Source organism: Citrus clementina, unplaced genomic scaffold (assembly GCF_000493195.1).
Source record: "Citrus clementina cultivar Clemenules unplaced genomic scaffold, Citrus_clementina_v1.0 scaffold_3, whole genome shotgun sequence".
NCBI classification, from domain to species: domain Eukaryota; kingdom Viridiplantae; phylum Streptophyta; class Magnoliopsida; order Sapindales; family Rutaceae; genus Citrus; species Citrus x clementina.
This window is the reverse complement of record NW_006262339.1, coordinates 40,958,797-41,022,911: the sequence shown is the minus strand read 5'-3', so window position 1 is coordinate 41,022,911 and position 64,115 is coordinate 40,958,797. Positions and strand designations below refer to the sequence as shown.

Here is a 64,115-nt window from a genome sequence, read left to right as displayed (position 1 = left end):
TCCATGAAATTTTAATTTAATTATAACATTTTCACTTATTATTTTTTAAACTCAAATTATATCTTTTTTTTACAACTGCTTTTCTAAATTAAACTAATTTTTCTATTTTTCTATTCTCTAAAGTTTTTTGATATAGTTTTATTTCAAAATAGATAAAACAAGCACACACAAAAAATTAGATGAATAAAAGAATATATTTAAAAAATAAGAACAAATAAATAACACAATTAATTAGGAGAATAATAAAAAGATAAAATCTGAAATTTGAGATGAAATCATAAATTAACTTATGTTTATATTAATTGTTTGAAGATTTGAGTAATGATCAATAGCCATAAAGAATAGAAAGAACTATTAGATTTTTTTTTTTATTCTTGGGTGAAAAGTAGAGGTAGTAGGATTTTTTTTCCCTCTCTCTCTCTTTCTTTCTCTCAAACACCAAGAACATATTATGTCTTGATTGTTGGAGGAAAAATTTAATGGATAAGTAATAAAATGTGAGGCTTTTATAGAGGTTTAAAATGAATATAAAACTTTTGAAATATAACATATTAATTCTAACAATGAAATAGAGAATTTGTAGGATTGAAACTATTAATTTATCGGTTTTGTAGAAATTAAAACTGCTAACTTTTGAAATATAACATATTAATTCTAACAATGAAATAGAGAATTTGTAAGATTGAAACTATTAATTTATCATTTTTGTAGAAATTAAAACTATTAAGTACTATATTAAATAAACTTTATAGAAATTTAATAGTTTATTTAGGAAACGATAATTACAAAATAATAATAAAGCAAATGAATAATAATGACTTTTAAATTCATTTTCTCCTTTAATATATAAAATAATCATCTCGTGGGGCTTTTATGTAAAACGAGGCCTTAGGCAACCGCCTAAGTTGCCTAAAGGTCGAGCTGCTACTGCCTGCATTTTACTTGCCCAAACGTTGCCACTGTTTTCAACAGATTCATGATTAGAGGACCTCAAAAGCTATGGATGGTTTGTATCTTTGCCAAACAAATATAGAAAATTTAGATATTTAAGTTAAGTTCTATAGCCCTCTCCCAATATCCTCCGAAATTACTTAGAAATCTAAATTTGATTTAAGTGTTGAAAAAAAAATATAAAGTTAAGTTTGTGTAATAAAAACAACTTCAATTGTACCTACCATGAGACTAATAAGAACCAAATGATATTGATGAAAACAAAATAATTAATAAAATCAATCAAATGAATGATTTTCTCCATCTTAATTATTGATTACAAAAAATTAATTGTAAATCAACATAAAGATTAATTCATTCAATCTTACAAATCAATCATTATTTTTAAATTATGTTAGTTGTATTGTTTTTATTTTTCATATTTCAAATTCTTGTATAAATTGAGGAGCGAGCCTTTGTGGTTATAAATTAATAAAAGTAAATTTTATGTTCTTTACATTATTTTTTAAAATTTTCATGATGTCGATACGAGTTTCAGAGTCCTAAAGTTCATGGATTTAGGCTTCCCCACAATATTAATGATGAGTTTCTTGATCATGGTGGTTTAGAGCAGAGAAATGTGAATACCGTTCTAGTTGTTCTACAATTTCTTCACCATAATAATAATAATAATAATAACAACAACAACAACCGCCGGACCATCAACCACCACTTCAGCCACCACAAAGGAAATGATACCAAAAGAAAAAGAGAACGAAAAGGAATTATTGATATTGATATTTTCCTTGACAAGATTAATGGAATAGCTTTGTAAATGAAAGAATTCTATGGTAAGATCAAAGGAGTGAAGATTTCTTTGAAAAAAAAAATCAAAGGAACAACTTTCATACTGAAAGAATTTCTTGATCAAAGGAATCTATTGCTTATGATTTTTACGATCTTAAAAGAAATGTGCACATGAAATCAATTAGAAAATTTCCTAATCAAGCTTTAAAGGAATGCTTCATGATTTGTTGCATGACATTAGGATGAGAACTGTAAATAAAAATCAAGAATTTACAATTTTCAAAGCAAGCTAAGAGTTCAAAAAATGTTTATGACATCTTGGGGGAGGATAGATTAGAATCACACAACATTGATGGAAACAAAGCAATCAATATAAATTATTAATTAAGAAAGATTGACTAAAATCGATATCAATATTGATTGACTCAATTTTTATCAACCAATCATTATTCCTAAACTACGTTAATTGTATCATTTTTTTTTTTCATGTTTCGAGTACTTGTATGAGCCTTCGGGCTTATGAATTAATAAAAATGAAATTTATATTCTTTATCTTATTTTTAAAAGTTTCTTGAAGAGTTTGTTAAGAGCTGTTTACGAACTTACGACAGCAGTACAAACAGTAAAGAAAGCAGGGGTTAAGCAAAGATTGATTTATTTTTTTAAAGACATGGTTGATCAGTAAATTTAATTAGAACCTAACACAACAAAATGCTATAAAATAGCGTTGTCAATAAATTATAATTCATGATTTGAATCTTAACAAAAAGTTTGGACTTCCAGAAGAAGTTATTCTATTTTATTACTTTCTTTCTTTCCTACTTACATTTTATCTGGGTGGTTATTATTTAATCAATTTTCAATTTTTCACAAGGACGAAGCTATCACACATGCTCAAGAAACAAAAGATGCATGCATTGGTAAAGGGCACACGGTGTCTGTTTTAGCCTCATCATTCATCAACCCGGTGCTGAATTCTCTCGCTTAATTTCACCCTTCAACTCCTCGACTTTCATCTTGAGATTAAGAAGATTAACAGAAGATTGAAATGAGAATTGGGATTTTTGATCAAGTAAAATTGCAAAGAGCTGGTCGGAAAAAAGGGAGCAAAGCTGAATAACAAAACTACAGCTTATCTATGATCGTTGAAATATGATGATCAAAGTTAATGTGAAGTACTGATCCTTCTTGAATCTGCATTCCCTTTTCCAATGAATTTTCCTGTAATTTTTCCTGCAGGGTAAGCAATTTGGTACAGTTTTTTTGTTAACCCTGTCAAAATGGCATCTTTAGTATTTCAGTAATGCTTGATAAAAATTTATGCCTTTAGAGCTTAAAGTATCACTGGAACTTGGTAGCTAGCCACGATATCATCTCTTTGGATACTGAAAATAATCCAACAACTAAATGGTTTCTATCAATAGTCAATGTTTACTTGCCCAATTACAACTTTGACCAGTGGTTGAGGTTTTGGTACAAAGTGTTTGCTAGACTTTAATAAAGTGATTGACATCATTCAATCGTACATCATGGTTCATCCAAGTCTAAGAGACGACTCAAGTCAACGTGAAGATTCACTCAAAAATTCGGATGCCTTTTCTATTGTTTTTTAGAATGGTGTTTTTAGTGTTTGTTTTATTGCCAAGAAGTAATTAATTTCTGGTCAATTCAGAAATATGTTTAGTAGTTTTATTTTTAAAGGAGTATCTGAAAATAAAAAAAAAAAGGTAGAAATATAAAAGATAATGTAAAGGCGAAAAACAGTTGTACTTATATAATTTTAATAAAAAAATATAGCCCCAGGAATCATTTTTATACATTATATTATTTGCACATAAAATGAAGATTGATAGGGTCTCTCTACTCAAATAAATATATACTACTTGATTTTTTATTGTTTTAATAATATTTAACAACTCCCCCAATACAAAAATTTTAAAAAGTGCTTATACGATTAAATAAGCACCATTTATGACTCTTAAATAAACCATACCAAACAGGCACTTATTTGATATTAGATTGTTAGGAATATAAAATAAACATTTATCATGAGAAAAAAAGTTTATAAAAACAACAAAAAATACAAAAAAAAATTGATTATTAATATTATGTTATTTTTACGATTTAAATTTAAATTTAAATTTTTATTTATGTAATTAATAAATTTTATAATAAATATAAATAAAAATATATTTAAAAATAAGAATAATATTATAAAATTATAATATAAAAAAATTATTGAATATTATAAAAAAAATGTAAAGACTGAGTGGTACATAGTATTTGAATAGGCGAACTCGCAACAACCAAAGGTACGGGATACATTGTCAGCAACCAATAAATGTTGTGAAATGATTGGTGGGTCTCGTGCACAGTGAGATATAAAGTGAACACCATTTGTATGATGCCGTATTGCCGACGACGACCAAACACGTTTCTTTTATGGACCTGTCTACCTTACAGATTCTGTAACATACGCACCCAATGCATGCACCACACCTGTGCTGCGTATGGAGAAAAAGCATGCAATTGTTTTTGTTTGGTAGCTAGCTAACCAATCAGGAGCTGGCTAAGTTGGATCTGTATGTTACAGAATCTGTAACTTAGCCAGCTCCTTCTTTTATTATCTGTTTTTACAAAATGTAAAATAAGTATTGAAAAGTAATAACAATTAGACTATACAAGATTTTGAACATATAAACTTGGGATTAATGAATGATACGGACGTGTAAAATATGGAGGGCAAAAATAGAGACAAAAGACTAGAAAATTTGAAAACAATTAATTCATATCTCTAATTTTGTACGTGCATTATTTTTTCAAAACTTAGATAATAATATGTGTCACAGGGCTTAATGGCATCAGTGGCGAACTCAGGCTCTAGGGCGAGAATTTCAAGTCCTACAGTGGGGGCTCAATTTCTCATGATTTACTCCTCAGTAAAGTCTATTTGATTGGCGGTCATCAAAAAAGTATAAATAGTTAAATCTTAATTATATACTAACATTAAAAGATAAATAACACAAGATCTTTAAAATGAATTTTAATACTTGAGTCCTAATATAATAAATTTCATGAGTTATAAAATTATTTAATTACCATCTAATAAATAAATGTTACATTAGTGAGGATTTAAATTGAGATTTAGATATTAGATTATCTAATATTATTTCTTTAAAAACTTAAAAGAATTGAGAGACAATCATAATTGATTTGCAAAACGTATGAATGACTGACTATCATAAGTTTATATGCTCCCCTTTAGTTTAAAAAAAAAAATTACATCTTTTGATCTAGGATTTAAATTCTCTCCTAATCTAATTATTCCTAATCTTTATAAAAGATTTGAACACCTAGCATTTAAAAAATCATAAGGCTAAGATTATATTGTTTACAATTTTCCTATTTAAACACCAAAATCTAACATTTTTAGGTTAATTGAAATTGAACACTAACAGAAGTTTAAACTTCTTTTTCGGCTTCTTAATTTGTCGCTTCTCAAACTTGCATAAAAATTGTACTTCGTCTTCAGGCATATGGAATTTTTTTAAATTATCTAATGCCAGCATTAGATTATTATTCTTATTCTTTTTAAAAAAAAAAATTAAACTGCTTCTCCCTTTTCCATTCTTTGTTTGGCCTCCGTACCTTTAAGATCAAAGAAACAGATATAATATAACCATTTTGAATTGAAATCTTTGCATCTCTGTTCTAGTTTTCTAATTCTCAAAGTTTATTTATAAAAAAACGAGGAGAGAGATAATTTAAAATTTGATTTCACTCTAATTTATTTAAGATACCAAGATGATTGTAAAAAGAAAAAAAAAATCACTAAAGAAAGAGATAAAAATTATCCTAGTTTTTTTCTAAAACCTTTTTTTATTATTCTTTTTTAAGATTATTGCATGAATGAAAGAGGAGAAAGAAGACACTGACATGAAATTAATTTCTGTTAGTTTGCAATTTCTATCAGTCTTAAAAATATCATTTTTTGTTGTGTCAAATAAGGAAAATTGTAAATAAATTAAATTCTGACCTTAAAATTTCTTAAATGTCATGTGTCAAAATCTCTTTGGAAAAATTAAGTCGGGGGAGGATTCAAATCGTTTGATCTAATGTCTTTGGCCAAGTTTCCTTGAATTTAATCTGCTTTCCTCTTTTGAAAAGTAAACGTGAAAATGAAAGATGGAGCAATGTTAAAAGCCAGTCGTCACGGGCTCGCTTGGCACTCAAGCGGATACACTTAGATGTGGGGGTTAACTTAGAAATTGAGCCACCAAGACAACTAACTAGCTGGGGTGCACTTAGTAAAACCTCCACCAAGGCCCAAAGTCCACCAAGGCCCAAAGGTCTTGAACTCTCTACATATTATCCATTCACTAGAACTTTCTAGGACTCACCACTTGGGTCCCTTAGTGTTTTGCCACTTGTAATAGAATTCTCTAGAATTAGGCATTCCACCCCCTATAAATATGGGTGAGCAACCCTCATTGTCACAACCACCAACACACCCACACAACACACCTAGCACACTAGCTCTCAAGCTCTCTTGTACAAACACTCTTGTAATTATTCAAAATGCAATACAATCATCTTTGGCCATTCCACTCTTACTTCCCTTAACATTTTCTCCAAGTATGCGTGTTTGGCTTGTTTAGGGAGTAATCTAGACTTACTTGGCGACTCACACGCTAAGGTCGCTCAAGTGCCGCACGGGAACTTGCTACGCAAAACTATCACCCCGTGACACAGTGGTGGCATCGACACTGTGGTAGGGCCTCGATGTCTTTCGAGCATTAATCATTCATTAAACATTTGATAAATAGGTAGAAAGCACGAGGAGTCCTGCGTGTTCTTCGTCAAACGCTGCCGCACTTGTCAACAGATTCATGATAAGAAGACACCTCAATCTTTGAATGGTTTCTATCCTTGCCAATTAAGTGTAGAAACGATGGACATTTTAAGTTGTACAGCCCTCTCCGGCTCTCCCAATACCCTCCGAAATTACATAGGGATCTAAATTTGATTTAAGTGTTAAAAATATATATATATATATATATATATTGAGAAGTTAAGTTTGTACAGCGAAAAACAATCAATCAGTCAATACAATCAATCAAATCATCGATTGTATCTATTTTAAATATTAACTAAAAAATATTGATTGTAAATCAACACAAAAATTGATTGACTCAATCCTTATTAATCAATCATTATTATCAAATTATGTTAATTTTGTATGTTTTATAGTAAGAAATAATTGATTTTTGGTAAATTTAAAAATATGTTTATAGTTTTATTTTTAAAATAGTATCTTAAAATAAAAAAAAGGTAGAAATAAAGTAATAGGTCACCGTGTCATGTTATTAAATTTACGTTAATGCAAATATGACTCAATTAATAATCATGTTAAAATATTGAGATACAAACCCAACATAAAAAATAAACGAATTATTAATAATCTAACAAATAATTTTTTATACGTACACACAGTGAGTCCAAAATATTAAACATTACTACTCTTGAAGTTTTAATTATTTATATGCAAATAATATTATATATCAATAACATTGTATGTAAATAATATTAAATAATAACATTACCATATATATATATATATATATATATATATATATATATATGCAAACTTGATTGAATGGTCGTAGTTTCTCCATGTCTATCTTTTCTTGATTATAACCGATTGCATGTTTGGATTCTGCAGGTCATCTATCCTGCCTGGAGGAAATGGTGCACTTTTGCTTCTTTGTGGCTTTGCCGTAATATTGGGGATTCGGTATTAGATGCTAGATGGTGTCATCTGCAATGCATAAAGCAATTAATGTTGACACTTTTCATGTACAGAAGAAAATTAACAATCCGTCCAATGGAGCTTACTTTATCAATCTTTCTCAGAGCTCTCTCTTCTCGTCTCTATTCAAAGTTCTAAGGAGTGACCTCATGTGATATCATTTTTTTCAATAGCAGATCTGCTATTTTTCTGCATTTACATTCCCGGTCAACATAGTCTTCATTCATTGTTTCTTTCGTTCATTATCACTTGAATGCTAAATTTATTACTCATTCAATATGGTTCCCAGAAGATTTTCATCCTTAGACTATATAATCAGGACAATGTATTTCAAATGAATTGGAGAAAAGATACAAGGACGAAGAATAGTCACAACCCAGTCCTAATACAAGGACTTTCAAAGCAGAGAAAACTACAAAGTATGATTGGGCATCGTTTCCGATACAATTCAAAAACTGATAACCATCAAAAGAATGATCAACACCAGAAGTATGTTCCCCAAGCAAACTACTTGCTGCTGCTGCTTCTCCAGTTGTGCTTCAAAGTCTTGACGTCCACCTTTACAGTCATGTCCAAGAAAATTTGATACAGCTCCAACAATCTTTTCTTAATCTCTATGTCCGTGTCACGCCTATCCAGAATCTCCACCACAACAGATGGTTTTCTCAATTGTATCCTTGTTTGAGATCTCTCCTGTCACATTAAATTACCTTTTCTCAACAGATATACATGGTCATCATTTTCTGCCTCAGTCCTTGGAACTCCATCGGAAGCTTCTTTGATTCCCCCCCCCCCCCAAGCCATTAGTAACAGAAAAGGGGGTCCTGTAAATTGGGGTTCCTTCTCTGCAGCCTGAGAGAGTGAGGTGCTTATTTGTTGCATTGGTGCAGCGCCTTTCTTCAGCTGAGACCTAATAGTCCTGGCCGTCCTGAGTGCAGCGAAATATTTTTCAGTCATTGGCTTCTCGGAAGCTGCCTAAGCTCTCCAAGATTTCTCCATTTCTTCAAATTCTCAGCTTCTAGGAATAGGTTGAGGTTTTGGTCCTGGTGTTTTCTGAGCTTGTCAATCTTTCATGGCCTATATTTTAAGGTCGACATAGCTGGTAAAAGAATTTTTTTTCATTATTCATCTTTGAAACTTGGAAAAGTCCTTTACCCGCCAGAAATGAACCAAAAAGGAATGACTTAGCTGTTCTTCGCAGTTGGAAAATTCTATCTGTAAATTTATCTAGTTGAATGATAAAGTATGAAAAAGGAGTCAAATTAAAATATGCAAAATGCTTTGAACTTTGAAACGCCTCCACTACGGGGACCTAAATTCTTGGTAGTAACTAACTAGTAAGCTATTGACTTTCACATTGAAAATCAAACATACCAAAACACTAAAATAAAATAAGATAAACAATGATAAAAAGCAAATAAATATGTATTGGCTTTTGAATTCGGAAATCCTAGCTCGGACAAACTGAAGAGCTAGCCTATGAATCATTTCTCTTTGCCGTTTTCAACAAAGCTAAAAGAGCAAAAGCCAAAGAAAAAATAAGAACAGTTTATTAATTTTACCAAAAATCGATCCATCTGAACAATAAAGAGGACAAAAAACATTGTAACTCCATCAGAATGGGTGCTACATGAAAAACTTTGCAACTCTGTCAGAATCATAAAATGAATAAAAAAACAAAAGGATCAACTCTCTTTTGCTGTTTGAACCGAATGTTAAATAGGAAACAAAAACTAAATGTACAGAACGGGAATGGCCTACCTTCTTCAATGAAGTTAAAAAAGAGGCTGCTTTTCACAAGCTGAAAGAACTTTGGCAATAGCAACGTCTCAGGTGCCTTGCCGATGTAGGTCTTGAAAAGGAAAGCAATCTCAGCTCAGTGATAAATTGTTTTACAAACTTTATATAAGTAAAGGAATAAGGGACCATCTATCCAGATCGCTACCATTCAACTTCAGCATTAACTAGACCAAACTACGGCCAGGAAATTTGAGGGCATTCCTCTCATCCACGACTCTCCTCAACCTCTCGGCATCTCCATACCGCCAGACCCCAGCAAGGATGTTATACATAAGCACATAGTCCCCTCCATATCCTCTCTCCATTTCCAATATCTTCCTTGTCACCCTCTCACCCATCTCCACATTACCGTGAAAGCTACAAGCACCCAAAAGGGTCCTCCAAACAACAACATTAGTAATCTCACTCGGTATCCCCGAAGCAACCTTCTCCGCTTGTTCTAACCTCCCAGCCCTTCCCAACATGTCTATTAAACACCCATAATGCTTTATATCTGGCAGAACTTCACACTCCTCAACCATCTTATCAAAAAACTTGAGCCCCTCCTCGACCAATCCTCCATGACTACAAGCATTCAAAACACTCAAGAATGTTACTCTGTTTGGTTTCAAAACAACTTTCTGCATCCTCTCAAAATTTTCTACTGCTTCTTTCCCCATCCCGTGCATTGCAAACCCAGATATTATCGATGTCCAAGACACCAAATTTTTCCTCTCAACCGATATATCCTCAAAGAGTTTTAAGGCACTAAATATGCACCCACATTTTGCATAAGTATCGATCAAACAATTTGAGACATGTATATGAAATGCATTAAACCCCCTCTTCTCACCATACCCATGAATCAATTGACAATTCCTAACATCCCCATTTTGCCAAATAGCCGGAAAAACAGCCAAAATAGTTATCTCACTAGGTTCTGTATATTCGCACGCAACCATTCTCCGAAATAAAGCTAACGCCCCATTAGACCGATTCATCCTGGTGTAACCATCTATAATCCCTGTCCACGACACAACATTCCTGCAAGGCATCTCTTCAAAGAGAGAACGCGCATATTCTAGCTCACCCCATTTCACTAAACCAGTGATCATAACATTCCACGTAACCAAATTTCTTTCCGGCAATTCATCGAACAGTTTGGAACCGTCCTTCAAAAACCCTAAAGAGACAAACATATTAACTAAGGCGGTGTTTACATAAACATGAGATTGAAAGCCCACTTTTGAAATAACAGCATGAAGCTGGGTACCTAAGTTAGGATAGCTTAAAGTAACGCAGGTCCTTATAAGGAAAGAGTAAGTGAAGCTGTCAAAGAGAGGGCGCAATGGAGAGTGAGAGTGCCCGTAAATTTGTTAAAGTTGTTTGTAGAGCAAGAAAGCTTTTTGAGGTGAGTCAGCGAGCGAGTAGAAGTGAAGAAGAGTGTTGAAGAGTAGTGTGTGGTGTAGCAGTGAGTTAGTGGTAAGTAAGTGAGAGTGGATTTGGGTGGTAACGTTGTTTGATAATGGGCTCTTTTGTAGGATAGACAACAAGTGTTGCTGATTTTGTTGTTGTTGTTGTGTTGTGAATTGAAGACGGGTTTGTGGGGAAACAAAAGAAAAATGTTTTGGTTTTAGTTTTGTTGCTTCTGTGTTTGTTAAGTAGAGTCTGGCAGGTGCTGTTAACTTCAACATTGTCTTGGGAATTCAACATTTTAGTGAAAGAGCCAAATCAGGAAGCTGCTTTTAGTTTTGTGTTTCTTTTTGTTTTGTTTTTTTTTTTTTTTTTGAAGGAAAAGAGAAAACATTTTATTAGCAAAACGATGCTTTTTTGATAACTCAGTGGAAAACATAATGGTTCACAAATGGCTTAGAGGTAAAATTTGCATAGAAATTAACTCGTTCACTTTTCCGAAGGCGGTCATGCCTTGATCCATTAAGGTGTTAATTAAAATGCATATCTATGTAACTGTTAATTAAAATGTATCTATGCGTTTTAATATAAATCTTCAATTCTACTCTCGAATTATATATACGTAAATGACTTTGAATACACATACAAAAATACAGATGGGTTACTTTGGATATATATACACGTCCATACGTCTAAATTTGACAATATTCAGATTTGAATTAAGATAAGAATATATGATGCGTGGAAGTATGACATATATACAGATGGGTTCCTTTCCATTTCCATATATGGAGGATGCTTAATTTACAATGTTCATTGTAAAGTTCATGTCTATGAGTTGTTTCATTACAGCTTCTTGAAATACGTTTGACAGTAAAATAATCATTACTCCTAACAATTCCTTCTGAAGATTTTGCTTTTGACTCGGATCGTTTCCATTTCACAAAAGTCTTAGCATCAGATTGGAGCTTACTTAAATCCCAAAATCCAAGTCTAAGAGCCTCTGTCTCTGAGAATTCGTTATCCCAAAAATTTATAGGTCTTTACTGCTGCAAGCATAATGTCCCCACTGGTTGACCTGAATTTTCTTCGAAAGTCTGAACATTCTGTAATCATGAAGAGCATCAGATTAATGATGTGCTACTTAGTTCATTTATGCTCTAAATTTCTCAGACTAACTTTTCTAATGAGACATAAGCACACGTTCTGTTGTGGTACTAGAATTGGACTGTGAAAGATTTTGTAATGTGTGTTTGGCACAAGAGAAAATAAACGAGAAAATGATAGAAAGTTATGATGAAAGAGATGATGGAAGAATCAGGAACTTGTTCATCTTTTCCATTATATCAACAAATGATTACAGCTTAATATTTATACTAGAAGGAAGAAGAATCTAGTAACTAATAGTTTGTTATAACTATTATGCATGTTATTCAGTTCGTTAGCTTTGCTGCTGAGCTGGATAACTAATTGCTCCACGTAAGCAAGCGAAGCAACTACATTTAATCCGATGCCCTCATCTACACCATATTACCATACTCTGTAAAAGTCTGGATTCCTACTAATGTCATGTGCATTGTATGCATGTAATTTTAACATTAAATAAATTAAAATAAAACAAGTAAATGGACTAAATGTTAGATTACCAAAGTTTTTTGACAACCATATTTTGCCACCTAATATTTCAATTGTTACCAATTTAATACAATAACTGAAATAAAGGAAAAAAAAACTTGTAAATCATAAAGGACCTAATTAAGAAAATAATTTTACTTTGAAATTGCTAAAATACTCTTGAGAATTCAGCAATTTTTTAACGGTGTTAAAGGTTTGATGCACCAAATGATTTACTTGACATTCTACTAACAATTTCAGAAGATGAAAGCTCAGAAATTAAGTTGACAAGGGAAAACATAAAGGCCTTCATCATGGTAAGAAGTCTTTGACACTATACATGAACTTTTGAATGGTAAGGACCATTGAACCATTGAATCTCAATCGATTACATGGAATGTAAGTTTTATAATAACACTTTCAAAACAGCAACACAAAAGTTGAAGAGAGCCAAAGCAGAACAATGAAGACAAAAACAGAAGGGCTTGTCCGCACCTGACTTCAATCCAAGGAAATGATCTTCAATGAAAAACTCGTGATTATAAACATCATAGAGAAATTGTCTTATTCCTGATGGTGCATTGAAGATTGACCTGAATCGTTTGTGGAACTCTGAGCATTCTGAAATAATAATAATAATAATAAAGAAAGCAACATTTTTAATTTAAGGTGAAAGGATGAACCCTAAAGACATGTCAATTAGTTCTCTTCTGATATAAATTGCTTAAACTAACTTCTGCGACAATTGAGTTGATTATTTTATTTCCCAACTACGTAGTATCTATGTAGTCAGTTGCGTCCAAATGAAGGTCTTAGGGCAGCTAATTTGATTACCCTAGTTACTCTTCAACGCTATGCTTGGGAGTTATGATTAAGTATAAGATTGGATTAATTTTTGGGATAAATCATTAATCCTATGTTTGTCATGCTCACTTGCATTGGACTAATGGACTAAATTCAAACTTTAATCATAAATTCATGGGATTAGTAATCCCAATTTTCATGTGGGTTTAAATAGGATTAGGCAATGTGAAAAAAAAAAAAAAGAATCTTCTATTATTTTGTAACACCCCAAATCTAACACATGCGGAGCACGTGAAGAAGGAGGTTACTCACAAATCATAATCTTTACTCATAAGTTTCAAACTGAAATACCTCCAATTCTTATTCAAATAAATTCACAAATTCAAATGTCTAATACTAAATAATCTCTCCCGAGAACATAAAAATAATAACAAAAGTCTCAAACTCCAAATTACACGTTCATAATAGAAATAACTAAATAGAAACACAAGTTTATTCCTCCTCTTATTCAAACGGCAAACGGAAACGGAAAATTACTAATTCCAAAGCTAAGCGCACCTCTCAAAAGAAACTTAATCTACAAAAAAGTAATGACGAGGGGTGAGCCGTCAACTCGGTAAGTAAAACCATTCCTAACACACTATACCTATCGATACTAAAAATATTGCAAGCCTTCTTTTATTTAAAACATATATTGTAATCCATAAATTTCATAAAACGATATATCAAGATAACATAACATAAATTCTTAATAGTTCAGAATATCTAAAAGTATATTTACTTACGAAGCAAATCATATAATACATATATAGAAAACAGAAGGTTAGCTCATGTCACATAGTGTCACCTATAGTCCCGATGACCCGGCCAGAAACAAAATCAGAATATCGTGTGCACACTCAAACAGAAACCCAGTACTGGTCCAGACAGATATATCGTATATTACGATCAGAATCAGAATCAGAATAACTATGGACAATGAGCCAAAACATTAGGAATCTCATACAATCATCAATAATCGAAATCATACATGGGTACAAAACATTTGTATCAGATTTATAAAAGTTCATAACAATAATTTAGGCTTGCATAACATTTTCAAGATAAAATCATAAAAGGTTGTCATGTCATAAAATCATTTACATATTAAAAAGCATTTATAAAATACTCTGTTAAAAAGAATTTAGGTTTGAAAACATTTGCATAAGACTAATTTTGTTATCAAAATCAATCAATCCTTTAAGTAGTATAAAAATATTTATACTTATAATAATAATATCAAAATACTTATACATATCCAGTATACTAGGAATGGAGTTACTTACCTCAACAAATGAATTTGAATTAACACACCTCTAAGCTTCTAAGAGCCTCAATCACCTTCAACACTTTAAACAAATACAAGATATGACAATTAATAACTTATTCTAAGAATCTGATTTTCTCATTCATACCTGTACAGGTCTGATTCTTAGGATTTAACTCTTAATCTAAACTCAGAATGATATAATATTCTATGGAACTATTCTGGACATCCATGAGTACCCCATGTAAAATTTGCAAGAGGATCCGATATCAAAAACATTTTCAAAACTATTTATTTCTCAGCAAATTCGAAACTGTTTTCACATAATCTAAACCAAACAGAACGGGTTCTGTGATTTTTATAAAATAAAATACTAATCATAAAATTATGAAATTAAAACTGGGAATCCTAGACACATATATTAACCTACATATAAACTTTCAGAATTTTCCGAGTTTATTTGGTGGTACAAATAGTCTTGTGAATCCGATCACAATGCTGGAATCGCAGTTTTCCAGTGCAGTGGTTTCTATTTCGAAAATACATATAAAATTGAAAACGAAGTCGAATTTAATGAAATAAAATTTACTCAAGAAGCCCTACATGTCTAGTTTCCAGAAATATAATTTTTATGAGAAAAATCGTTCAGAAAATATAGGTTTAAATTCGAGATACTCATGCTGTCCAGAATTATCCTGTGCTTAATACGTTAAGGATTGATTAACTAAACTCATAATAAATCAAAACCCTAAACAAAGCCTAAATACATTCTAAATCATGCATTATGATCTATAACCATCTAGAATCGTGCCAATATAAACCCTAGATAGAGTGATTAGAAATCTGTTGAGAATATGGAGAATAACTTATCCATCGCTTTGATTCTCTCCTAAACAAAGGTTTGAATCCTAGGATTTGGGTAGAAGCGTAAAGATCGGCAGAGAAGAAGAATAAACGTCGTGGACTTAGGGTTATGGAAGGGGAAAAAGTATGCATTTATAGGGAGTCTTAAGAAACCCTATTTAATTAGGAAAAATAACCCTTTTCCAAAATTATCTCATAAATAACCTCTATTTATAATTAGTATTCCTTTCTTAATAAGGGTTATAGGCCACCCATAATTCTCAATGAAAGCCCAATTTTCATAATTTAATATTATGGAAATTTGTGGCATTACAATTCTCCCCTCCTACAAAAAAAAAAATTTGTCCTCGAAATGTGTAAACAAATGAAATATAATATTTATAGTGTTAAAACAAGAAAATCGGATTAATAATTAATTAAAATTAGTAGTCTCTTTTAACTATTTAAATGCACAATGTTACTTTTTTTGAAATTTTTTTTACGATATATAAATAATTTTGTACTATTTGTTATTATATTATCTAATTATAATAATATGCAATTATATATGTAATTTTAATTTTGATAAAAGAATGATTTAAATTGAATTATAAAATTTAAATCAAGTAGTCCACTCAAATATGGTGTCAAAACAAACAATCCTCCAGTGAAAAAAACAAAAAACGGTTTGGTTGATGAATACGCACCGTTTTGTAATGTGACAGTTGTATGGTTGTATTGAGGTCACCGTCCCAACAAATTCGACCATTTAGCAGCACTCTTTCTAATCTTGGTGCGCTTAAGACTCCTCCGCAGAAAATCTTCATCTTGGGGCAATTACGCACTGATAAATAGAATAAAGATGGGAATTTGAAAGTGTAGTTTGCAGAGCAGAAGGTTGTGAGACTTTGTAGACGATGAAGCTTCAAGAACATCAATTTGGGGAATATAATCTCGTCGTTTGCTGCATCTCCCTCGCTTGCTACCACCAACTCGGTAATTTTATTGCATTCCCTTACCGTCATCCTTACGAGTTGCACTAGATTTTTTGCTGCCGAGGATGCTACCAAGTTCATCAGATGCTCGCAAGCGCATACCCTCAGTTCTTTCAGACACCGAAAAGAGGCAGAGGAAGGCATTAGATTTGTCAGATTAAGACAAAAGTGTGCAGATAGAGTTTCAAGATTTTGAAAAACCGTGTTCAATTTGGAGTTTTGTTCCCACAGCCACAGGTGCTTTAGATCATTGAGATGCTCCAGTGTTAAATATCTTATCTGAGCGAGCTTTCCGACATGTGTCTCAACCTGCCCTTCATTTGAGAATAACTCTTTGTAAGAACCGTAAGCTAGTTCGAGATTGACCAGATTGTGAAATCTCTCGAGTAAATCAGGTGGTAAAACTTCTGATTCATCATTCTCAATCGCAAGAACTTTGAGTTTGTTTGAAAGATAGTCTGGAAACGGACCCTGCCATATCTTTGCGATATCCCTGTTCTTGCTTAATCTCAATTCCTCCAAACTGGGTAAGACCTAACGACCAATCAAACACAAACAAGTTGGAATTGTTGTTCACTCAAAAAATTCCAAAGAAGAATATAATTATGGATTGTTATCACTAAAATAAAATAAATGTTGAAACAAACAAAGCATATATTATAGAAAAGAGACTCGTACCTTTTCAACCAAGAACAGGGGCCGTGGCGCTGGCACTGGCACATCAATAAGTTGGCCCTCCTCATTATTTTCGTGGAGGCTATACAATTCTGAAGTGAAACTTTCTAGTTTGTCACAAATATACACTTCCAACTTAGTTAACATGGGACATTCCAGAGTGTGTACTCCAGGATAGAAAGCTCTAAGTTCTGGTAGGTAGTGAAGTTTCAGGATTGTTAAGCGTGGAAAGACGAAAGAAGGATCCGCTTCCACTCCACTTTCCTTGCCAACAACTTCCTCCAAATGTGGGCACCTGCATATCTCAAGGTGTTGAAGCTGCCCAAGTCTTTTAGCTATAGAATATGAAAACACGTATTTTAATTTGCGGCAGTCCTCCAAAATCAAGCGTGTTAAATTTTGAACGCTACAAGAGATTGCTGCTGAAAGTTGATTGTGCCATATCTTTGCAACATTAATATCCCGCAGTTCCAAGACCTCCAATTTAGGAAGCACGAGCTGCACACAGAGTTCTTATGTCAATACGAGATCTTTGGTAGCAGTAGGATTAATAAAATAAGAGAATAAGTTTTGTTCACCTACCTTTTCATTAAACAGTGACAAGGGAGTATAAAGGTGGTTCTCGTTCTCCAAAATGATTTCATTGTGCTCTACTTCCACAGTAGAAGTTGTCCTGACAAATGTGGAGAAGCTTGTGAACAGTGGAAGAGTTCTAAGAATCAGGAACCGTACTTGCGCCAATGCAATCTCACCGATCACCTCGTCATTGCTAGAAACAAATATCTCTTCTACATTTTTGCACTGAATCACTTCAATTCTTTCAAGTTGGGGAAGGAATTTGGCAATGGAGAATGAGAACAAATTTTTCAATTTATGACAACTTCCCACTTTTATTGTTTTCAAATTGCAGAAAGATTCTGCTCGGAGCTGACCATGACATATTCTCTCCAAATTAATCAAACTCTGAAGAACCACGGACTCTAACATCGGGAAGGCACCGCAACGTACTTGTAGCGGATCAACTATACATAGAAAATTCGAATTATTTTGGACATTCAGATGTTTCAGCTCTGCAAAACCCTCCCCGTCCAAATCATGAAGAACATTCGTCAAACCCGGCAATTCGTCTAAACATAAGTATTCCACGTTCTTCATGCCTTGCCACTCCCCCAAGCAAATGCGAGAGTTGAGCTTGAGTTTCAAAGTTCTCCGAGTCTTATATTTATCAAACCGGTCCCACGTATCCCCCACGACAATTCTGTACCTCTCGAGCTTTCTTGAGAAGAAGCCACTCGGTAGAATCCCTGCATCAAGAATATTTATCTCTAAAGTAGTCAAACGAGATAAATTCTTCAATTCAACGAGGCTGGCATTACTTCTCTCAATGCTGAGTCCTAGAACCTCCCATTCAATAGAGCAATTAGCCATGTACAATTCCTCCAGTTGAGATAAGTTTGATAGAACATTTGGTGCAATCACTTTTAATTTGGAACAATTGCTCAAATCTAACAACTTTAGCTGAGTCAATTGGCCTATCTCCATAGGCAATTGCTCAATTGCAGAAGCCTGCAAGCTAAGAATCTCTAGCTTCCTCAGCTCTCCAATAACTCTAATGTCTTCCAATTGGCAACTATCCAGACACAATGTTCGAAGGTCTGTTAGGAGATGAATCGACGACGGTAGTGACAGTAACCTCATTCTAGTAAAATCTAAAACTTTGAGCTTCGGCATCCCGATGAAAATGTTGTCGGGGATTTGGAGAGGAGAATTATTGGGGGCAAAATTGTAGAAAAACTCAAGCTGAGGGCATTCCCACCCTTGAGGAATTTCACTAATATTATTGTCATATAATGATATTCTTGAGCACTTCTTATCTGGCCACTGCCTCGGGTCACCTTCGTTTCTCATTGTAAATACATGATAGTCTCTAGATGCAATTGATATGGCAACATCACTAACAACGTCATGCATGGAAAACCAATAGCTGTTAATGCCGTCAAGCAACAAACACGCATCTTTGAGTTGATCGACCAACGCATTTACTTTATCTCGTGCTTCTTCCACTGTACTGACGCCTTTCAATATACCCAAACCTATTGCATATTTCAACAAGTCTTGCATGGAAGCCTGTGGGGATCCCATCAGACTACACTGCAAAAATAGTTGCTTGAGCTCCTCCTCTCTTAAATACTTGTAACTCAATTCTATAGCTGAATATGTCTTCGCTAGCACTCCTTCAAAGTTCCAATGTGAAGGCTTTTTCAATTGCCTCAAGGCCTCTTTCCATGCAGAGACGATACTCTTGTTTCTTAATGCTTTTGCCAGTGTAACGATGGCAATGGGCAAACGTCCACATTCTTTAGCCACATCAGTTGCTATAGATTTTAATTCGCCATTTTCAGCACAGTCTCCCGCCATCTTCTTGAATAGAGTCCACGCTTCTTCGTCACTTAAAACATCAATCCCTATAGTCTTGGACCCAATACTCTCCAACACATGACGATCTCTTGCTGTCAGCAAGACTTTACATCCCCTACAATCATTTCCAGAAGGTACTCCTACTTTTTCCAGATCAAGATCTTCCCAAATGTTGTCTAAAATTGCGAGGATCTTGTTCTCGTTCTGCAACCTTGCATATAGCCTCCTAGCTCTTCCGGGTACATCACTCTCCTCATCAAATTTCATACCTAGCTGATCCGCAAGTTCCTCTTGAACCTTTCTGATATCTGGAGTCTCAGATACTTCTGCAAAAACTACCTCGTCAAATAGCTTGTCTTTTTTGGCTCGCCTAGCCACTTCCTTCACTAGGGTCGTCTTCCCAACGCCCGCCATCCCATACACCCCAGTGATGCTGACATCAGGATCAACTAATGAGCTTTGCACATTCTTTAAAGTCGACGTTCTTGATCCGAAGGCCTCGTAATCTTTGCCAGACCTAAGCCAAGGCTCTTCTGGAACAGTAGGGTAGGAAATTTGAGCAAATTTCTCAGCTTCTTCCTTGAGATCAGGGATGCTCTTCTCCTTTGTGGCTGCTTTCTGGCTAAGTTGATAGCGTTTCTTAAGATTAGGACAGAGCCCCTTGAAACATTTCTTATTTGCATTTTCTTCTTCTCCAGTTAACGTGTCCGCCTCAGCAATGATCTTGTCGACACTAATCAGCCAACTCTCAACTCTTTTGTCAATCTCTTCCCCGTTCCTTCTAGCATCATCAACCTTTTTCTGCATGCTATCTCTTGCATCGGTCAACTTCTCAGTTTGTTTCTTCAGATTCTCAAGGTTGGCTTTGTACTTACGCACATAACTTAACTGGCGCCCGATCGGAGGGAACAAGCACTTGGCAACTTCTAAAGCAACGGTAACAACAACATCAACCATTTTCAACTTTTTTTTTTTTTTTCCTTATAAAGTTTTGAGAAAAGGATGCAAAGGAAACCAAAGGGAAATAAAACAGAGTAGCAAATCTACAGAACAGAACACCAGGTCACAACAGCTAACAGCAACAAAAGCAGAGTGGTCGCGAGATCAAAAGTTGAATATAAGTAGAGATGTGTTTATCTAATATGAATAAAGAGAGAGGAGAAAATCAGAGGGAAACTGCAAAGATAAGTGGATACGGCACAGAGAAATGAGAGAGGGAAAGGGACATGAAGATGAACAACAAAACACCAACGACAACAAAGAAAAGGGTGGATAGAATCAGATGGCAAAACAAGATGTGATCTGGGAGGAAGAAATTAAGGATGGACAGAAACCCAAATTTCAAACAACAGTTGCGACTCACGGGATGGACTATTAAGGTGCCCTTGAGATCAAAAAGCCGAAAACAAGACAAGAGTAACCTGAGATGATGGCTTGAGAGAACTTGAGATGATGAAGATTGAGATCATTCAATCATACATCATGTTTCATCCAAAAGTCTCGGAGACGACTGAAGTCAACGTCAAGATTCCCTCACAAATTTCCGATGCCTTTTTTCTGTTGTTTTTTTAAAATTGTGTTTTCGTGTTTGTTTTATAGTAAAGAAGTAACTAATTATTAGTAACTTTAGAAAAATGTTTATTAGTTTAGTTTTTAAAATAATTGTAATTATTTATTCTTTAATAAAAAAATTATTATATATTATATTATTTATACAAAAAATAAATATCATCAATTTTTTTAATTAAAATTACTCTTCTATTATTATTGTTATTTTTTAATAAAAACTCAATCGCTTCCCTCTCTTAAAAAAATAAATTTAAAAATAAAGGGTAATTGATCAAACATTTGATAGATAGGCGCACCATTCTGCATTTGCCGAGCACGAAGATTCCTGCATGTTTCTTGGCCAAACGCTGCCACAGTTTTCAACAGATTCATGATTAGAAGACCCCTTACGCTTTGATTGGCTTATATCTTTGCCAAATAAATATAGAAAATATAGATATTTAAGTTTTATAGCCCTCTCCGAATATCCTCTGGAATTACTTTACAAATCTAAGTTTGATTTAAATGTTTAAAAGAATTATAAAGTTAAGTCTGTATAGCAAAAACAACTTCAAAGGTATCTATCATGAGACTGATAAGAATCAAATAATATTGATAGAAATAAAATAATTAATAAAATCAATCAATTAAATGATTGTCTTCATCTTAATTATTGATTAAGAGAAGACCGACTATAATCAACATAAAAATTAATTAATTCAATCTTTTCTAATCAATCAATATTCTTAAATAATGTTAATTTTATCAAATTCTTTTTATGTTTCAAATTCTTGTATAAGTTGAACTTTTGTGCTTATGAATTAATAAAAGTAAAATTTATATTCTTTCCATTATGTTTTTAAGTTTTCATAATATTGAAATGAGTTTGAGATTCCTTAAATTCATGGGTCTAGGATTAGCCACCATAATAGTGTTCTAAAGAAGAGAGATGTGAGTTCCTTTGTAATTGTTCTTCAATTTTTCAATTTCTTCATTAAAAAAAAAAAAAATTGACCACACATCAACCACCATTTCCACTGTCATAAAGGAAATGATGTCAAAAGAAAAAGGGAATGAAAACTAATCCTCAAAATTAATCTTTTGCTTGACGAGATCAATGAAATGGTTTTCTAAATGAAAGAATTATATGATAAGATCAAGGAGTGAAGGGAAAATTATCTACATGACGATTTAGAAAACAATTCTAAATGAAAGAATTATGATATGTAATGAGCAAGAATTTGGTAACAATAGCAGTGGAGAGAAAAGAATTTAGAGAAGACAATAACTTTGGGGAAAATAATCTTTTTTTCGTCCTCCTCTCTTTAAACATCTACTTGGCTTTTTATAAAAGCCAATGGGAGCATACAATTCCATTACTAACTACCTATAACCCACAAAAGATGCACACAAACTCAATAATGCATGATATACGGAAATAATGGGAAAGATGGGCAATATTACACATGTAGTAAGTGATCCACATGTCCAGAACCCATTTATTTTCAAAACAAGCTAAAAACTAAGTCCAGGCATGGTCCAAGTACGTGGGAAGCATGGTTGGCTCTTGCTTGTTATCTGGGGCACATATCAAATTATTCCCTATTTGTTCTTCATAATGTTTTGTTGGTTTACTTAACTAACACTAGTGACATCCTGCAAGAACGACACTTGAGCCTTATCTCGAATGAGCTTCCATAAATTAGCTACATGACGATATTCAGTTAGTGTTGAAACTGCTGATGAAATACACACCACCCGTTATCGAGTGAGAAATGAAAGCGCCAACAATTGAATTCACAGCATCGAGCAGCTTACGGTTCAATTCTGAGCCCTGGAATTGAAGCTTTGTTTTGAGCCTGAAGCAAACCAATGCAAACCTTCTTGGCACCACAATCTCAATCCTCTGTCTTTGACCACGAGCGCCTCAAATCGTTTAACCATTTCCACATCGCTAAGAATGTGCTCCATAAGGCTAGCAAAGCCATATCTGCAAATAACAATCCAAAGCTTTATGGCTCTGAATCTCCTGCTCAAAGCGATTTACCAATCCTTATAATCTACTGCATGATTGGAATCAGAACTAGTGTATCCCATGATTTCTGATTCAGAGGACAAGGAATCAACTAGTAAACAAAGTTGCTTGACCCACAAGCAACAGCAATCCATGTTAGCGAGGAATCATTTACGTGGGTTTATGCTGATACAATCAGCAAGCTCAGCACCATCCAAGTAATGTCTGAATTCAGGGAAAATGCAAGCTCAACACTAGGGTCGCCGACTCTCCGTATATCCCCACAACATCACACTCCTCACGTGGCTTGTCTATGTCATCAAAATTTCCAAAACCATCATCCGGGTATTCCTTATTTGTGATGAAAAAACAGTGAATTTTTTTTTTTTTCCCTTCTGTTGGTTCGGGACTGTTGTTTTTGAAGAAAAAGAAGAGTTTTCTGCTGGATTTTGGACGAAAGAGAGAGATCGGTTTTTTGGGTCGGCTTAGGGTTTGCGGAGGGAGACGGGTTTGAAAGAGGGCAGATATTGGCGGTGCTTGCGGCTGCCATTGCCATTAATGCTCCAAAGCACTTATTCTAGGTTTTTGAAGTTGTGAGAGAATCTTTATTTATTCATTTAAAAAAAAAAAAAAAAAACCAAATGTATTTGTTATATTTAGATATCCAGAATTTGACAAATGAGAAGAAACAAAGAAAATAAATGGATTTCTTTTGACCTTGAATCTGTTATAAATTCCTTTCGAACTTAAAGAGTAGATTAAAGGAGGCTAACTGAACAAACTGAATCTCATCAATCAATTCATATTTGTTTCATATTCGTTTACACCATCTCTTTCAATAGCAAAAATTTCTTCCATCTTCCTGCATTTGACCACCTCGATTGTTTAATAGCCTAATATCATCTAAAATTATCAGATTCATAGCCTCCCTGCTCTTCAAGCTTTTGCAACATCGGAATTTTCATAAAACCCCATTTGAAATCCAGTTCTGTTCTTTTAGAATATAAGAAATTAAGAATTTTAATAGCACAAAAAAGATGCTACAGAAAAAAAAGGTTTCCTCGATGTTTTCCCAATGTCACTGTGAAGAGTGCAGTAAAAATTCCTGAGTCTTTTGCAACCTTCTGAAACTTTTGTAGAAATGCAGTTAACAAGTCCATTGACGTGCTTTTATACGGAGTGATCTTCAGCAGGGCACAGCAAAAAGGTCTTCACCTTCCCGTTTTGGGCTGACCACGGACATGTTTGTATCCCAGATTCATGGGTACAATGGTGAGGATGACTGCCACCTTTATAGGTTTGAACCCTTGATCTAGTAGGACTGCCTTATTAATAGGACTGGGATATCGGGTAGGCAACCGTATACTCCATGTCTGCAATGGTCCGCATTTTATAGAAAGATATGGCATTTTCCAGATGATGCGATGCAAGTACCTGAAGACATGCAAAAGAAATAGCTGTATCAATTTTAGCCAAGTTCTGTTTGTTTATATTTAGGACTGATACAAGGCAAATCACTAATAGCATAAACCAGAAACTATACTAAGTCACCAAGATTACGTATTCAAAGTAGATTTTATTTTTATTTTTTTGTTAGCACCAATCACATATAAACAAAAGTCCTCGACTTCATGGATTTTGGTAAAGCTTGCTGAGGAACTTGAGAAGGTAATATTTAATAAAGTACTAACCATGAAAGTGGCAGTATAAAGAGCTTCCTCCTGTTGAAGCAGAGATTTAATTTGGTTTTGCAGCTGCAGGATTCCGCCCAAACTGGATGATCATTGGTTTCCCCTTGAAAACATATCCATTTACAAGATTCTGCAACCAGTCAAGATTACAAACAAACAATGCTTCACAATTACTTCAGAGGTTAAAATATAGAAGCAAAAAATCACTTGTAGGTATTTAAGCAAAACTGCGTGCCAAATATACTACATATGCAAAAGCTGACATGCTCTAGAAATTTGAGAATTGGCACATCAAATAGCTTAGTGTATGAAACATACCAAAGCACGATGAGCAAGTTCAACTGATGGAAATGTCACAAAGGCCTGGCCCCTCATTCTTCCCTCCTACAATTGGTAGCTTTCAGAATCAGGAACAATCTCATTAAAAAACAAAAGGAGTTTTGGCCTCTCTACTGATTAACCTGCCCTTCCACTCAATATAAGATGCTTGCTTAGTCCAACAATATTATTACAAGTAAAGATATTGTATAAGAAAGTAATTTCATTATCCAAAACTTAAATAGAATGTGAAGCCTATGACCGGGACACCAATTTTGATATTAGACTTGTGTACTAAGCATTGAAGCAGTGACGTCAGATGACAGTCAAGTCTAATTGATACACAAATATCTAACTTTGCAGTTTTGCCCGCCAAATGGTAGCAAGTCTTGGATATACTCCATGACATAACATATATAAAATTTGTGGCTTAATTATTCTAAAGTAAAGATTTATTTTTTCAAGCTCCATATTCACGTTAAACTAGGATACGTGAATGTGTAGATGAATGTGTATGCATATATGTTTTTGTGCATGTATCAAATCTCACCTGCATTAGCTTTACAGTAAGACCACATTTAGCTGCATCAATGCTTCCAAACAATGATCCTACAGCACAATGTAAGCAAATAACGATAATTATTCAAAACTGTCTTTTTATGACAATTTGTGAAGTAACAAAAACATTCTGATTTCTCAAACCAAAAGGAATCAAGTAAGATCCTCCCTTTTGATATACGATCGTAGAACCGGTTAAGTCTTTTGTGTAATTAGTGTCCAACTTTATAGGCAATTAATGCACTAGAAACGTAATATCGGCAAAAAGATAGCAAATTTCAAGAGCAGTAAGCAGCAAGATTTGTGATCTTACCAAATATGAAGAAAAAATCATCTGGGATGACGTCTTTTGCTAAGTTCTTAATGTACAATACGGATGCAGGATTCCCAGCTGCGTAGTTCTGCAAGGTTCATGAAGAGTAACTAATTTTTCCATGGGTACATAATTCATAGATTTATTTATCCTCTAGATAAGTATTTCTCATATTTATTTTCTTATAGCTAAATATTGGACAAATATGTCATTCACGCTATAACCATTATACATCAACATAAAAGACCTCCAAAGAAGCCAAAAAGATACTGGATTTTGCCAATCAGTCAATTGTTTTTGTAATTGCTCCATATTTATTTTACTACTAAAAAACTAGTTACAGCAATTCTCATACCTTAAACATTGGAAGTGACAAAATTTCCTCTGGAGGCAACTTGCCCATCTCTAATTCTTCTGGGGTTGCAAAAGGTTTAACATCAGAATCCTCTTTGTTGGGCTCCTCTAACTCTTTGGCTACACTATCGTCTTTATCCTCAGTCTGACTTGCTTTAGGGGTAATTTTTATCTGTGAGAAGACCAAGAAAGAATGTCGAGTATTTGAAACAGGAAAATCACAATAAATTCTTTCAGACAAGAACATAACCTGTAACACAGGGTTCTTCTTTTTAATCACTGGAATTTCTTTTCGAGTTAAGGTAGCAGGTTTCACTCCAACAGCCTCATGAGCCACATCCTTATTTATTGCTGGGCCAACAATAGATTCTCGCCTGGCACGCTTTCTTCCAGGTTTTGCTACTTCTGAATTTCCAAAGGAATTGCCCTTATCATTATCCTGCTAGGAAATTGCGCCACAAAACAATCCGTATCTTCTAAATTAGGACAAAATGGAAAAAAAAGTGGAACAGGTATAAGAGAGAAAGAAAAAAATTAAAATCAGATACGAGGAAAAAAGATGGCCAGCAGCACAGAGACGCTATTTTTTTTTCCAAATAACAGCAAACAAAAAGTTAAAAAGTACACTCCCATTCAAAAGGTTCAAAATGCAGAAGACTTATATCTCTCTAGTATCATGTGATATGTGACTCAGAAATAAAATCTCTCTAGATATTACCTCATCAGAGTCCATTTCTGACTCACTGCTTGACAGATCAGCTGTAGGAGGAGGTGTTGGTTGTACAGGTACGGAAGGTGGAAGAGGTGGTGGTTGTGGTGCTGACGCTGTAGGTACTGGAGGTGGTAGAGGTGGGGTGGGGAGAGCCATACGGAATGGAGCTGGAATATTCATTTTGTTCATCAAGTGCAGCACCTAATATCAAAGCGTCAAGTTGTAAGATAATATTACCAGAATATAATAAAAGTATATTCACCAAATACAATAATCCCCTTTACTATATCAAAATACACTTAGCCTCTACTTTCAAAACTTAAATTCATAGCATGAGTTTTGTAAGTACAGTAGGGGTAAGTAAAGTTTTGATGAAAGGGCATGAGAACGATTTTCACCATCAAATTATAACAAGAACCAGAGAATAGAAGCCTTTTTCTTAAGATTAAGAGAAACCTGGGTATAAAAGCGAGGAACGGCAATGAGTGCATTAACAATATTGGTTAGGATATTTCCATCAACCGGAGGATAAGCATATCTGCAACACAGGCAGGTCAGATAACCAGAACAAAATAAAACAATGTTATCTTTGTTGTGTGATGAATTGATTTCGAATAAACAACAGAATAAAGAAAATAGAAAAAAAATTCTTTCATTTAGTAAACGAGCACACATTTATGCACAAGGATCTTAGATAGCTGCTATTGCATTTTACGCAAAAGAAGAATCTGAAAGGCTGAACCTCTATCGATTCCCTCATGTCATATTTAATAAAGTTCTACTTATAGATATACTTCACATTTTGGTCTATACAACCAAATTCTAGTATGAACACCCTATTATGTACAAGGAAAAAATCAAGGGTGAAAAAAGGAACTCAATGAACATGAGTTCTTGAAACTAGTGCCATAGCCAGGCATAAAGTGAAGAAGCAGAACAGAACACAGACAATAATGGTTACCATCTGATGGAGAATAAGCATATATATATGAGACTGACACAGGCAGCTCATTTAACTAGATGAGATATCATCTATATCAGACAAAGATAAAAATGTACAGGGCAAAGGATAATGAGATAGCCATTATTAAATTCTATAATGAAAGAAATCTAAAAGGCCAGGCTTCTCTCACACATTCCATCAAATCATAAATGCCAGAGGTTCACATGTAAAATCATTCATATTTTAACTGAAACAACCAAGTTATAATCTCAAATATGAGACAAGCAAAACAAGAACTATCTGACAGTGAATCACAGGCAATGTACTGTATATTTCATTCAACGTATGATGTAGTATGCAGTTACAATCTAATAAACCCTGAATCCATTTTGTAATTGCAATCTTGAAGATCAGAAATAAAAATTCAGGCCAATAAATTGGATCATATTTGGATTGTCTCCAAATCAATCAGACTGGAGATTTCCTTTAATTAATCAACAAGTTCATCTAAGCAGACATGGCCAAAGCACTTTCCGGTTATAACTGAAGTAAGATTACAGAATACTGGCATGTTAAATACCAACTCTTTTGGACAATCCTTTGTAAAGGGTAGCATGATGCACGCACGTGAGTGTTTAAGAAGAAGAAGAAGAAGAAGAAGAAATTTCATTCCCTCACAATCACATAAGTTTGAAGACTTAATTCAGGTGGCATTAATTAATGGGATTAAAGGAAGAGGTTGACAGTATGGATATAAAGGAGCCTGCTGCCATACAGCTTTGTAATATATACATCAAGAAGCTTCATCGAAAGAGAAAAGTTGAAGGAGATGAAAGAAAAGGCATACTCAAGGTGAGGAGGAAATGGATAGTCTACACCAAGTCTTGGAGCAATTGGCTCAGCAGCAGGTACAGATCCTGAGTTCAAGCCTTCACGCTGATTTCTGGTCACAGCAGCCTCCTTCATCGAAGATATGGATTGAGCTTCAAAATGTTTATGTTTATTTTCCTCATTCGGCTTACTAGCTCTTTCCACTGAAAGGACTTTACCAAGAAATCTCAGCCTAACCAGAACCATAAGAAAAAAGTTTAATACCTATGTTTGACATGGGATTAACATCAATGCCAAGGTTGTAGGTGAAAAGGGAGGGAATATCCATAGGTTTCAAGAGAGCTAAACTAGCAAAATTGTCCAGCTAAATCGGACAAAATGAGTAAATTACCTAACAATTGTTACAATCAAAAGAATCTTCAAAAAAATATTAAAAATTATAAAAGAAGAAATACAGAGTGGGTAAAGAAAATAAACCCCTTTCAAGAGAAACATATGAAAAGAGAAATAAATCTCATAACAGTTTCCTGACCCTATCTCGTTCCAATATTCCACCAATGCATAAGATAGAAATTTACCCATTTAACTGCATTTGTGCTTGAGAAGCCAATGGTTCATTTCCGAAATCCACAAATACACAGTTTCTTAATCTGCATAAATAAAAGAAAGAACTCATAGTATGCATTACAAGTGCAAAATAAAACAGAAGGCTCAGCTATCCATGAAACAATACAAAGGAAAGTTGTGTTTGCAAGTAGTTAAAGACAATGGCAAGAAAATGCAAAAAAGAGTTCAATATCACATTGCACTTGGCAACAACAAAACCAACAATGGCACATCAATTGGCAAAAATTGATTACTCAAGGTGTGGAAATTCACACATATAAGATTCAGGCAATCAAAGATAATCATCCTAGGACATATTTGTCACAGTTGTACTTCTATTTAAATTTTGAAACCATACAAAAATTAAATTATCAATCACTTTTAGACGGCAGCTAACGTTTCAGCATAAAGTAACTGGTAATACAACTCGTACCCACCCTTGTGAGTGGGGTTCAACCTTTGATTGTACTTTACTAATGTGTGCCTAAAAACTGAAACAGGATATGAAATCTAAAACAGCATATGTCCCAAACACCAGCTAGTGAATAGGCACATAATCAAAATTTGGAATGCAAAATGTACCATATAGTTCATCATCAAAACGACCCTTCAACAAATTTGATTAAAATGAGAAATTTAGTGACGTGATATACCTTCCGGCGGAGCAAGGACGGACAGAAGAAGCACCGTAGTGGGAGAAGATTCGAGAAAGAGTGTCTTGAGGAATAGCATCAGGGAGGTGTTTGATCAAAAGGGTAACTAAATTTTCAGCTTCTTGCTTGTTTTGAGGCCCAGAATCAAAAGGAGCGGTCGCCATTCGCGGCTGTCAATATCTCGGCAGTTTCTAGTTTCTACAAGAACACTGCGAAAATGCGTCGTTCAGCTTAAGAAAGAGAGGTGACCAGTTCAACTCAACAACTCTCTACTACTAACAGACCACAAATCGAAAACAGAAAATTCCTTTCTGGATTTTGTAAATCAAAAAAAAAAAAAAAAACCGCATAAAAAGGATCCCACACGAGAAAAGAACTTGCTCGTTGGTTCATCGCCTTGTCCGTAACAAAAACTCCTTATGGGCTTTATGTGGTACGGCATGATTGAAGAAGAAGGAGAAAGACGGGCCACTTACTGACCCATCATATCCTCACAGCTCCATCCTCCATCACACCCTATTAGATCGAATAATACTGCTACTTTAATAATCTTATAATGGGCTGGGTTCTGTGAACGGGCTTTGAGACCAAAATAAAAAGATGGGTATTTGGGCCTCCAATAAGAAAGCCGTTATGGGAGGATCCGGCTGGGCAATTTGACCCAAATTTTTCAATCAAGAGGCGCATGTATTATGAATTTAGGATATTGTCATGCATGAATCTTCGATGAGTGACCCCCACTTCTCTCTGTCTCTCTCTCGCTGTGTGGTTTGTGAACCATGGGGACTATGATCTATCTTTACTTTTATTGGCTGAACTAAACGATCATATAAAAGACAATAATCATGAAGCGAAAAGATTTTTCTTTTCTTTTTTTCCTTGAGACATCACAGTCCTGGCAAAGCTGCTAGAACAAAATAAAGGTCATGTAGTTCCATAATTGGCTAAACTGTTCAAACCAAATACAGATGGTGACACTCGGCGAATTGCTTGCCGAATTTGATGAAATGCCGCATATATAATTAGGTCACGAATCTTTCTATCAACAGCCCTCCCCTTTTAATTAGAAGCATTGATTAAATAATTAATTACATCAATCGTTATCTTGTTGAAAAAATAAAATAAAATGGGGGCTTTAATCAGATGATGACGACTTCCTAGTTCCTAGAACTTGTTTTTCAAAATCCCATGTCACTTTTACACGTTTTTGAATTTTGATCAATCAATACGTTGTCCACATAAACCCCCCTGCATCTGTTTAGCCAAATTCTGTGGGTAATCAAATCGAAGGGCAAATTTAAGCCGCCCCCATTTCCTCAGATTTGCTGGTTTAAATGCATGCAGATTCCTTCAATCTTGCAATTTGTCAATAACTTTTTTAGAATTTTTTTATAAATTTTTCAAAATCCTAATAGGGTAAGATGATTAGATGAGCCTCGATCGCTCAATAACATTATGCATTTTATTTATCACCGCTATCAGTGTGATATAGCAAAAAATATGAAGAGAGGGCCAGGCTCAGGCTAGGCCTTGAAAAAATTTCTTTGAGGCCCATTAAGTTTTAGAGTTATTTTTAAACAACCTTAATATGACAAATAATATTGTATTGCTCCTTAACAAAAATCTTCATAATCCCAACAAAATAAGCACTGTTCATAAGGGTCCTTAAAAAAATCTTTTTTTTTATTTAAAAGATTATTTTGGTTTAATTTTGATTAAAATAATTTTTCTAGCTTTGTTTGCGTTTAATTTATTGCATAACATAAATTATTTACGTGTATATTATGAAAAAGAATAATTTCATAATAGTTCTTATAATAGCTTAAATAAATCAATTCAATTGTTGAAAAAATAATTTTGGTGGGACACATAACAGGAGAGGAGATGATTTTGTGTTCACAAAATGTCAAAATAGGTTATGAGATCAAAAATGAAAAAAAAAATGAAAATGAAACAGCCATGATGACCATGCCACGTCAAATTCAGGGAAAAGATAAAGCGGGACCCGCCACGTCACCATCTTGGCGTGTGAGTTAGTGACAACGTGGCGGTCATCAAAGGGATATGGAATAAGATGACGGGGGACGACGCAAATCCGACAACGACAGGTCGTTTGCTTGCATCGTAAATGTGGGGCGAGGAAGGAAAATTGAAGAAGCTTCGTTGTTCGTGCCAACAAACAAAACTGCCGCTGCTGGCTGCGATTCAGTACGGCCAGGCCCTTGGAAAAAACAATTACCAAAACCGTCGTAAACTATTTACGGCAATTCCTTTTGACTAAAATCTAAAACATACTAAAGTTAAAATATTTTATAATTGTAAAAATACTTGAATATTTTACTTCAAAAATACAGTGTCAATGCATTGGACTAATTCGACTAAAGAGTTGTTGTTGTTATTGCTGTTGTTAATAATGAGTCTCTTTTTAGAAATAATTTTTAATAAAAAAATTTTTAATATGGCTTGAGAATATAATTGGTACAAAAACATGGAAGTGACAGGTCTGTTCGGTATTATTTTGTAATTATTTTTTTCATGAAATAAAAATGAGAATGAAAATATAATTTTTAAAACAATTTTTAAAATTTAACAATATATTCAGTATCATTTTCAAAAATAATCTTGACAATGAATAAAAGTAAAACAAAGTTAGTAAAAATATTTTAAAGAATTATTATTGAAATAATTTTCATAAATTTAATATTAAGTAATATATAATCATTTTATTATTTAATTACTTTATTAATTTAATTATAAGAATAAATTAGGTGATCTTGTTAATTTTTTAAAAGAAAAATGATATACTCTACATATTTGATTTAATTAATATATAAAAACATAACTATGATAATGTATGTTTATAACAAGAAAAGATTATTGTGAGAGAAATTGATTTTTTGGGTATTATAAAAAAAATAATAATAATAATAATAATAATGTTGTTGTTGTTGTTGTTATTGTTAATATTATTATCATTTTCAGAGATGATAGAAGAAACTTGTTCATTTTGAAACATAATATTGTATTAAGAAACAAAGAAAACAAGAAAAAGTTGTTTTCTTGTTTTATTTGTTAAAAGTATAGAATGAATTTTATATTTTAAAAAACAATCTATTGAACACATATTTGATGTTTCCTGAATTCAAAAAATAGAAGATGGGATTTGAAAACAATATCGAACGCATTTGTCATGTCAGTGAATATCTTTTAAAGAATGAGATATATATGTGTCAAAACAATGTTATACTCTTGAAAATAAAAAAAATAAAAAAACAATCCACTTGTTATATAATGGTCTCTTTTATTTTCTTTTCAATTTAAAGCTATTGTGTCGCTTTAATTTTTAGCCCCTTTTTTTTTTCCACAAGGTTTTAACTTTTAACTTGAATCTAGCAAAAAGGGAACATGTGACACGGGCTCAATTTGTTGGAAAAAGGAAAGCGCAATGTGCAAACAATAACAAAATAAATAAATAAGGCATACTATTCTACCATATACGTATATGTGTTGTAATATAGGTTAAAATTTAATTGATTTTTTTATACTTTTATTCAGTAACTATCAATTGTATTTTTAAAAAAAATTAGTAAAAAAATCAGTTTAGCACTGAGTCCAAATTCATAATTAAACTAATTACAAAATTCTTCTCATTTTAATCTAATAATCTTGATCTGTTTAAAAAGAAAAAAAAAGAAACACTAATATTCTTGATAAATATCTAGAGAGAATCGAGATAAGTAAATGTACACGATCGTTTGTGAATGACATCAACTTCAATTTAGAAAATGGGCCAAAATAAAAGTGTTGGAAGTTTCAAAATAAGTGGTTAAAAGTAGTTAAAAGACCAGTTCAAATCATAAAGAAGGCATTAATGAAATCGTGAAGAGTCGAGTCCTAAAATTTGAATTATCTTAAAATGCTATGTATACAATATTGAAGGTAGTGCCCACCACTCATCTAGTGAGTGGTTTACTATAATATTTAAATATTTAATCTTAAAATAGTGCTACACTTTTGAAGTAAATATTCTAAGGGAAAAATTTATCAACGCTCCATGTAATTGTTATTTTTCGAAATTTATACTCCTTTACCGTTAGAAAATGTTATTTTTAACCCCCTTTTTTTATTGTATAATCATTTACTAGTTTATCTTGATGTGGTAAAATCTACTATTCACTAAGAAAAAATTTATAGTGGTGAATAGTAAAAGACAAACAGAAATTTTAATATTAGTTTTTAGAAAAGCGATTTTGAAAACATAGAGCGATAGAAATGATATATTTGTTGAAGTAACGTAACATGATGGTTTTAATCGTTCTCTTGTAATATAAGTGATTCCATTTTTAAGTAGCGTGATATTCATTTATTGAACGAACGAAACATCAAATAAGTAATTTAAGAGCTTCTGTTGAATTTGCATAAAATTATCATCTAATAAACATATTAAGTCTCCTCAACTATTAAATACTCAATAAGTATATCTTAATTAATTGATGTTAACGTAATCGTACCTGATCGATCGATTAAATGAAAAGCTAAAATAAAAAGGTTGTTACTTTAAAAAAGAATTAAATGTGAAATTTATTAATAAATAAATAAATAAATAAAAACGGTCATGCATGTACATTTCAGCAAGAGGACACATGCAAATCCTAACTTTTAATTAGATTCTATCCAAATGAACTTTTGAAAAAAAAAGAAAGGAAACAGTTAATATTCTTGTCGAAAAGTCATAAAGCATTGCCCTTTTATTTAATGCACACTGTGCAGAAATATGTATGCATATCTAAAAAATAATTCAAATCATTGTAGCCGCTGATCACAATTATGAAAAAGGTTAAAAGAGAAAAATGACCAATCTTGTAAACTTCTAAGAAGTTTCCCATTTACTTAGAAAATTTCTAGTCTAGTCTTCAAAGTATGCATAAACTATTGTATGGCGTAGCTCGAGACATATCATACAACATCTAGAAGAAGGAATATTATTATTAAGTGGGAAATATCAATAATTACGGTATGATTTTCTTCTTCTTCTTTTTTTGTTGGTATTATTATTATTATAGGTCATGGTATACAACAACCCTTGAATTGTCACAAAAAGACTACAAATTACAGTTTGTGAAATAATTGAATTGTTATGGGTGACAACTCATGGGTCTGTTGTTATATTATATGCAAATATAATCTAATATTCTAACCCTATATTTTGAGTTAAGTATCTGTTTAGTCTCTATATTTAAAAAAAAAAATACCTCAAAACACTCACACTATTAAATATATGACAATTTCGCCCTTATTTTTCTTTTATCATTACAATAAAATTAATAAGCAAATTGATCAATAATTATCAATCTAAAAACCATGATTATTTTTTCATGCCGTTACAACATTCTTTCTAATAATTATTTATAAATAAATTAGTACTAGCTAATTTAAAGCTATTTAATGCCTTGGTGTCTTGCTAATAATTATCTAAAAAAAATTAAAGCTACCAAAATAACTTAAAAAGTAAAAAATAAAATAAAATTTTTATTTTTATTTTTATTTTAGCGTTAAATAATAATAATATGGTTAGCTGGGTTAAAGATTTAATTTAGATTAGAGGTCATTGTTTTGTAAAATTTCTCATGATTAATTTGCAGTGAAGGACTCATTCTTGATAGCAACTTAATTTGGTATGAGAATGATTAATATGTGTTTATTATACAATGAATAATAACATGTTTGTGGGTCATGATTCATGCACATATCATACAACTTTTCTAGTGATATCAAATTATAATAATTAAAAATGTATAGTTTTTTAAATTGATTTTCACGTTCTCTTTTATATTACAATTTTTCTTAAAAAAACAAATGTGAGTATTGGAACAATGAAACCAGTACAAATTTTTCTCGAGAGCTTGTCTAGATTAAAAGAACAATTGTAAAAATTAAGAATATGATTTTTTAAAAACAAAAAATGACTAAAAAGATAAATAAATAAATAATCGTGGTTTTTAATACATTGATTATTTAACTCTTTATTTGAAGAGTTGATCAATTTTCCTTTTTTAAATATTTTTAGCAGTTTTTTTCTTCAAAGTTGCGTGTCTAGCTAGATTAAATGACTCAGAAGAGTAAGTTTTAAAGATTAATTTTTTGAAGACTAATAATCCTACTAAAGAAATATATAATAAAAGAGATGTATATATATTTATATATATAACTAACCTTCGATAATTGGATCTAACGAAGACAATCGATAGCCGATAAATTTGTTTTCCAGCTCCAAATAAAACCTTTAATTTGATATACCTAGTGTTCAAAGTTAAATACATATGAATTTTTTTGGGAAAAAATTATAGGAATCAATTAATTTTGTATTTATTGGAATGAATGGGAGGTAGTTTTTTTTATTTTATCAACGTTCAACCAAATAACCCGCTTCTCTATTGTCTATGCATTGTCAAATGATCAGAAAATTAATAGAAATCAATAAAAACTGATCATTTAAAGGTACTCCTTCAGTGCGGTAACTAGGGTATATTGTAGTCACAACTACTTTTTATGATAAGTATTCAATTTTCTAAAGCTTATCTTTTAAATATAAAGTAAAAAAAAAATATGTTGGGAAATTCATAAAGCTAAAAATAGTAATAAAAAATAAAAATGAGCTAATCTATTTCTTGTCTAATTAACCCTCGGTCAACTACTATGAATAAGGATTCAGTATTGAGTGGAGTTTTTATTGAGTACTGAAGAAATGATTGCTAGAAAAGATAAATAAAAAAAATAAAAATTTAGAATAATTCCAACCATTAATTCAGTACTCGACAAACGCTTAACTCAATATTAAGTTTTAATTCCAACTGGTGTACCCTAATACATAATCATGAATGTTAAATAGCTAGGTTGACGAGAGGACAAGGAACATTTTTTTGTAACTTTTTTTGTAAGGAATCAAATAGAATAATAAACATCATTGTTGTATCATAACTTTATCCTGAAGAATTAATAAAATATTTGCATTAAAAAAGAAAGAAAGAAAAAAAGAAAAAAAAAACTAGGCAGGCAGTAATTTACAAACATTACCAGAAGCAAAGGGAATTAATGAATAAAAGTTAATGGAAACGAAAAGTAAAAACCCGACTGACACATGCAGAGGAATATAATAATGATTGAGTGGAATTGTGGATGGGACAAGTAGTCGGCGAACGCGGTGAGGAAGTAATATGCGTGTAATTAATTAAACGCGGATTTGTAAAATTTTGTCTAAATTTGTAATGACAGTGAGGTGATGAAAACACAGCGGCAGCACAGCAGCAGCAGCGAATGAAGCATTGTTTTCGTACGCGGCAGAAAACGCAAAACCAAAAAACGATAATAATCAAAGCGGTGGAGGCTGTCTATTGGCTGCTGCCGCCATGTTTTCATGCAACAAATCAGGGAAATTAGATTAGGAAGAATATATATGCTCGTGCTTTGTTTTCTCAGCTGGTTGTCATTTTAAAAATTATATATTTAAGTCTGGTTTAATTAATTAATTAATTAATTAATTAATTATCATCAGTATCTTGTTGCAACATATTCCTTGCTGCAACAAAACATGGAGCCAAAAGGGTATGCCCACAAAAGGCGGTTGGCTTTCCTGCAAGTCTGAAAAAAAAAAGAGGAAGCTTTGCTTTGAATAGAAAGTTCATAAATTTACTGCCAAACACACACACCACATATTCACATGATCTATCAATCAATCAAAAGAATAATTCAATTTCCATCCATTTCTTCTCTTACAATTACAATAACCGATTCCATTAACTCAGCGGCGTCTGCTTTTCCCTTCAACTTGCACCTATTTTGCTGTTTTCTGTTATCAGCTTTATTGGTTTTTTCTTTTTTCTTTTTCCTGTTGCCTTAAAATTAACCTCATTATTCAAATTCATCAACAGCCACCATGGATAGACTGATATGGACCCGCCAACTTTCTATTATCACCAATCTCATCTCTAAACAATGATGTTTGTTATCATGATAAGAACTTTGCCCACAGTTGTTTGTTGTTCAAACCCTTTACCCTTTTGTTTGATTTACAATTGATATCCAAATCATTCTATCTGGGTTCTGAAAATCATTCTCGGCTTCTGCAACGAAAGAGACTCCTTGCTGATACAAGCCAGCTTCAACCATGGCTTAACATATATATGAATTCCTATTTTGTGACTTCTTTGGCATATAGCTAGATCCGAGTTCATTAATTGTGGCAGCAGCTTCTTCTGTACGAATTAAACATATATCTAGAAACATGTACTTGAATATGGCTAAAGCTTAGGCACATGTGAATATAACTAATTAAGTTTCTTCCGGACAGAAAATTAAGCCTTGTTCAAGAAACCTGGCTAGCTAGCTAGCTATGTCCCTGTTATTGTCACTTTGTCTAAAATACTTTGAATTAATTCTCAAAGAGAGAACGCAACGCATCTTCTCCATGGATTCAGGGAATGACGCACATGATTCATGATCCAATAGTTAATTAATCTCAACTAAGGAGGTTAACTCATTCGAGTGTACAATCCACTTTTCTTTAATACCAATTTTATTTTCGATAATTAATTCCTCTTGAACAAGAGAGGAGTACAAGAAACGGTTTATGTATACAATATGATTTTCTTTTTTTTTTCCCCTTATCCCATATATCTTTTCACACTTTTGATAAATAATTATATGTTTCAAAATCATGAAGTTGATAGTATAGCTAACTTACTGACGAAATGGTAATAAAGCAAATTGCATGAAAAAATAGCAATAAAGAAATTAAACAAAAGAAAAAGAAGAAATTAGCAGTAATATATTATTAAAAAGAAGAAGAAGAAGAAGAACTAACAGATGTACAGTGAGTGGTGTATACATATATGTATCTACTAAGTAATTAATCAATCAAATTGCAATCTGCAAATTTCTTGACACCATGCATGAATAATCTCTTTACAGGTATTAAGTTCAGAATCCAAACTATAGCACATAAATTGTGATCATCAATTAGCTAGCTAGCTAACTTAATTGAAACCATACATCCTAAAAATTTACGAAAAAACAGGAGAGCTGCTGCAAACTTAAATTAATTTTCAAGTATCATCAGTAGTCCCAAAAGCTATCCAATTCAGCAATAGATGTAGCATCGAGATCCTGATCATAAGACTTGTTATCTTGCTTCGAAACAACAGATGAAATTTCGGTAGTAGTGTTCATGTCAGTGCTGAGGCCGGTGTCTTGTGAGCGGCTGATCATGGATTGGTTAGATGAAAACTGCTCAACTTTGCACTGGCTGCTGCTCTCCAAATTATGCTGCTGATGATGGTGAGATGTGCTTGCTAACGCTCTTAAAATGGCCTGACCATCACCATTTCCCTCAAAGCCGGCACCCATCAAGCTCGAGATTGCACCCGTGCTACTCCGTATTGTTCCCTGGTGCAAGTAGCCTGGATTCGGGTTATTATTGTTTTGGTGATAGGAGAAGATTTGATTTTGGATTGGAATTTGATGAGGCTGAAGGAAATTTTGATTGTCTGCGGGGATATTGTAAGATCTTGATGAAGTGGATGCTGTGTTCATGGGTTTGAACTCATTTTGATGGTCACCATTTCCAAAGCTCGAAGAACCAGGAGGATCCATTAGTGGTGGAAGCGAAGCATAATTAGCAAAAAAGTCATCACCAAAAGATGAGTTCATTGGCAGCCCTGGAATTGGAATCTTTTTAATTCCTCCTCCAATGTTCTTGTGAAAAACCCTACAAACCACCCATTCATCCTGTAAAACAAACCGGAAAAAAAAAATTAGAAAGAAAAAGAAATACACATATATTCCTTAACACAAAAAGAGGCCCCATGAAAGATCAATCTCAACCGACGGAAAAGGTAGAAAAAAGAAAATCAAGAAAAAAAGAAGAAGAAGTAAAAAGATGTTGAAAAGTTTAATAGTAATAATAGTAATCAAAGAAATAAGTAATTACCTTAGCAGCCTTGGGGAGATTGTAGTAAGAGAATTTGCCTTCAAGTCTATATTCGTGCATGACCCAATTGGTTTTTTCACCTTTAGGAGCTCTTCCTTTGTAAAAAACAAGAGTCTTCTTCATACCAACAAGGCCGCCACCACCGACGCCGCCTTTATTTCCTTTGTAAATCTCTTTATCTTTGCCGGTCGCCTTCCAGTATCCGGCCTCCGTTGCTCGGTTTGTTCTCATACCCGTTGGATACTTCCGGTCTCTCTGACAAAAGAAATAAAATTCCTTCTCCCCCATCTTCGCTTTACCTACATATACACACACACACACACATACATATATATATATATATATATATATATTCAGCAATAGAATTTACCTCATAAGAAAACAAGAAAATAGATTTTATAGAAAAGAAAGCAAGAAAGAAAAAGGGGTAGCCATAGCTAGCTTACTGGGCAAATCCCATGGCTCAGACTTGTTCAAATCAACTTCACCGATAGCGCATGCAGAGAAGCTTGTGTTCATGACCTTTTCCGTGAGATAATGAGTTATGATCTCTTCGTCCGTTGGGTGGAAGCGAAACCCGGGTGGCAAATCTATCACTCCTTGACGATGATTGTGTTGATCAACTACGGCTTCCTCCATTTCTTGAAACTAAAATAATTATAAACCCCCGCACAGGACAGATGAAGGAGAAACAATTAATAAGCTAAGACTAGGAAAGCTGGTTAGCAGTAGCAAACTAGCAAAGCCCTTGTAATATGTATTCACACAAGAGCTCAAAATATTAAAAGAACAAGAAGAAGGAGATAAGAGAAAGCAGTTAAAAGAAAGTATAGCAAGGGGGAAAAAGAGGGCTTAAATAGAGGAGCTTATTGTAGAAGAACTAAGCTCGTTTTAATTTTTGCTTATTGAAGATCCGTAGGCTGCAAGGCACTTCTGAGGGAAGCCTTCAGAGGGAAGAGAGAGAGAGAAAGAAATTATAGCGCCATAGGACAGAGACTTTCCTTCAATTATTAATTAAATTTTTATTTTATTGTATGGTTTTTATAATTGGTGTGGGGCTCCTTAGCTATATCCTATCTACCTGTTTGAAAATGAACGTGTGAGATAAAGAAAGGGCCAAAAAAATATAAAATTAAATTATGGTAAAAAGAAAAGTTTCTATGCTGGCTTTGTGGACCCATGTTTTCATACTCTTTTCACATTAAAGTAATGACTTTTAATTTATCGGCTTATAAACCTAACCTTTTTTTTTAAAAAAAATCAATTTCATTGCATGTTCTATGATTCCATCTTCCTGTAATTAATCTTCATTTTAACCATTTCTTTTTATTTTAATCAAGAGGCGTTTAACTTTACTAACTCGTTAAGATTTGATTAATAATAGTTCATTTTTCGCACAATCATTGTTGAATGGTTATTCATCATGTGCCTCGAATTTACTATTTTTGTCGTATATTTTTATTTTATTAGTTTTATAAAAACTTCTCATTCAAAGCCTCTTGTTTGTTTTGTTTTTTTCTTTTTTCTTTTTTCTTTTTTTTTTTTAAGTTGACACTGTGCTACATGGATTTCAGTAATCCAAAGATGAATTTGGTCAATTTGGAATTCTATTAGTTCGGCCAGGGCAGCTAGCTACTTCATTTATAATTATGCATACTCAGTGGTTACAATTACTATTAATAAAAATAAAATAAAATATGTATGCACGCACCATTATACTATAGGCACATGACTCGGTATGCAATTGGAATTTGAATTAGATAATGGGGATAATTCTAGGCAAATGCAAAGTAGACGCTACAAATGAACGGAATTTTATAGGAAACTGTTAGAAGCCCCCAAAAAGTCAAAAGGCAATGAAAAAAAGGGTGGAGAGAAATAAAAAAAAAACCAAGTGAATTTTTCCAAATTAAGTTTTAGGCAAAAAAAAAAATTTGCCAGCTAGCTCACTCGTTTTATTGCACATTCAGGTCTTCACTTTTGAAAAAAAGAAAAAAGAAAAAAAAAAGATCCGATATTCTGTTCGTTCGTCCCATATCATTGAAAAAGTAGAAAACAAAAAAAGTGAATATTTGAGGTAAAATTTGGCGCATTGTTTACATCGATTTGTAAGACGGTCTCCTTTTTAACTACTTTTATTTGCCAAATAAATACATGTGACGGAGAGCAATTAGTGTTTTTTATGATGGGTTGGAAATATTTTGCATGTGCAATTGGCAGGTGCTTTGAATTTGATTTTTTCAAGCAACCATTTTATTGTCCAATATAAAATAATTAAAGTGTGCAATAAATAGTATAAATTTTCTCTCTCTCTCTCTCTCTTGATTTTTTTTTTTTTTTTAATTATGGTATCTTCCCTTTGTTAGAAATTTTCAAGTGTCTTTTTTTTTTTTTTTTAGTTTCTTTTATTTAATATGTTAAAACCCCTCTGAAGTTTGTTGTCTTCAAAGTTCAAACCAAATCACTCTGCAAATTCTAATTCCTAGATGCACCTCCAAGAGCGATTGATTATGATGCAAATATGAAAATTCAGTTGCATTAAATTAGCAATCAGACGTGTTAGGTCTCCTGATCAAATGATAGATTTCATAACATTTATATCGCCGTGTTTATACTCGATTTTTTTAGTCGTAAATCATATTCCTTTTCACTAGTGTATTATTATTCACTTATGCATTATGCAAGTCAATTTCTTCTTGCTAAATATTCAAAAATAGATCTAACTTATTTTTCTGTCTAAATATTTGAATGGGTATCATAAATTGAAATAAATATATTTATCATGGAAATTTGACTACTTTTTAGTGCTTTGTATATTACACCACTAGCTAAAATCCTTATGAATAACAATATGGGGTTAGATCTGACCAACTGAGTCAAAATTTAAGGGAGGTAGGGGATTAAAACTTAGTCAATGAAATGGTGTCCAGCTTATGTATCCACTTGGATGATTTTATTTAACTCATGTGACTGTTATATACAACACAATTAGTGGAGACTCAGATTCGTTTTCATATGCAGAAAGCAGTATATATAGAACAGCTAACTAGAGGAAGCATGTATGGTGGCCAAACCGGTCAAAAAAAAAAAAAAAATGTTGCATGTTTCCAAGTGAATGACGGACAAAACCAAACTAACGCGGAGGCAGTTGCATAAAGTTAAAACATTCCGGCGCCGACTCGAAGAAAATCTTCGTTCAGTGTTTACTAACTCCCTGCCTCTCTGGTCTAATGGGCTTTTGCCCACAGAGCTGCGCCTAAAAATAAATTTGTAAACACGCCTTCCCCCCCGAATCAACAACAGATCGTCACCTAAACTAATCAAAAATCAAGTCAGATGTTGTGAGGTGGTCCCCGCCCCACGTGTTGCCATGTCAGGCGCCGCTGTGCTGACTCAGATCTTGCTTTTCGGCTCAGCTCATTCTACGTGTCAACATCACCGCGGCTGATCCTTCCGCCTCACCATTTTCACTCCTCTTATTTTATTGAAGAGTGTAGAAATTGAACGTAATATACGGGGTTTAAAAAATACATCTGCCTAAAAAGGCCAAAAAAAAAAAATTATTATTATAATAATAAGTAATAATTTTATTAATGCGGAATAACGCGTGGACCCCACTTGGGTGCCCGGGTGGGGGAATCGAAATTGGAATGCTTCAGCTGGGGCAACACTTCTTCTTCCCCGTCCGCTTCTTCTTCTTCTTCTTCATCTTCCTAATTCTTAACTTAATAACTGTTGACTTTCTGGCCAATATTTTTGAAACGAAACTGCCAAGCAAAGCAGAGCGAAGCATATTGCTGGCTGACGGCTGGTGACGATAGGGGACACCTCATCACGGCTTCTGCTGATGCTCTACTTTTATTGGTCTACCTACTTGCTTAATTTGTGTGCGCGATGCAGGCGATCACCTCCTTAATTTCCGGTATATTTTTTAGAATATTTCCCAGGGACTTACAAGCAAAATCCACCTTAATAATGAATGATTTTGGACCTTTTGCAAAATTAAATGAATTCGAATTATTTTTACTTTTTTTTTATTTAAAAAAATAGATAATTAGATATCAACTAAAATTTTAAGCCGATTTTATGTAGATTGACTTCATGAATAACAATATCTCAATTTATTCAACTAGATCAACTAGGCTAGTATTTAAGTTTAAACGAAACTCGTCCCAATTGTCGTAATAATTGAAATCAAACAAAATCAATCAATTTAAGTTAAATTATTGATTAGAATGATTTAATTTAGTTTCCTCATACTAATCTTCATAAAGGGATAGTATCGTGATTATTTTTTATTTCTCATTTCCTTTTCTTGTTAAATTGACACTACATTCACATCAATTACATAAGCAATTATTTGAGACTATACTTGAATATTAGCCCATGAGATTCTTATTGAATACAAATCAATACATGCAAGAGTGTAGGAGGGGGCTATTGACGGCATATTTTAATTTTATGAGATAACAATCATTGCATTATTTTGCAATTAGTCGATATATCTCAAACCTTTATTTACGTTACAACTTGTTAAGAGGCTATGAAGTTGTAACTTGTAGGATCCCACGTTAATAATCTAGCCAATTAATTGATTAGTCAAATTAAAGTGCAAATTTGAGAATGAAATAATATAATAGTTTTTCAATAAATGGCCTTTCGAAAGGGTACCGATTAATTTGAAATAAATTTTAAAAGTGGTAATCAGACAAAAAAATGATGGTTCTTTTCTTAGTTTTTAATTTAGTGGGGCTGGAACTACAAAGTGATCGAATCTCCCTCTCAATTTGAGCCATAAGATAAGATCAACACACCATGATGTCATATCAAAACTTTACCCATAATTCATGGCAATTTGGAAAATATTATAATCCCAAATTTCAGAGTATCGCCATCATTGGCTATCTTTTGAACCTATTTAAAACCCCTTTCTTTTTTTCCTTCATTGGCAAAACTTAAATCTTAATCTCTCCTTCCTTAAATTAAAAAATGCAAATTCATACTTTCTTCCAAATACAACCCGGGCTGTGCTATGGTGCAGTTGCAGCTGCATCGTTACATCCGTGCGCCTCCATAAACTGCGAAAAGGTTTATATTTTAACCGAAAAAATTGAGAATTGTACAATAGAAAGTTCTACGAAATTGAATTGTATCATAGATTATAACAAAATGTTACATAAATAATAAAAAATTAGTGGTCGTGTTATCATAGTTACTTGTCCCTAGAGCGTTTGACAGAGTACATTTTGAGTAGTTTTATTTAATTGGTCACTCAAATTCAAATCTTGAAGTTAGATATTACATTGTAGTATTATAATTTCTAAATAATTAGAATATATATAAGAAAAAGAAAAGAAAATTATAGTAGTGTATTGTATGATGTTGTATAATAATCTAACTCATAGAGATTTTAATTTATGGACTACCAAGGCATTGTTTCATGGGTTGCGACAGTTGGCTGGCATTGAGACACAGAATAGAAGGTGTAAGAGGCTGCGGTCACAGACTCACATGTCACCTTGATTAAGATAACCTTTTCTAATCTCATTTTTTAATTACTAATTTAATGAGTATGGGATTTGATTCATTTAAAGTCAATTACATTGACTTTTTCTTTAATGTTTGGTGGGGTTTTTAAATCAAGATCTCTTTCCAGGCTAACCTTCCCCAATTTCTCTCTGTCTCTTTTTTTCTTTGAAATTTATTTTTAATTACATATATAATCCAATAAAATTATTACAACTAACTGCTCTAACCATAAATTAACAGACTTAACAGTAAGAGAAAGCAACCCAAATGGCCAATTAATGTGACAGGTGTGTCTTTGTCCTTATTACAACCCAAAAACCAAAAAAAAAAAAAACGAAAATTCTGATAACTTGTCAAAGAAAATTTCCAAAGCCTATACTGAATTATTTCTTAATTTATAAGTTCATTTTCGTTTTTCTAGAACCTACAAAATAAGTCATGCACATTACATACATCATCTTAAATGTAATACGTTATGATGCGGTAATATATAAAATTACATGCAGTAAAACACTTTTCTGAATGACCTTGATCACGAATTAATATGATTACACCTTTAAATCTTAGTTGTTTACCTAAAACTCTAATGCTTTAAATCGGTATTAATTCAACCCCAATAATTTAAATAATATAATATTTGCTCTCAAATATATGCGCACTTGTTCAGTTTTGACGCTTAAAAGTATACCTTTATGACTTTCAACCCTCCAATTTTTCAATCCTGACTCTGTTCTTACTTTTGACAACCTTAATCTTACGATCTAATTCTATGTAAATTATGTGTATCATCTTACATTTGGTCAAAATCGGTGTGTATTTTTTTTTAATTATTATTATTGAAATGAATTTGAATGTAGATTTAATTCAACTTAAATATGAGTTGAACAGTGACGCCCTTCAAAATTTTCTTATAAAACCCCTTTTCAATTGAAATTACTTAAACAACTAAAGGCAAATTAATTCATTTCTTATTTTAAATAGAAATTCAATTAAACACTTGAATGAAATTTCATTTTAAATTCTAGTTAAAAATATTTATTTTTGCAAACTTATGAGATTTTACTATTATGGGTGTAATAAGAATTTTAGGAGGGTGTTAAAAGCTCCGGTCCTTGCATGTAGCCGGCTGGTGCTGATTTGTAAAAGGGCCAAGGCTCTTTCTGTTCTAAATCAACTGTTCCATCCAGTCCACAACTCCGTATATCATTTCTCTTCTGGGCCTTGGATTCAGCCTTTTATATTGTGAGCATATTATATTTATACAACCATATGAAAAAAAAATCAAGATTCCAAAAAATGGTTTCTTCGCTTATCTTCCCGTTTCTCAGTTCCTCTGACCTTCAAATATTTTGATGTGTTAGTGTTTCATTACTTTTAGAAGTTACAAGGTTTAAAGCAAAATTGTGAAGTTACAAGGTTTCAAGCGCAAAAGAAAAAAAAGAAAAAAAAGAAGGAATTGTTTTTGTGTACGAAATTTCCAAAAATCCTTTAAAGGTGGCTGATGATTTTCCAAAGCCGGTAGGTCCACTCCCACAAAACAATCTTAGTGCCATCTTCAATACGTTGGTCCCCATGAAAAGCATCGGCATTGAGCTTAATATTATTCACCAATCACCATCTTTATTGTTCTGTAACAATCCCCAAAGTCCTCGCTTTGTGTCCACAAGTAACGTCACATCCTTTCCAGTTTCCATCACTTGGATCATACGGCTCCAGCCACACCTGCATGCACCCGCGAATTTGGCACTCCTTAAATGAACTAATTACTTTAATTTCGACTTTTTAATTAAGTCAATTAGAGATGTTGTGAGTTATGAAGTGATCTTACAGGTTCTGTGGGGCCTTTGCCGTGCTTCATGGCCATATTAGGAGCTTTGTTAACCAGAGCAAAGCAGGGACAGCACTCTGAATCCTTTATTTTTGTGCTGTACTACCTCTCATCTTTGTACCACTGCCGCAGGCGAGTAACGTTATAATTCAATTATGTAACCTGAGCTCTAAAGATTAATGTGATGGAGTGAAATAAAACGGCCCTTAATTCTTAATGAGCAAACAAACTGGGTCACTCATATCTGATGAATCAGCAGGTACGAGAATCACAGCCTTGTCTTTACCACCTAGAGAGAAACCAGGGCTCTTTCTTGCAAAAGATCTTACAAGTTGGTTTATTAGATGAGGTGTCATTGTGCTCAGGTTGATTATTTCCACGACTGCTACCGTGGGTCCCATGCGACATCGGTGCTGCATTGTATCCGCTGCCGCCGCGTGTCCCCTCGAATGTCGGTCCTGCTTTGTATCCACAACAACAATGGGTCCCATGCGACATCGGTCCTACACTGTATTTTCAACTATCGTGGGTCCCATGAGGCGTCGGTGCTGCACTATATCAGAAGTCGTCGTAGGCCGCATGCGAAGTTGGTTTTCCACTGTATTTGCCACTGTCGTGAGTCCCATGCGACACTAGTGGTGCACTGTATCCACCGCGACCGCGGCTAACATGCGATATCCACTGCGGATTCCATGCGATGTAGGTGGTGCATTGTATCCGCCACTGCCATCAGTCCCATCTTTATTGTTCTGTAACCATCCCCAAAGTCCTGGCTCTGTGTCCACAGTAATGTCACATCCTTTTCATCGCTTGGATCATATGGCTCCAGCCTGACCTGCACGCACAAACGAATTTGGAACTCCTTAAATGAATTAATTTACTTCAATTTCGACTTTTTAGTTGAAGTCACTTAGAGATGCTATGAAGTGATCTTACGGGTTCTGTGGGGCCTTTGCCGTGCTTCATGGCCAAATTAGTAGCTTTGTTAACCATAGCAACGCGGGGGCAGCCTTCTGAATCCTTTACTTCTGTGCTGCACCTCTGATCTTTGTACCAATGCTGTTGAAGAGTAACGTTTTAACTCAGGACCTTGCTATGAAAACTGATGCAGTGAAATAAAATCGTCATTCTTAATTAATAAACAAACTGGGTCATATCCGATGAATCAGCAGGGATCTTTGTTGCAAAAGATCTTACAAGTTGGTTTTATTAGATGAGGTGTTATTGTGTTTAGGTTGATTATTTCCATAATTGCTACCATGGGGTCTCATGCGATCGGTGCTGCGTTGTATCCGCTGCCGCCGCGTGTCCCATTCAATGTCGGTCCTCCATTGTACCCGCCACGACAATGGGTTCCATGCGACATCATGAGTCCTACACTGTATTTGCCACTATCGTGGGTCCCATGCGACGTTGGTGTTACACTATATCCGCGGCTATCATGGCTCTAGTAGAGTTACACTGTATCCTCTACTAGAGTTGTATCCGTGACGAGTAGTCCCATGGCCCACTGAATGGGGGTGGGTTGGTGCCCCTCCTCCATATTGAGAGGGGTGGACCCACTGTCTTCATGGTACGACGATGGTGACTGGTCGTAGGGAGGGTGGCTGCTGCCGTGGGATTGGTTTGATCTTTTGACATCATCATCATCATGTCTGTATTTGTTTAAGTCCTCTAGCCTCAGTTGTAATCCACTGTAGTTTTTTTTTTTTTTATTCTTTTTAAAGAGTACTACTACTAGATGATTATTATAGAGAAATGTTTGATTTCTGAAATCTTCACTAGTTCAAGATTATTCTCCGGAGAGAAAGAGGTGAGCCGGAACCAAGAGATTGCAGTGGCTTCATGTAAATCAACAAGAGTAAATTTAGCTTCCATCTGACCTTTTCTTTTTATAAATCTCAACTTGAACCCACAAGTCACAACCTTGCCAAATCATTTGCTAGCTAAGGAAGAATAAAAAAACTATGTAGACTTGTAGATAAAAAATCTTCGTAGACTTGTAGTACAGTCATTCGACAATACTACGTCCCATATTTCTGTATACACATCATTTATCGTAATCAATGACATTACAGCTTTTAAAAGAAAAACACATGTCATCATGACCCGAATTCAGTGCATGCTATGGATGGCCATGAAAATGACATGGGGACACCTGGACTTAATCCATTAGTGGATTGGTATCACTTATCATACGCATTCATTATAATTCCACACCATAGATAATGAATAATGAAAGTAACAGTAGTTAATTGAGTTTTAATGACACATCAAGACGCTCACTCAATAGACAGAATACACGAACCACAGCGAGAATAAGCAGTGTGCCTCAACAGGTATCAATGAAAATCATCATGAACACAAAACACAAACCACTCAATGGAGAATGGAAAACAATCCTCCTCAGTCCTCACATATACTTCTGCAAGCTCAATACAATACAGCTACAATAGATGACAGTACCGATGCCACAATCCTGCACATATAACCATCAAAAGACCAAAAAAGAATTAAGAACAGTTCTATGAGTTGATGGGACACTCGAAGCAGAGAAAGTAAGGCTTCATCTTCCCAAACTACATATACCTAGACTAATTTATATTGAAATTCCATTATTGGTTTTAAAAGTATCAAATGATGCAACCTGAAAATAAGAAAGATATGGTAGGAATTCTATATTTCTTCGTGTTTCGACTGATGAAAGACTTACAGTAGGGGACAATCCTCCATCGCTGGTTATCTCCCTTGTTCCATTCCCAAAGCACAATGGTGGTGCCATCATGGACACCACCAGATTTCTTATCACCATGAAAAGCATCTACATTCAGGCGAATGTTATTGACCATTCTTACAGCTCTGTAACCATCCCCTATGTCCTTGCTCTCTGTCCACAGTACAGACTCATCCAGAACATCTGGATTATAAGGTATCAGCTGCACCTGCAGACATATTATCAAAGTTTTATGTTGGCATATTAACATTATATATAATTAAAAGAAACTAAATCGAATATCAAATAAATGAAGGGAAAAATCCTGATTGACAAGAAGGTAACCATGTCTAAAACGTGAAACCAACATGCAAAATTTGCCATTAAGATGCATATCTATTCCAGTTACATGTAGTATTGAATTGGAAATATCCTTGTTCCTCAAATGAGCTCGAAAATGCAAAGTTTAATTTAACTCGTTAGCAAGTCATTGAGTGGGCGTGAATTCCACAGAGATAGCCTTCCATTATAGTCTAAATGTTACCCTTATTCAGCCTTCTCTTCACCGGCATACCAGAACTAACATCTTACATTTCGGTCATGTAAGTTGTTTGGATTCTTTGCCAGTAGATATTGCCCATAGGTCATAAACAATATGCCTGGATGCAACAAATTGCTGCATCCTAATATTAAAATACAGATTCAGAAGAACATGCTAATTTTCAAACAAAACCAAATTAGCAGCAGCAGCGACATTTGAGTCAATACATGTTGATTTATATCAGTATGTGAAATTAACAACAAAGAAAGACATAATGCTTGAAATTTTACATCAAATAAACTTCCAATCACTCAAAAAATTTCATAGAATCCTTACAGGATGAGTGGCTCCAATGGAGTGCTTCACAGCCTGACCAGTAACTTTGTTAACGAGAGCAAAGCAGGGAAAGCCCTCCTCATCCTTCACTCGAGTGCTGAGCCTCTCATCCTTGTACCAGTGCTGCAACAACAACAAAAACCAAAGCAATAAACACATAAGACTAAGAGGCAAGAAACCCTGAAAACAGAGGGGGAAAAAAAAGTCCGTAGCACTAATGGCAGATTTAAGTGAAATTATTATTAAAACACAAGTGGGCAATAATATAATAAAATCATCTACAATATTCAATATTTCTTGGGGGAAAAAATAATCTTTAACTTTTTCAAAAAGGAAACAACAGAACCCAGATCAAGTTAAATACTTAGAGCAGCGCAACAACAACTGTAAACGGGTAAACAAAATAGAAAATAAATACTCACCTGAAACTGATCGGAGGGATCAGATGGAGCAAGAACCACCTTCCCATTTCTAATGGTGAGCGAGAAATTAGGCTCGGCCTTACAAAAGAATCTAACAGTAGGCTTCCCAGAGAGAGCAGGGAAAGGGGCAGGGCCAGAGCCAGAGTGAGAGTGATGATGCAGAAAAGAATGGTGATGGCCAGTCTCAGTTTTCTCATGAGAAACATGGCTCACATGTACCGCTCCCGACGCTGCTGCTGGTGGCGGCGGCGGCGATTGCTGGTAGTTGAAAGAACCGAGTCCTTCTGGTTTATCATGACTAGCGTGATACACGTGGCGCACGTGTGTTGGCTCTGGTGGTGGTGGTTGCTGATAGTTGAAAGAGCCGAATCCTTCGGGCCGATCAGTGGAGTGATGCACGTGACTCACATGTGATTCTTGATGATACGGCCGGGGCGGAGGTGGTGGCAATGAAAATTCAGGTTCTTGATAGTATGGTGGCGGCACAGGGCGCGGTGGGGGGGGTGCAGCATACTCGTTTTCTTGATAATACGGCTGCGGCGGCGGCGGAGGCTGGCCGAAGTAAGGTGGCGGGCGTTCTCGTCGTTCATCTTCTTCAGGATCGCGACGGTGGTGGTGGCCGAAGGGGAACTCCATCGTCGCTGTTCTTTTTTTGGACTCTGCTTCTACTCTCAGTACCAGTAATTTGGGATTCTTTCTTGTTACAAACAATTATGCTTGGAGCTCTTTCTTTTACCTTTTTCCTTCTTTTGGGTAAAATTACCTTTTAACCATTTTAAAACATCACAAATTTTCCGCAGCCTATTTCTTAATTTAATTTTTTGAAAACAAAATTTAAAAAAATACAACAATAGAAAGTTTTATGATTAGATAAAACATTTGTTAAAACTGTGACTGTTTTAACTACATATATTTATTATAAGCAACCAATTAAATTCGTTTTGGTGCTACTACACTTAAATTTAGTTCGAGTAATGCTACACTTTCTAAAGTATTGTGCAAAAGGATTTTTTTATATATCTTAGGAAGGGATAAATATATGATTTTATGAGTTATAAAGTTTTACATAAAAAAATATTGAATTTATCCACTATTTATTTCACGGATAAATAAAATAGTGATGTTGACACATAAAATACTTTTAACACAAAAAGTATAAAGCAAAAGTTTGATACCAACCAACCCCATCACAATAAAATGGTTATGGAATCAAATTTTATTAAACGGAGCCCTTAGGTAAGGAGTCCATTTAGGATTGTTGTTGGGAGAGTCAATAGTTATTTTTTAAAAAAAATAAAAATTAATTTTAATATTTATTATATTTTTTAAATTATTTCAACAAAATTACCTCATTTTTAGATTAGTTTTGAAAAGGAGGAAAATAGTAGCTTCTTAAATTTGAGACGTATTTTTATTTGATATAATTTCACATACATCCTTACATATTTCATATAAATCCAAAATTATCTTTGATTATTTAAAAAATAGAATAATAAAAATTAAGATCATTATCATTAATTTGATTTATTTTATCTTTACCCGTGCTCTTTACCCCAATTCTTCTTCTTCCTATTTTCCATTTCATCAAAACTTCTCTAATACTTCAAATATCATCACTGCAAGATTGCCGCTTAGGTTAGTATGTGTTTTGATACCTTATCTTTTATTTACAAATTTTCGATAAAATTTAAGATGAGTTTTATCAATATACTTTCTTATCATTTTCAAAGGACCATATCTTTGAACTTTGATTACACAAAATTTAATGTTATTTGATGAAAGAAGGTTTTTTTATTATTATTATTATTATGACAACGACGACAACGATGAAGAAGAATTAATTCGAGAAAAAAAGTATTAAACATACATGTTTGCATATGTGTTGAAGTATATTTTCCTTGATACTATATCTATTTTAGTCATTTGTATTCTAACAATACTTTAACAATTATATTTACTAAACACTTAATCAATACTCTTCACGATTGATTATATTGCAACACAGCTGACGGTAACTATTTTAAAAGTTATAATATTACCAATTAATCCTATTTCAGTAAAATCTGGTAAGTGCCAGTTTAAAAGAATTGTTGCAACTTATAAAATATGTGTTTTTTTGTAATTATCAGCACCATAATAATAATAACCTAATTTTCTCATACTCATTCAACAAGTTCGAACTCATACCTTTAACTTATAAAATAATTTGTTTTCGAAATAAAAATAATCAATTGTACAAAACGTATTTGATAAACTATGTTTTTGAAAGTACTGTGAATTTAAAAAATAAAGCACCCATCAAATTTCTGCAATCTTTTTTCTTTTATGACTGATTAATTATTTTTTCTTAAATTAGAATAAAATCATAATCCTAGGGACTATTAGGTGAGAATTAGAAGAAATAAGAAACACCCACTCCATCAATCTCCCACTTGTCGTTTTCTCTCCAATTAATCTAACCCACCCACTCTTATCTTAACAACCGGGTCAGGGTGTGTGATGCTTCAATTAAAATAAATAAACAAATTTAATATCAAATTTATTGATTAAAATTTTCAAAACTTGAATGGAGTCTATAAAATAATAAAACATGCAAACGATAAATGGAACCATGAGATCTTGTGGGCTGGCCCAAACAGCTGGCCCATGCAATCTTAATAACACTCTGACAAGTCTCTACCGTAAATCAGTTGCTCATGTTACGTAAACGAATTTGATTCTTCAATCTTTCTTATTTGTCGATAGTATTACTATCATTAGTTTGATTTCATATATAATTTGGTTGTGTCACGAATTAAAATCAAAATGATGATAGTGAAGACTTATTTATTCTCTTGTCTGAAGTTTGAATGGGTCTCAATATAAAAATTTGAATGACATATTTGTCTTTTTTTTTTAATATTGTCATGTCGAAATGTAAATGGCATTTTGTTTGATTTTATAAATGAAACATATTTTAAATATGTTTATTTGACATTTATGTATTTATAAATCAAAACGAATAAAAAGATTAAATTTTACAATTTGACATTTATGTATTTATAAATCAAAACGAATAAAAAGATTAAATTTTACAGTTTAGAAAATAAGTATATTTATTAGTGATATTTTTATAATATAATATTTACTCTCCATTAAGATCTTTTCCTATTCGGATAAAGTCATAAAAAATTTTTTTTTATTTAATAGTTTTTTTAAAATTAAATATTTAATTAAATAATTATATAATTTGATAAGATTCAAGAATTTAGACTCTCTTATGATCTGTTTGAGCACTTCTTGAGTAAAACTCAAGTAAGTGGATGTTTAATGGAAACACTTCTTGAATTCTGAAGGTTAATTTAATCAACCATACACTGTCACTATTATGTCCACCAAAATATCACTACTGTTTTGAGCTTATGGCTGCATGCAAGGTGCTCTCAAATCTTGCCAGGTAATTTGGTGGACGTATTAGTGATGATCAGTAATTGCTTTAAGCTGCTTAATTAATTAATTAGATCCTCATCTCATCGATTCCATCAATTATCATCGTTAACATTAGGAAAAAAAAAAAAAAAAATCTTAAAGAGTGTTCCTTATAACATTACTTGTTTCTTATTCACTCCTTATTTTTCTTCTTTTACGAATCTTTCTTTGATATCCACCATGTTACTCTATATTTCCTCAAATCTTTTATTTTTTTTGTATTAAAGAGAGGGAAAATAAAAAAATGAAAAGAACATTTGATTCTTTGTCCTGTTATCGGTTAAAGAATTGGTGAGCTTTACTGCGCAAATTAAAGGATACCAAACAAAGTGCATGGGAAAATGGCCATCATTATTATAATTATTATAACGATTAATTATTAGTTGTGAGGATAAATTAAAAGAAAGTATACTTCCTTCTCCAATGATCTTCAAATGCTTCTTAAGGGAATGCACGTGCATGATCTTCTTGTAATAATCTGACTTAAACAATTAAAACACTGCGGCTGCTGCTTTGATCACAAGAATGAATGAATGAATGAATGAATGAATAATTAATTAATTAACCAAGGAGGATAAGAACAATGGCGCACGATTAATTAAAAGTAATTAATTTATATTAATTAACCGATTTGAGACATCATGATTCCCATTTGAGAATTGAGACACAATTATTTTAATGGCCATTGTGATCCCAATTTCCCATCCCACAAATGCTTGAAATTTTTTTTCGCGTAGACAAGCAAGACCCACCACGAAGGGTCCAGTTATGCTGCGACACGGCACCATAAAACTTCTTTTGTCTTTTGTGACAGCATCACTCTAAATTTTTACGTAACCCCCTTGCCCTCATTTTTATTTAAATTTCTCCCCATAATTATTAAACTAATTTCTGCCTCCATCCATAGGCACATTTACTATTTTTATATCCTTATACTATTTCATATCTACAAATGTTTTGCTCTATATTGCACGTATGTCACAATACCCCCTCTTTGCTATTATTATGAGACCAAACGATTGACATGTTTAATTTAGAGCCTTAAACTCCTTTTTAATTACAATAGACATTTAAGTATCAAGGTATTTTTTTTTTTTTTTTTACATTTATTATCAAATTTCATTTAACACGTTACACTCTATATATTTACTTTTTTTTTATAAATATTATGGTACTTTTTCTTACACTCATAACAAATTATGTAACCCCAATAGTTCTATTACAAAAATTATTATAATTTTTTCATAATTTTATTTTTATTATGTTATTTAATTCAAATATTCTTATCTTATGGGTGCATTAGACTTTAAGCTATAATTTAGCAAAATATTTTATCTAACATGGACTGACGTTATATGTATTAAATTTGTTTATCATTGTATATGAAGCATACAAAATCCTTTAATAGTCCAGTTTATAATTTAAACAAACCTACTATTTATTCCTGATCATTCTTCACTTATCCACTAATTTAACTCGAACTTGTACTTGGGAAAGCACTTCGACACTCTTGTTAGATTTGTTTATTTGAATTTAGTAAAATTCCAGTTCTAATTTTCTCTTATTAATGAGAGGATGGCCAAAGGTTTTTTCTCAAACATTTTGGCATGTATATATAGATGAAAAAAGGTGGGTTTGGCGGGAGGCTTTAATTTTAGATCTAAATCTCCACTGTTAGAGCTTTAAACTCATGATTTTGTTAGTAATCACGTGCTGCTCATTATTATATTTACAAATTAGGCCAATAGTCTTTTCTAGGTTTTGTATGATTTATCATGTAGTTCTTCATGTAGCCATATACTAGTTTGACTCTACATCAATGGTGTGTTTATTAAACGAAAATCAGAATGGAGCTGGAATTAGAATGAGCAGGAATCAGAATGAGCTAGAATGAGGATAGGAAATGAGAATCAAAATAAGTTATTTACTTGAATTGTATAAATTAGAATCAAAATGAGCTAGATTTCCATTAATGTATTTACTTTGTCTTAGAATGGAAATCAAAATGAGTTAGATAATTATAAATTACTAAAAAAGTCATTAATTAAATATTGTTATAATTATTATTTTGTATTTAGTTATTGTGATTATTTATTCAGAAATTATTATTATTAATAATAATCATTAATAATAGAGTATTAATATTTACATTATTTTCAAAATATTATTTAATTATGATACTTTTTATTATAACAATAACAACAACAACAACAACAACAACAACAACAACAACAACAATTCTTTTTATCATAATAATAATAATAATAATAATAATAATAATAATAATAATAATTCATTTAAAAAAATTAAAATTGAAATTATTATCATCAACAAAATTGGAATCACAAATCATCGTCATTATCATCAACAATACCACGGAATAAAAAATCATCATCGTCAACAAATTAAAAATTAAAATTGGAATCATTGTCATCAACATAATCAGAATAAAAAATCATCAATCACCATCATCAACAAAATATCAAAATTAGAATAAAAAAATCATCAATCATCATCATCAACAAAATATCAAAATTAGAATAAAACAATCATCATTATCAACAAAAATAATTTAAAATAGGAATCATCATCAACAACAACAAATCATCATCATCATCATCATCATCAAAGCAAAACCATAGCTATCGAAGATGAAACCGGAGATGAAACGTGATGAAAACTAAGGTAGATAAAACATACATGAAACTGAGACGGGGATGGCCCAAATGGAGATGAAACATGCAATAGCTGCTGCTTCATAGCCAATGGACCAATGATGATGGTAACAGTGCTTGATTTTGTCAGCAACGGTGAGGTTTTGGATGCAATGATGATCAACTGGAGCTTAATCGAGGAGTTAGGGATTTGTTGCTACTTTTGTTTTTATTTTTTATTTTCCGCTATTTATAATTTTTATTTAAGGGAGGGTTTTTGGGAATTTTAAAATTTGAAATTGAGGTATAATTGGAACCCCTGGGAATGGGAGATTGATTCCTAACGTCCTCTTGGGAATCAATCTTCCATTCTCCATTCCCAAAATAGTGTAGGTCCTGTAATTTCATTTCTGATTCCGATTCTCGCCTCTATTATGTGAAGTAAATACTGTCAATAATTCTAATTCCAGATTCGGATTCTCAAATTTGGCAAGTAAATACACCACAAGATTAATTTTATTTATTCTTAAATAATATTATGTAATAATTCTGGACACATGGGGAGTTGCAAAGTGATTCTATATTTTAGCACTTGTAATATATATTTACTAATATTATTTACATTTATTAATAAAAGAAATTATAGTAATTAATGGATATAATAATTATTATTATTAGAAAATAGTAATTATGATAATTAAATTTGATCATCAACTACTATACCAAGTTGTCAAACGGGGAAAATTAATAGGCCAATGGATTTTGGTTTTAATTAGTTGAAGTTGGAGTGCGGCATATATTAATATTTTTTTTATTGTTATTTATATCTAATAATATTATTTAAATGGATTAATAAAATAAAATTTTAGTAATTAGCAGTATAATAATTTATTAGAAATAGTAAGTAAAAAGAGTGTAAGGTGTTAAATAAAATTAAAAAAAAAAGGATATAAGTAGAAACTACCCTAATAGTTATGAATATATTCTGAATACAAATAAAGTAAGGAGCTAAGTGAAATTTGATAGTGGATTAAAAAAATGCCCTAATATTTAAAGATAAATTGTAATTAATAAGGAATGTAAAGTTCTAAATTAAACATGTTAATTATATAATCTCAAAATAGTAAGGAGGGGGTATTGTGATACAGGTGCAACATAGAATAGAAAAGTTGTAGATATGAAATAGCGCAAGGAGCTAACTGAAATGTGCCTACGAAATGCGGGTAGAATTAAATCAATCAGCTTAATAATTATGAAAAAATTAAATAAAAAGAGTGAAAGGGGGTATATGAAAATTTACAACGTCTATGGTCACAAAAGAGCAAAGAAATCGTACGTTAACGCAGCGGGACCCCGAAACAAAGAAGGTTTGGGGGAATATGAAAGTGTGAAAATGAGTTCTGCCAATTCAATGCAAAAAGATGAACGATTTATTATGCAAAAGCACGCGTGGTTGGTTCCTTATCAACTCGTCTCTCTCTCTCTCTCTCTCAATGTGGTTTTATTTTACCCGGAATCTTTTGACTTTCTTTTGATTAGTTTTTGATGTCGTAATAAGAAGATTCACACATTCACATTCATTTCATCCTGTACGCAACATCGTGCTTGGAAAAATCACGAACTCCAGGTTGTATCTTTTATATATATATATATATTTGTTTTGTCGTTTTGTAGTAACTAGCTCGAATGGACCATCTTTTATAAGATGCTGCAATTTTTCTCTATTAATAATTGAGAATGATTGATTGGTCACGATTCATTATTATTAGCTATCTTGAATTCAAAGTTCAAATGAAACCTGTAATGTATGTTGACCCACTTCGGAAGACACGATAATTTTACGGCTCGAATGTGATATACCCTTTAATCATAATGATAATAAAGATTAAAAAGTTTAAATTTCCATGAAAACTCTAGTTACTGCTTCTTTTCATGTTGAGTATGAGTATATTTACTTGTTGGATACGAATGGTTGTTCTATTTTGTTTAGATATTACCAGCCAAGCAACTGATTGTTTCACTTCTTCTATGTTGTATGTTTGGTCAGTGGCTCTAATTTGACGTAAGACAATCATCGCTGTGACGATAAACCAAGAAGATAAAAGCAAGCGTATGCAAACAGAAAGCTTTAGTTTTTTGTACAAATTGACACTTCTTATTCCTGTGAATTTGTTTATTCAACACTAAATGATCACCATGACCTAATCTTTTGGAACAATATATAATTTGCAAGTGCAGTCGTAACTTTTTAATAGTACTTAAAATACATATATATTTGGGTTTCAAACATGTATTAACTAATAATTAACAAGCCATGAAAAGAACAATACCGTGTACAAAGGGTATGAACCTGAACTGACAATTCAACCCTCATATATATATATATATATATATATATAATTTCTACAAAATCATATATTATATAATTCCTTATCAAATTCTTTGGTGTATTTTTTTCCACCAACTTTTTGACTTTATAATGGTATCTTCTATTTGATACCGTGACAACCAGTTCACTTTCTCTAATCTAATCAATCCATCTCTGTCATTTTGCAGAAAAAATAAAACCAATAATAATCACACACATAATTCTGTACACACGTTCACCCAGCTGGCTTGGCTAGCTAAGCTCAACATTTGGTTATTCTTCTTCTCTTTCCTTTTGATGATTTTTTTTTTTTTTTCTTTTTCAATTCTTTTGGATTGATTCATTTTCTCATCCTTGAAACTGAAGATGTGGGCTCAGTAGTAACTGCTGGGTCAAGAATGGCTGGTGTAAATAGTTGTACGGAGGATCAAATTGATCAGTAGTGCTACTACTGAAACTGCAAGTAGTGATGAATTTCTTTGATGGGTGCAACATGTTCTCATGATGATCTATATTTGGGTGTGGGCGCTTGTGCTGCTGGTTCTCCATATTGTTTGAAACTGAATAGTTCAACTGAGGTAGTTTTTGAATCAGAAAACTGTTAGTGCAACTTGTGTTCGTGTTGGCGCCATTGCCATTGCCATTGTTGAATGAAGAATGGTGCTGCTCTAAAATCCCTGAATTGAACAGCGGGTTGGATTCAGATCCGGTATGACTCGTTTGGTTCTCGGATAGAAAATTACTCAGCATTGAGTAGTCCATTGCATCCAATAAGTTGGAGAAGGATGAAGATTTCTGAGGATTGAGAGTAGTGTTGTGGCTTGGTGGACTTCTCAGGATCGGCAACAGGGTGTCATGAAGGTTAAATTTTTCCTCCTCTTCTTCTAGATCATGATCACTTGCTGCACCGGCTGATGTTGGCAGGGAGACATGGGACTTGCGGTAGATGCGGCAGAGAACCCAATCATCCAACTGGAAAAGAAAGACAGCAAGATATACATACACCATTAGAGATCATCACAGTAGTTATGAAGCTGTTTAAGCGTGGCTAACTATGGTGCTTACCCTCATGGAAGAGTCTTTGGGCCTCATCTTGGTGTGATTGAGATTCTTGGGGTTTTCAGCAAGGCGATACTCATGCATAATCCAATTAGTTTTAACTCCCTTCGGAGGCCTGCCTTTGTAGAACACAAGAGCTTTCTTCACACCAATGTTTTCTTGATGAGCTCCCACAGATGTTGCCAAGATGATCTTATCCGTGCCTGTCGCCTTCCAATACCCGGATGCAGCTGCCCTGTTCGGCCTGGCTCCATTCGGGTACTTTCGGTCTCTAGGACTGAAAAAATACCACTCTTTCTCACCGAAGGCAGCCTTGGCTGGAGGATCAAAAGAGCAACCCAAAAACAACATATAATCGTTAGTCACTTGACATATATATGAATACTGTTTTATTAACAAAATGAATCAAAAGAGGCCAACAACAAACAAACCTGGTAAATCCCATGGATCAAACTTGTAAATATCAACATCAGCTATGATGGAAACCGGAAAAGGCATCGATGCAACCTTTTTCTTGAGATAATGAAGGATTAGTTCCTCATCCGTTGGGTGAAACCTAAACCCTGGTGGCAGGGCTGATTCCGGGTTCTTTATGCAAACCATGATTATATATATATATATATAGAGAGAGAGAGAGAGAGAGAGAGTAACTTCAAACTAACTCTATAGAGTTTTGTGTATAATAAAACTTGATAAAGCTTAAACAAGCTTAAGCTATTGATTAAACTCTTTCAAAGAATGGCTAAGAATGAATGAAACCAACCCAAAAGAGAGAGAATGAAACCAACCCAAAAGAGAGAAAGGGATTGAAATTTTTGCGAGAAGGGTATGGGGGGCCATATATGGTTGTGGGGAATTTGTCATTATGTGGGAAATGGAATAAAAAATAAATAAAAAAAAAGAAAGAAAGGATTAGGCCGAAGAAGAAGAAAGAAGAAGAAATCAAATCAGCTGCATTGCATTTGTAGAGGGGCCCCACTAGATGCCAGCTGTGGCATTTGGGTTCGGAGGGCTTTGATACTATTGGTTAGAGCTCCGGCTTTGTCTTTTTCTTTCCCGCAAATAGAAAGGTGGCGGCTGAGATAAAACAATGGGGTTAAATCTTCTGACATCATAGTTCTCCTCTCATCAAAACACGACACGTGCCCCAACCTTTTTACATCAAAACACGACACGTACCCCCCTCAGTTTTTGTCCAATTGTTCCTATTAGCACTTGTGTGGCGGTCCTAGTCATCATGCCGTAAATTTGTGTATCTCTTGACCATTCAAAATTTTTGTTCAAATGGGGTCTCATGCAAGAGATAAGGATATCATGTCGAGTTATTACATCCCAAAAAGTTTTGAGCGAGATGGGCATAATAATTCTTTCCATCATTCCCATAATAATCCAATAACTTACAAAATTACGGACCGCAAAATTAATTAGGATAAAAAACAGAAAAAAAAAAATTTACTAAGATGATATAACTTTTCTTGAAATGATATCCATCAGAAAGACGTGACGTGCTCGTCCCACTGAAGGATATTTTCGTTTTGAGAGAGAGAGAGAGAGAGATGACGTGGCCATTTATACATGTAGCCAAGTGTTGGCATATGAGAATGGGTTGGACCAACTCTGTAAGGAATACGACTGCACGAGGGATACATTAAGGCAGTGTTTCTAGAAGAAGATAGTGGAACCACAAGGCTTGAATTGAATAATGATGCTTGCTTAAATCATATCGTCAAGAGACCTTTTTGGTACTATGATGACTCGGCTTATGGGGGCACATACATATGCCCTTAGCAATTAAAAATATGTCCGAAACCACATAAAGTCCAAGGTGCAAGTATATTCACTTGGGTTTTTTTAAATTAAGTAGGAAAGTTTTACTAAACTGACATAAATATAAATAAAATGCTCACACTCCCCAAGAATATTCCTCATTTCCTCTTTAGCTTATCTCAGCTCACAATATAATCTTCCCTCAATCAAGCTTCTTGGACCTGAACTCAGAGAACCTTGCTTCCTTTTTTATGCTAGCTTTAGCATTCACATCAGAGCCAAAAGAGTAATTGATGCATGGCACACGCTTGTGATATTTTTATATTCAAGCTGTCACTTCTATTGCAAATTTTTTTCCCCATTTGCTTTTTAATTGATTTATCATCCTAACTAAATATTGAAAATATTATCCTCCTGTTGGGTTCATCAAGTCATATCTCATAAAATAAAAGCTTTGACAACAGCCAAGATCTAAACTAATAAGAGTCAATACTTGAATAGTTTTCTCACCGCACGTGTGATGTAAACAACATTGATTAGGTGCAATTCTGCGGCGAAGTTTTGATTTAGTCAATAATAACAAATACCTAACAAAATTTCTTAAATCACTAATTTCAAAGTCTCAACTGCAAAAATGGCTTGATTTTATCAAGCAATGACTCCTTCATTCCAGCAAATATGGGGCAATTATGTAAGCACATACGTGCACATACGTATCCAAACTATCAAGAAACAAATATTGCTGCTGGAAGTAAGTACATAACAATACATTTTTTGTGAAAAAGTCGGAAAACTTTGTCAAATTCTCACATGTTTGCAAATTCTATTGTTATTACTTAACCACATGTTGAATTGTTTAAGTTTCCTCCTTGTTAGCACTCAATCTTGCTCGTAAGTTTGGTTACCTAATGCTGTTTCCTTAATCCAAATCAGAACATGCAGCTTTGACAGAGCAAAGCAGTACACACACACACACACATGTATCCATGTGTGTGTGTAGAGTAAGAGATAAAAGAATTAATAATATTAGCAATTGAACTGGGAAATTTTTCTAGATAATAACCACCCAAAAGATATAAATATAAAGTCCCCCGCATATAGGGAGACTTCCATAATACAATGAAAACAAATGGGATTTGAGCAATGGTAGCTGCCGAATTTGGACAAAAGAACAAGAATGAGACAAACTGGGTTACAGCTAAGATTTCAAAAGCAATATGCCAAAAGAATGAGCATAACCAAAAAGTTTATGATTATCCACAACTTCTTAGACTTTAGTATCTATCCTTCAAAGATGCTTTTGTTTGGCTGATGAGATTAACGTTATGTTTGTTTTCATGCAAAGAATAGGATGCATACTTTGAATCTTATCTCATGTATGATATTTAATAGAGTACCTGGGAGTTCAATGGTTCTTTTCCTCCACCTCCTTCACTTTTCCAATTAGTAGGTAACTTGTTCAGCTGAAACTCAAATATCCACATGTCAATATGCATTATTTTATCAATAAA

At 33.3% G+C, this 64,115-nt stretch overlaps 6 protein-coding genes and 1 long non-coding RNA gene across 10 annotated transcripts in view; all 7 read right to left on the bottom strand.

The window, feature by feature from the left end:
- Positions 1–8,336: 8,336 nt before the first annotated feature.
- Positions 8,337–11,079, bottom strand: LOC18049282 (pentatricopeptide repeat-containing protein At1g09220, mitochondrial). Its single transcript, XM_006443294.2, has 2 exons — positions 9,308–11,079; positions 8,337–8,645 (listed from the first exon to the last, which is right to left on the bottom strand). The coding sequence occupies exon 1, from the start codon at positions 10,522–10,524 to the stop codon at positions 9,511–9,513; it is 1,014 nt and encodes a 337-aa protein (XP_006443357.2). The 5' UTR covers positions 10,525–11,079; the 3' UTR covers positions 8,337–8,645; positions 9,308–9,510.
- Positions 11,080–11,486: 407 nt separating this feature from the next.
- Positions 11,487–20,934, bottom strand: LOC112100325 (disease resistance protein At4g27190-like). Of its 3 annotated transcripts, XR_002906664.1 has the most exons (5): positions 17,558–20,934; positions 16,979–17,473; positions 16,013–16,834; positions 12,848–12,945; positions 11,780–11,844 (listed from the first exon to the last, which is right to left on the bottom strand). XR_002906664.1 is itself a non-coding variant. In XM_024189458.1 (4 exons), exons 1-4 carry the CDS (start codon positions 20,348–20,350, stop codon positions 11,782–11,784), a joined length of 4,173 nt encoding a protein of 1,390 aa, XP_024045226.1. In that variant the 5' UTR covers positions 20,351–20,934; the 3' UTR covers positions 11,487–11,781. The 3 variants fall into 3 exon arrangements, 2 of the variants coding, with proteins under 2 accessions (XP_024045226.1, XP_024045227.1); XM_024189458.1 differs by lacking the exon at positions 12,848–12,945 and having other exon boundaries at positions 11,487–11,844; XM_024189459.1 differs by lacking the exon at positions 11,780–11,844 and having other exon boundaries at positions 12,816–12,973.
- A 2,979-nt stretch (positions 20,935–23,913) lies between these two features.
- LOC18049280 (U11/U12 small nuclear ribonucleoprotein 65 kDa protein) lies at positions 23,914–30,249 on the bottom strand. Of its 2 annotated transcripts, XM_006443292.2 has the most exons (12): positions 29,935–30,249; positions 29,254–29,325; positions 28,692–28,907; positions 27,358–27,439; positions 26,908–27,102; positions 26,440–26,628; positions 26,191–26,361; positions 25,836–25,923; positions 25,515–25,573; positions 24,965–25,030; positions 24,647–24,776; positions 23,914–24,389 (listed from the first exon to the last, which is right to left on the bottom strand). In XM_006443292.2, exons 1-11 carry the CDS (start codon positions 30,096–30,098, stop codon positions 24,693–24,695), a joined length of 1,386 nt encoding a protein of 461 aa, XP_006443355.1. In that variant the 5' UTR covers positions 30,099–30,249; the 3' UTR covers positions 23,914–24,389; positions 24,647–24,692. The 2 variants fall into 2 exon arrangements, with proteins under 2 accessions (XP_006443355.1, XP_024045352.1); XM_024189584.1 differs by lacking the exon at positions 28,692–28,907.
- Positions 30,250–38,795: 8,546 nt separating this feature from the next.
- LOC18049279 (NAC domain-containing protein 87) lies at positions 38,796–40,908 on the bottom strand. Its single transcript, XM_006443290.2, has 3 exons — positions 40,366–40,908; positions 39,920–40,218; positions 38,796–39,717 (listed from the first exon to the last, which is right to left on the bottom strand). Exons 1-3 carry the CDS (start codon positions 40,556–40,558, stop codon positions 39,046–39,048), a joined length of 1,164 nt encoding a protein of 387 aa, XP_006443353.1. The 5' UTR covers positions 40,559–40,908; the 3' UTR covers positions 38,796–39,045.
- Positions 40,909–49,478: 8,570 nt separating this feature from the next.
- Positions 49,479–52,029, bottom strand: LOC18049278 (ricin B-like lectin EULS3). The gene is made up of 4 exons (XM_006443289.2): positions 51,289–52,029; positions 50,867–50,989; positions 49,990–50,218; positions 49,479–49,755 (listed from the first exon to the last, which is right to left on the bottom strand). Coding segments are annotated over exons 1-4 (990 nt in total). The 5' UTR covers positions 51,925–52,029; the 3' UTR covers positions 49,479–49,753.
- A 7,811-nt stretch (positions 52,030–59,840) lies between these two features.
- LOC18049277 (NAC transcription factor 47) lies at positions 59,841–61,643 on the bottom strand. The gene is made up of 3 exons (XM_006443288.2): positions 61,269–61,643; positions 60,844–61,154; positions 59,841–60,750 (listed from the first exon to the last, which is right to left on the bottom strand). The coding sequence occupies exons 1-3, from the start codon at positions 61,438–61,440 to the stop codon at positions 60,127–60,129; spliced, it is 1,107 nt and encodes a 368-aa protein (XP_006443351.1). The 5' UTR covers positions 61,441–61,643; the 3' UTR covers positions 59,841–60,126.
- A 1,393-nt stretch (positions 61,644–63,036) lies between these two features.
- The window catches only part of LOC112100206, a 2,145-nt gene continuing 1,066 nt past the window's right edge, over positions 63,037–64,115 (bottom strand). Inside the window, exon 3 of the long non-coding RNA XR_002906523.1 lies at positions 63,037–64,067. This is a non-coding gene — a long non-coding RNA (uncharacterized LOC112100206). The remainder of the gene's footprint in view (positions 64,068–64,115) is intronic.

Coding starts and splice junctions, on each gene's coding strand:
- LOC18049277 (XM_006443288.2), bottom strand. CDS start 61,440: ATGGTTTGCATAAAGAACCCGGAATCAGCCCTGCCACCAGGGTTTAGG. Junction 61,155..61,268: donor TGATCCATGGGATTTACCAG/GTTTGTTTGTTG, acceptor TTGATCCTCCAG/CCAAGGCTGCCTTCGGTGAG. Junction 60,751..60,843: donor CCAAAGACTCTTCCATGAGG/GTAAGCACCATA, acceptor TTTCTTTTCCAG/TTGGATGATTGGGTTCTCTG.
- LOC18049279 (XM_006443290.2), bottom strand. CDS start 40,558: ATGGAGGAAGCCGTAGTTGATCAACACAATCATCGTCAAGGAGTGATA. Junction 40,219..40,365: donor TGAGCCATGGGATTTGCCCA/GTAAGCTAGCTA, acceptor GTGTATATGTAG/GTAAAGCGAAGATGGGGGAG. Junction 39,718..39,919: donor ATCTCCCCAAGGCTGCTAAG/GTAATTACTTAT, acceptor TTTGTTTTACAG/GATGAATGGGTGGTTTGTAG.
- LOC18049282 (XM_006443294.2), bottom strand. CDS start 10,524: ATGTTTGTCTCTTTAGGGTTTTTGAAGGACGGTTCCAAACTGTTCGAT.
- LOC112100325 (XM_024189458.1), bottom strand. CDS start 20,350: ATGGTTGATGTTGTTGTTACCGTTGCTTTAGAAGTTGCCAAGTGCTTG. Junction 17,474..17,557: donor TGTCACTGTTTAATGAAAAG/GTAGGTGAACAA, acceptor CTCTGTGTGCAG/CTCGTGCTTCCTAAATTGGA. Junction 16,835..16,978: donor CCCTGTTCTTGGTTGAAAAG/GTACGAGTCTCT, acceptor ATTGGTCGTTAG/GTCTTACCCAGTTTGGAGGA.
- LOC18049278 (XM_006443289.2), bottom strand. CDS start 51,924: ATGGAGTTCCCCTTCGGCCACCACCACCGTCGCGATCCTGAAGAAGAT. Junction 50,990..51,288: donor ATCCCTCCGATCAGTTTCAG/GTGAGTATTTAT, acceptor TTGTTGTTGCAG/CACTGGTACAAGGATGAGAG. Junction 50,219..50,866: donor CCATTGGAGCCACTCATCCT/GTAAGGATTCTA, acceptor ATATGTCTGCAG/GTGCAGCTGATACCTTATAA.
- LOC18049280 (XM_006443292.2), bottom strand. CDS start 30,098: ATGGCGACCGCTCCTTTTGATTCTGGGCCTCAAAACAAGCAAGAAGCT. Junction 27,440..28,691: donor CCATTTCCTCCTCACCTTGA/GTATGCCTTTTC, acceptor CCTGTGTTGCAG/ATATGCTTATCCTCCGGTTG. Junction 24,777..24,964: donor AACTTGCTCATCGTGCTTTG/GTATGTTTCATA, acceptor GACTGGTTGCAG/AATCTTGTAAATGGATATGT.